The 72,089-nt window shown below is 40.7% G+C and overlaps 1 long non-coding RNA gene across 2 annotated transcripts; it reads left to right on the top strand.

Moving 5' to 3' along the window:
• The first annotated feature begins 15,154 nt into the window (after positions 1–15,154).
• On the top strand, positions 15,155–50,698 carry LOC137165785 (uncharacterized). 2 transcript variants are annotated; one of them, XR_010923493.1, is made up of 3 exons: positions 15,155–15,215; positions 49,073–49,135; positions 50,516–50,698. It is a non-coding gene; the product is annotated as an uncharacterized lncRNA (long non-coding RNA). The 2 variants fall into 2 exon arrangements; XR_010923494.1 differs by having other exon boundaries at positions 15,163–15,278.
• The last annotated feature ends 21,391 nt before the right edge of the window (positions 50,699–72,089 follow it).

Genomic DNA, 72,089 nt, shown 5'->3' with positions numbered 1-72,089 from the left:
TGCAAGACATGTTTGAAATATTATTATGCAGGATACACTGGGTCAAATTCTTCTCTGCCTTCTGGCTTTAATAAAGTTGCTTTCTTATAACCACAAAAAGAATCTGGACAGCAGTATCTTTAGCACATATTTCTAATTACATTACACTTTGGAATAGTGAAATAAGGCAATTGCATTTAAATAGCATCTTTTATACCAACTGTTTTTCATAGTTAAATAATATAAACAAACAATGACAGAAATCTGAGGTGCACATTCATTGTATTGCTAATAAATTAAAGCATTCATTAATAAGGCTAATATGGAAAGGGGGAAACTAAGAAATAATATGTAGACAAAGGATCCTTCAAACTGAACATGTTCTTAGATAGAAGCAGTAAAGTTATCTCCTACAGATAGTATTTGGCAAAGTTTGTAAATTGGAAGTAACAGACTTGGCTAACGTTAGAAATCCTGCACTCCCCCACTCTCTTTTTCAAAGAAAGGCCCAGGTGCCCATCCTTCCCGCACACTTTTGGGGGGCACTGGGCCAGGAGGCCCTGGTTCTAAATGGCCCAATGCCTTAATCCACTGGTCATGCTACGGGGAGACGAGAGAGGCGGGTTATTGACTGGACAATATGCCTAAAATTACAGGTATGGCTTTTGGTGGGAGGCTAGGATGGTGCAAAATTTTAAACATCCCATAAACATAATTAAAAAAAACAACTAATATGATTAATATGCCTACAACATGAGTAATACGACCGAGGAGCGAATGAGAGTCTGTTAAGCCTGTTCGAAGGGCACAGGCTACATCGGTCCAAGCACAGTCAGAAGGAATTTTAGCAGCTAGTTGGAACGCATTGGTTCCTCGGAGCACCTGGGCTTCCAAAACCTGCGTTCTGCGTTGCTCAGTTTGGAGTTGTTTTAAAAGCTGTGTCAGGTGGTCCCAGCTGATCCAGGAGGGTTCTGGTACAGCCTTAGTCCAGTTCATTGGAATTGTTGGGTGTCCTGTTATATTAAGCTGTTTTATGGCCGGTATGTGGATTTGATAGGTGGAGTTTTCTAGTTGCAGGGAAAAGTTTCCTGATCCAAATCCCACCTGTTACATACACCTTCCACCCTTTAGCCTCTGACCATTTAGCATGGCTGATCCCTCCCAGCAGATTTTATTTCCCTGTTCCACCCAGCGCTGAGGGGATACCAGTTCTATACATTGTAATGGTGGTGGTTCTTGTGACCATCCCTCCCAAGTGTTACCTTGTCCTGCCCAAATTAGTCCCATCTGTGGCTAGTATACCTCTGACCCAACCAGAAGCCGTGTGTCATTTGTTTCAACCCGCACCTGCCACACCGGCTCTCGGGACCATCCCCATTTGCACCCACCTCTGAAACCTGCTTGCAATAGGGTGGCAGAGGTCCAACTCCCTCTAGCTACTCTTTGTTATTGAGAGTGCACTGAGCTAGAGTACAGCCCCTAAGGGTTGTTCGCTAGCTGGCTCTGAAAGGCCAATAGCTTTTTAATGGATTTGCTACATTGGTACCCTCTAATCCAGAAGGCCATATCCCCAAATGGACATCCCGTAAGAGGTTTACAAAATGATCCGTTAGAGTTTGCTGGACTTGGTTACAAGCCTCTCCCCATAAAATAGTTTTGACACTTTTTACCAAATCTGTTATAAGGCTTTTGGTGAGGTTTCCAAGGGTTAAAATAACCGTTCCCAGCAGGTGGTCGGTAGAGCTTAGTGCAGATCCCTGCAATATCCCCCTCCTCCCCTTCCCTCCCCGATTTAGTAGCCCCAGGGCATGTTCCAGGCCTTGGACTCAAGCTGCTGAGTCAGTTCTTGTAAAGAGTTCCACCCTTCCCACAAATAGTTAACATAGTTAACAACATCACCTCCTTCTCAAAGATAACCCCTGCTGAGTTTGTAATTGCCCACAGCAGCATTTTTTCTCCTACTTTGGTAAATTGGGAACAATTAACAAAGGTGTTACTCAGAAACCAATCAGTGGGGAACAAAGTAATAGGTATTTGCAGTCCGGATGCATTAAGGACTATAGGTTTTTGGAGGGGGCTAGGCCACCAGGGAGAGGGTTTGGTAATTGATACTTTGGAAGGAGGGGGAGATGTGGGGGGAGGGAGAGGGCCAATCATGGTGCATTTTTTTTCAGTCTGAGAGTGGGTAGTATGACAGATCCAATTAAAGTGTGGTACCCTGCCTGAAGAGTTTAATGGAATCCAAAGGGGGGGGGAGGGTGACACTCCTGTCAGATGCCCAAGCACCCCAGGCCATTGAATCATTTGTTTGGTTAAATCAGGGGGAAAGGTACATTCTCCAGCATAAATGAGGGCTCGGACTGTTTGTGTCAAATGCTCTGAGTGAATATTTGGCCTCCCCACTTGAACTGTCTATATTACTCCTTTGCTTGCTAAAGTATAATGAGAAACATTATGCATTTTTAAGGAGCCATTATTAAACCATTCAATGATTTGACTAGTTAGGCCACACCTGCTCCACAGATAGGTTTGGCACCATTTTTTGAGGATTTTTGGGTCTGGGAATGGTGGGTTGTGAGAGGAAGAGGGGAATGCAGCTCGGCAGGGGACATGGGTGGATAACCCTGCGGCCGGGGTACTTTGCTGCTCTGGAAACCTGTGTTCAGGGTTGGGCCGTTCGGGTAAGGGCGAACACGCCCCTGCCTCCCCAGATTTACAGCCCTGGGAATAGGGAATAAATCCCAGATAATATCCCATGCCACAGTCTGTAGTTCCACAGGTTCCTCCCTGCCACCAGGGAATGGATTACCTCTGGTACCAAGGCCACTGCTGGACTTCCTCTGGGGTGTAGTATTTTGGTTCCTGCTTTAGCTCTGGCCTTGGTTCTGGCTCTGGTTTTGGCTTTGGCTGCTGCTTTGGTTCTCGCTGCTTTCCGAGGTCTACCGGATCGAGGGGTGGATAGCGAGGTCGGTCATACCCCACCCAAGCGGCCGTGGGGAGTATCCACAGGAACAGCTACAGTTCTGAAAAACAAAATCACTTCATTCCTTTTGGCCTTTGGCTAAAGAGCTGTAACGTTTCACCTGAGAAATGTGAGCCCACCAAAGCTGGCCCTGATGAGATAAGCAGACCAGAGATGGCCGGATCATATCAGTGACCAAATAGGGGCCCCCCCATTGAGGCACTGGGAAGGGATGGGGGCCATGGGCCCGGTACATTACTAACATTCCTGTTTGAATTCGATCAGTGGGTTGTGGAGGGGTCATACCACGCCTTGGTTTTGGCTTTTGCCTTGCCCTCTGAGTGGGCTGCCTCCATTTGCAGTATTCGGATTCGTTCCTGGAGTTGGAGGATCCAAGCCTCCATATCAGCTTGTACAACCTGCTCCATTGGTGGAGGGGTAAGCAGATTTTCCAATCAAGTCATTGGCCTTCCTGTTAGTAACTCATGGGCACTAATACCCGTGTTCTTGGCAGGCCAGACACGAATCTGCATTAGAATAAAGGGTAGGAGCTCAGCCCAGTTGGTGCCTCCCAGATTGGCACCTCCCAGATCGGTACCACTTCATAGCTCCTCCTTGATGGTGAGATTCATGCGTTCCACCTGCCCAGCGGCCTGGGGGTGGTAGGGGATGTGGAGTTGCTGCTCAATGCCCAGTAGTTTACAGAGATGGCACAACAGGGAGCTAAGGAAGGCTGGCCCTCGATCTGAGTCCAGAACCCCCCAGCATGTAAAGACCGGGGTAGCAAGCAGTGAGGCAGTAGTTTGGGCGGTCTGATCCCGGGTCGGGAATGCCTCCACCCACTTGCTAAATGCGTCCACTATAACCAGCATGAAGCGATACCCAGCCTTAGTTCGGGGGAGGGAGCCCACATAATCCATTTGTATTCTTTCCCAGGAGCTGGTTAAAGGCAGTTCCATAAGCTTTCCCTTGTGGCCTGACAGAGCAGGCTGATGCCGGGCACATTCCAGGCATCTATTCACCCGCTCCTTAACATCCCCTTGCCATGCGGGCCACCAACCCAAACTTCCCACTGTACCCATCATTTCCTTTTCCCTTGGGTGCCCACCCGCCTTAGAGCCCTGCACCCACCACAGCAGGGTATCCCTCCACCGAGAGGGTATGTAGGGTATGAGAAGGCCCTGCTTGTTTTCTTTAACCCACAGACTCTTTTCCTGTCGTAAACCTAGGTGGGTTGGGCTCTCCCAGTCCCATTGCTCCCGTTCAAAGGCAGCAGCCTACTCCGTTTGTTTTCGGGTACAAACGGCTTCCATTAAAGGATCCTTCGGGGGCACTTGGTACTGGACCGGGACTGGTTGTTCTGCTGCTTTGGCAGCTGCATCTGCTTGTGCATTTCCCAGTGCTCCAAATCCAGTCCTTCAGTGAGCTTTCACCTTAACCATTAGAACTGGACCACGGACTTTATCCTGGATTGCCCTCCACAGGTAATGGTGACATATGGGGCTCCCCAAAGTACCCTGCCAGTCATGGGAAGCCCACAACCCCAATAATTAGGTAGCTCCCCGAAACACGGTCACTGTCCAGAACTGCCACTCTCCGCCCTGCGAAGGGAAAATCCTCCCATAATTGGAGCAGGACCCAGAGAGCGTTTAACTCAGCCCACTGCGAACTCTCTCCCCGGAGGGCATATGATCAGCTTTGCTGAGGGCTGACTATACCTATTCCAGTAACTCGCTTTCCAGCAGGGCTGAGGTGGCAACTACCATCAATGAACCATCCCCGCTTTTAACCTGATTAGGGGACAGGGCTTGGAATCAGCTGGTAACCTTTGGGGTTTCTGGAATTTTACAGATGTGGGATACTCGCTTGATCAATAACCCTGCAACCCGATGTTCTGGATTTTTTAAGTTCTGCTGCTTAATTTGACCAATCTGGGTGTCAGTTACACCTCCCCTCAGTAGGTCACCAGAGCGTATTAATTGCCCTGGAGTGTGAAAGGTTCGCAGGATGACTTTTCCTCCCCCGATTACATATTTTAGTTTTTGAAGAGCCCAGTAGCAGGCTAACACCATTCTTTCACAGGGACCATGCTTGCTTTCCACAGCTGACAAGCGGCGGGAGGCAAACACCACCGGTCGCAGATCAGATCCTGACTGCTGACATGCCACCACCCCAATTTCTTCCCCAAAAACTTCTGGGTATAGAATAAAAGATTTTTCAGAGTCAGGGATAGCCAAACTGGGGGCAGAGGCAATGTGCAGTTTCAACGCCGTGAAGGTTTTTTCACACTCAGAGGTCCACTTCCAGTCTGGGGCTCGGAGCAGGGCTTGTAAGGGTTGCAGCAGGGTACTGCACCAAGGGATGAATTCTCAGCAGAACCCAGTTAGCCCAATGAATGAGGCTAGAGCCTTTGCATCTCTGGGTTGGGGCAGTTGGGCAATCACTGCCGCCCGATTTGAGTCAATGGACCACCTGCCTGGTTCAATAGCTACCCATAGAAAAGTCACTGAAGTCTGAACCAGCTGAGCTTTCCTTCCATTTAGTTTTAATCCTGCCTTCCCCAGACCCTGAACAATTTCCCGAGTAGCTGAGGCAACGTCTTCCCACTCCCTCCCCCGAATGAGAATATCATCTACATACTGAATACACTGCTGGCTCACAGGTCCTCCTGCCTCCAGAACTCGCTTGAGCACCTGGTGAAACAGGATGGGAGCATTACAGTAACCCTGGGGTAAGATGCACCACTGGAATTGAGACCCCTGCCAGGTAAAGGCAGTTTTCCAATGACTACCCTGGGCAAGGGGAATGGACCAAAATCCATTTGAGACATCTAGTACAGAAAACCACCGGTCCCCCGGTTGGATCTGGGCAATCATTTCAGGGAGGCAGGCTACCAGTGGGGTAAGGACAGGGGTAACCCGATTTAATTCCCGATAGTCAATGATTAATCTCCAGGACCCATGCGGCTTACATACGGGTCATACCGGGGCATTGGCACAGGAGGCTGTGGGCTCAATGAGTCCTTGCTGTTCCAGGGTTTTTATAGTAATAGAGAGGCCTGGAATTGCTGCTCGGGGAATGGGATACTGCTTGACCCCCACTTCTATGCTCACTAATGTTTGAAGCCTCCCAGCATCCAGACTGTCAGCTGCCCATGCTGTTAAATCCTCCCAGCCAGAAGGAAAAACCCCTTGCTTAGGTCCTTTTGCTACTCTGCTTACCAGCCCCATGGGGATTACTTGGCCCTGTCCGCTAGGGATAGACCTCATCTGGCAATTACACAAATGAATAATCACATGGTTTAAACTTGGCACCCCTATTATGTTTAGTTGGATATTGGGTCCAATGACCCACGGGGCAGCATCAAAGGGTTCTCCCTGGGCAGGGTGGAATCCTCCAGTTTGTTCGACTCCCCAATTTTGACCTCTCGTAACTCCCCCAAATGAGATTGGCTGTCCCTGTTCTGAGGCAGGGCCATCTGCGAAATTTAAACTTGATCTGGAATCCAAAAGCTATTCCCCCTCAGGCCCACCGTTCACCTGGCCCTGGATTACGGGGCAGCCGAACTGATCCATGGACAGGGGCCAGCTCCGTGGACCGTCCTGAGGGCTTCTCTAGTCAATAGCAGCCACCCCTGGGAGCTGGGCCTGTCTGCATTTATAGCACACATCCCTGCGGGCGAAATTATTAGCTTGGCATCCTGAGCACGGCCAGTTTCCTGTGTTTATTGCAGGGCCGGCCTTGGGGTTCAGGGAGGTCGATGGGCCAGACCGGGACCCCTGAGGCTTTGGACCATGAACCCTAAGGAGGGCATCAAGGCGCTCCTTCAGCCAACAGATTTGAGCAGCAGTGCCCTTGCTGGAGGGTCCATTGGGCTCAACATGGGTGTTTTGAGCATTACTGTGCTGGCGCATATAGGTGGAAGCCTTTTCCACCAGCAAAACTAGGCTGTCAGCATGAAAGGGTCCCGCCTGTAGCTCAAGCCAGTCGTGAACTGGTGGGCTTAGGCACTGAAGCCAAGAGTCCAGTAAAGACGTACTGAAACCCACACCAGGAGGCATTCGCCACCCCTCTGGGAGAGGATCCTCAAAGGCATGAATCCACGCTTGAATATGCTGTATAGCATCTTGGGGATACTCCCCGGGGAGTGGGGCGAGTTTCACCAGACCCGCCGCTTGTGAGTACACCCCAAATAAAATTCTAGCCATCTCCAGGATATTTTGATAATTCTTGCCCTGGAGACTCACAGCTGCTGCCAGGGGATCTAAAAGGGTTTCCCAGGCTAGCTTTAAATCTTGCCCAGTATAATGGATCAACCGGCTCTCTACCCATGCTAACCACTGCAAAAATAAATTCCACTCCATGGCAATGGACCCAGTTCTCTCTACAAACTTTCACCGTCACTGTCTGTCAAGGAGGTGAGTGTAACTTCATGATGGATGGTGGGGCCCTCTTCTCCTTTCTGGTGGGGACCAGCAGGAATTTGGATACCAGAATGACGGATAAGATCCGCATCCGGAGGGGCATCGGGAACACAGACAACTGTCCAAGTCACAATAGGTCAAACAGGATTAGGGTCATTGGGACCGAGTTTATCTTCATAGGCTGGGGAAGCAGAGGGACCAGACGGAAGGGGAGGATAAACGGGACAGGGCAACAGAAGTTTGCTTTAAGGCATCCACTTGACCCTTCAGGGCCAGGTTCTCTGACTTAAGGTGGTTAAACTCTTCCATGTGGCTCTCAGCCATTCTAACCGCAAGCACGGTATGATGATTAATTGTGCGCTGATACTCCATGATTTGTTGCAAGGTTTCAACCTTGCTCCTAAGATTCACATTTTCCTCCCATAACCCAGACAAACCCTCACAAAGGGCTTGCAGCAAAATAGCCTTTCTTTTAGCCTGGGAAGACCTGGACGTGAGGGAGGCTTCCACCCACCCCTGGGGACCTCTGTATACGGTCCCCCCCATTTCCCCACCAACTTATTAATATATTCCCTAACCGTGTTACCGTAAAGGGCCCGTCCAATATACCCATATCCAAGGCAAGGAGTGGTGATCAAGCACTTCTTTACCCTGGGATCCTGTTCATGATGCCGGATGTTAGAAATAATCAAACAGGTTGTCCTGGGGGTGGATTGGGGAGACAGAACCCTTTATTGCCTGCTCGTTCCACCTTGACTCCATGAGAAAGCAATGAGGGATTACTTTACAATTCTTTTATCCATAACAGTATGTATATGTATACATTTTCAGCAACTCCCCATAGACTCTTATTTGGTTACATTGATACCTATAAAATGAATATTAACAACTACATAATTAATATAATTATACCTTCCCCTGTTTGTTGGTTACAGAATTACCATACAAAGGTCAGGCACATCACCTTAAAACCTATAAATTTTACACTAACATTCTTTGAAGTAAAGGCATGCCGGGATGAGAAGGAAGATAATACTTTTTCCCACCGAAAGGCCTTGCACAGAAATAGCGAAAAAAGTTATCCCCTGCGCAGATGGCCAGGAAGAGAGGAGAAGAAGAGAGATAACAGATTCTAACTAAAATTCACAAACAAAGTTTGCCCTTGCAATTGACCCCATTCCCTGTAATTTAGGCCTGACCACTTGTCCAGCTTTTAACTCTTTACTCTCCTATAGTGGATTTAGAGGATTGATATTACAGTATGAGTCTTTGTTCTCTAGTTACTGATTTAAATCTAGTCTAGCTCAGAAGTAAATGAAAATCATCATCTGACAACTGGTGGCCAATACTAGCAGAAGAACAAGGAGGATTTATGGCATGCAAGGCTCAGTTATTCAAGGTTTAAATAAAGGAACACAAGGATAACGATTAGTTAAGGACACTGTTTTGTATTCAAAACACAGTCCTTGAATTTGAGCATATTTCTTAGTGATCCTTATAATTCTATCATGATGGAATCTAAGTAAAACAAGTTGGTATCATCTTATCAGATATGTTTGCATTACAGAAGCTACCATCATAAATGTCACAGTTAGAAATGTCAGCTGAATGGGTATGCGAGACAGAGTTAGTGTTTTCTTGGAGCAATTTATGCTAGTTTAAATTTGGGGTCACTCCAATAAAAAGCATTGGAGTTATTTCTGATTTACACCAGCATAACAGATCACCATTTTGTTAGCTACACACATAAACATAAAATGGGAGATTATAAGACATTTAGGGTAACCAGATAGCACATGTGAAAAATCAGGACAGGGGATAGCGGGGTGTAACAGATTGGGGTTGACACGGGGTGTCAGCCTTGGAAGGAGGCCTCACCGCTTCGCTACAGGCATGCAAAGAGTCAGTAGCCCTGGGTCCCCTTGGTCAGGGCAGGCAGACAAAAACAGTCTATAGGCCCAGGCCCTCAGGCCGGCCAGGCCAGGCAAGCAGAGTAACTGGCTACAGCATATTGAGGTTTATCAGGCCAAGGGACAATCACCCCAGGATTCGAGTGGCAAGGGGGGGAGGGGATGCAGCCCCTCCCCCCAACTCCACTGGGTCCTAGTCCAAGGCTCTAACAGTGGCAGGGCATCCTGCCACTGGATCAGTGGGGATTCAGCCGAAACACACTGAATATTGCCGGGACTGGAACACAGCCAGCCAATGGCTGGCTATCCCAAGGTTTCTTCCTCCCCTGTGCCCATGTACCTGTGGCCCAGATTGTAGTCCACATCCTCAGGGTAGATTGTGAGGAGCAGTCCCGGTAGGCCGTCAGGGTCACTAGCATCCAGCAGCTCCTCCAAGTTGTTTCGGACATGCTGCTACAGCAAGTTGCAGGCGGCAGGCAGCTTTTCCAAATCGTTGGCAGCAAGCCGCTCTTCCCAATCATGGGGGCCCAGTAGCTCCAGCAGGACCTCCAAGATCCAGCCAGTAGGTAGCTTGGGTGGCCCTTTAGCGGGGTTGGGCTCAAGTCCCAGCCCTGGGGGAGAGACCTCCTTCTTCTCCAGCAGCTTCCCCTTTACTGAGCTGCAGGGCCTGGCTTTTACGCTTCCTGTCCTGCCCCTGTGCTTCTGGTTTGCGAGTGGTGCTGTACCCAGGCCTACCCACCAGGTGGCAGGTGTCGGCCCCTCGGTGTCGGCCTTGGAAGGAGGCCACACCACTTCGCTTCTCAGGGTAATAGGCGCCTACATAATAAAAAGCTCTGAATATCGGGACTGTCCTTATGAAATTGGGACATTTAGTCACCCTAAGGACATTTAGTTTAGCACTTTTCAGAAACGGGAAAAAAAACACAAGACAGAAGGGTCTTGGCAATAAAAACTCAATTATTAAAAACAAAAGTCGCAAGATGTGAATTTTGGTTTTCTTAGGGCAGATTTTTCAGTCTAACTTCTTTGATCCTGGGTGACTCATAAATGGAGCCATAACTTTGATTGTACCTGACCACACTGTACTGAGGCTAATGTATAATATATCCAATTGCTTGGAATAGAAATAAATGGCACTGTTACTTTAAGCAGGGGTCTAATTAATAAAGATGTCCATGGCAGCTTATGGGGACTCTCAGATCCTCAGGAGCATTGAGATGCAGAACGCTGTTCCTGCTCTTTAATGTATGAGTGCAGTGCTGTATAGTAAAGGTCACAAAATTAGACAAATGTTCAGGAATAAATTCAAAGGTTTTAATGCAATGGTCAGATTCAGTGGCTGAATTTGAAATATATGTTGAGTGTTCAGTTCAACCCCATCCCCTCCAACATGCACCCCAAATGTAATTTTGCTCTGTTTTATAGGCTGATCCTATTTTTAATTGTCTTTCAGGGACAGATATAAAAAATTATAGGGAATCTCAACCGAAATTGGTTAAAGGTTATCTACCTCATGTGGATTAGTTATAAAAAGTAGAAACAAAGCAATAGAAATTGGCTTGACTAACCATTTGCCACTAGCCCCATGAAACAAAGATGAAAGTTTGTTATCTCACAGGGTCTCTGTATAGTTGGAAAGTTACTATCTTCTTGGGAAAAGGTCACTGAGCATGATGTATCTGAGTGGAGTTGTGCCGGAACTCATAATCTTGATGCAGGTCTTGTGCTAATTTGATTGTTTCTGTAAAACAGTTAGACTTCGAATAAACGTGTCACTTCTTGGCAGAAAATAAAAGTTAAACAAACTAATACAGTTTTGTGAAAATGTTTAAAGAAGAGATTATATTTTCCCTCTAGCAAATTTTGGGAGAAGATGCAGCAACTCTTATTATTTCTGGACAGGCTCAAGCATCCACTTAATATGGAGCCACTGATCTTATGTCCTTGCAGAAGTTTCCATGGCTCACTTCATCTAAATATCTGAATATGTGTGTGTACTGATAGATCTAATAAATATTATATCCAGGATATTAGAGGGACAAGGTGGGTGAGATAATATCTTTTATTGGACCAAATTCTGTTTGGTGAGAGAGACAAGTTTTTGAGCTTCTGAAGAGCTCTTCTTCAGGTCTGGGAAATGTACCCAGTGTGTCACAGCTAAATACAAGGTAGAACAGATTATTTAGCTTAAGTAGTTAACACAGATTTCAAGAGATCATTCAAGGTGAAGTGGGCTGTTAACATCTCTCCAGTCACAGGGATAAAGGAAGGGAGGGGGAAAAAGATAACTAGGGTGGGAAGAGTTGTTAGTGGGTTACAAATTGTTTGTTGTAATCAGCCATAAATCCAGAGTCTGTATTCAGTGCATTTTTATTGTCTAGCAAAGTTATGAATTTAAGCTCCCAGGCTCATCTTTTGAAGGTGTTGCACAGATTTTCTTTGAGAATGAGAATGAGAGGTCAGATACAGAGTTATTATTTTGTGAAAAGTTCATTGGCAGGTGATAGGGTGTTTTTGTCTTTTATCATTTTTCAGTGTGAGTTCATTTGAGAGCATATTGATTGTTTTGTTTCACCCACACAGTTGTTGTTTGGGGATTTAGTGCACTGGGTGAGACTGTGCACTGTGATAATAAGCATATGTCAGACCCATAGATCTTGAAAAGTGTGTAGTGGGGAGTGCTGATCGTCATAGCATATGTAGGACCCATGGATCTTAAACGTTGGTGTGTCCTGGTCTGTGGGGAGCTTCTTCTTCTCATGAGCTTGGAGACTGGGGATTGTCTGAAGGCCAGAAGGGGGGTTCAAGAAAGAATTTTCTTTCAGCATGTGGTCCCTGTTGAATATGGGTTGTAATTATTTAATGATACCTCATATGGGTTCTAGTGGGGGGCAGTAGGTGACAACTGGGGGTGTGAAGGTGGAGGGGGTTATATTTCCTTATTGAAGCAGGTTCTCTTGGGGTATTTAGGTGGCCCATTCCATGATGCGATCTACTCATCTGGTGGAGTGTCCTTGTTTGATGAAGGCTGTTTTAAGTGTGTTAAGGCATATATCCTGGACTTTCTCTTTGGAGCATATACAGTGGTATCTCAGTGCCTGGCTATAGATATCAGATTGTTTTGATGTGTTTGGGGTGGTTACGTGATCTGTGAAAGTAGGTGTATTGAATTGTGGGTTTCTTGTATATAATTGTCTGTAGGGTTCCATTGTTGAAGCTGATTGTGAGGTTGATGATAATGTGTCAATGTTCTAGAGAAAATTTAATGGATGGGTGGAGGGTGTTGAAATTGTGGTGGAAATCAGGTTTTCTGATTTTAGTTTGGGTCATCTGGTCAAAGGATGCAAATATTATCAATATATCTCAGGTATACCTTTTTTTTTTTTTTTTTGTGGTTCATTTATTCAGAAATTCTTCCTCAAGGTAACCCATGAAGAGGTTTGCATACTGGGGAGCCATCCTAATACCCATGGCTGTTGCTACGGTTTGTACAAAGTGTTTGTTTGTTGAATATAAAATTAAGGGTGAGGATGAAATGGATGTATTTGGAGATGTGTTTGGGGTGGATATGAGTGTTGTCCATTGTCTTGTAGATATCTGATGCAGGCAGCAATGCCGTCATTGTGAGGGATGTTGATATTTAGGAAGGAGATATCCATGGTGGCAATGATGGTGTTCGGAGGGAGGTTGTTAATGTTGTGGAGTTTCTGGAGGAAGTCAACTGTGACCATTGTATGGTGAGTGGTTTGAAGATAGTTTCTATAAGTCCCAATATTCCTTCAGTATGAGTGCCGTAGCCAGATATGAGGAGTCAGCCTGGGTTCAATTATTTGTGTATCTTGGGAAATAGAAAGTCCCTAGGGTGGATTATTGGGGATGAGGTTGTAGACTTTTTCTTGGAGTTGTTTGAGGAAGGATTTAATGGTGAATTTGATAGTATCTTTAAATTCCTGTCTGAATTGTGGGGTGGAGCCTTCTTTGAGTTCTTTATAGTTGGTGGAGTTGGAGAGTTGTCAACTGGCCTTGTTGACATAGTCATCACAGTTGAGGACTACGATGGCACCCCATTTGTCTGCTGGTTTGATCACTATCTGCTGGTTATATTTCAGGGACTTTATACTTGCCCTCTTATAGGTGGAGAGATTTTGGTGGATGTGATATTGAAGTATTTCACCATCAATTTTTTTCCCTGAACCAATCAATGCTATGATCAAGTGTGTGGTTTTATCCACTGGGGTATCCAGTCAAATTATTATTTTTTCCTATGACTGTCGGTGGGGACATGGTTATTGTCTGTGGTTTGTCATTGGTTATGACAGAAATCTTTGAATTGGCTCATGATCTAAGTACTATTCTACTGACTCTGGGTTTAATTCTCATATTCTCTATGCCAATGTAAATCAGGAGTAACTCCAGTGAAGTAAACTGTCCAGATCCTCACTTGACTTACACCAGTTGAGCATCTGATGCTGTGAATTTAAACTGATGTAAAATAGGTGCCAGTAGGGGAAATTCAGATACACAGTGTTTTGCTGCATATGCCAATAGGAAGAGTATTACAGAGCCATGGTCATGGAATGCAGTGCTAGCACTGCAGTGCCTAATGTCCTGGGTTGGGAAATCACCTCATAAGACTTGTGTGTCTTATCAAGTTATAGAAGATCTCTGGTGTTTATGTTGCTGTTTTGTTGGTTTTAAGAAGCAAATGCCAATAAGCCAAGCCCAAATGAACAGTGATGGGGTAGTTCAGAATATATCTGGTTTAAGATGTGAAGGTTTATAGACGAGTTTATAGAATGTCAAGTCATATTATCTGCTACAAGGGGAAGTGACCTGACTGGCAGAAATCAAAGCTTCAAAGTGTCAGCATGATACACTGGGGACCTAGATCCAGTGACCTGCCTTTTAGTGATATAAACATGTCTGTAGTGATATAAAAATCACTTCCACTGTGGGCAAAAAAGGCATCTTACTACTTGAAAGGTCAAGAATTTCATAACCATTCTTTTTAAAAGTGCATAGATACGAATGTTAATATTTTTCTCTCAATTTTATTGCTTTTTAATTTTTTGTTTACTCTTTTTTATCAATAAAATGTCTACTTCTGTGAATCACTTTTGGGGGAAAGGCATTCTAACTATTGACTTCCTGTCAAAAAAGTTTATATAAACCTTAGCTGATTTAAACTTTGAATTCTCATTTAAAAATAGTCAGATTTTTTTTAAATGGAAACAAAAAAATTTACTTTTCAGTTAAATGTTATGAAGTAACACATGAACATTTTAGCATTTTAATAATGCTGAATAGTATAGATTAAAGTCAGGTGAACAAGTTGGAATAAAACAATAACTGGTCCAAACCTATTATTATTGTTTTGATTTATTCCTATAATATAGCAGCATCTACAGCTCTCAGCTGAGATCAGGCTTTGCAGAATTAACAATCTAAGTATGTAAGACAAACAAAAGGTCAGAGAAAATAACTGTTGCTACCTCATTGTGCAGATGGAGAATAGAGGCACAGAGAGATTAAATAAATTACCCAATGTCACACAAGAAGTCTGTAGCACATCAGGCATTGAACTCAGATATCCTGAATCATACTCCAGTGCTTTAACTACAAGTCCATCCTTTCACAAGACCAGCCCACCTCATCTCAAACCTTGAGATATTTTAAGTATTTATAGGATAGCTTGGTGTATATATATATATATGCCAATACTAATTAACAACTTTTGGGGTTTTGTTAAATGAACATCTTGCACTACTGCATACCTTGTATTTGTTGGGGAACTGTCCCATTTATTGTACATCACCCCATTCAATGAAGAAATGTAGCCACTTTTGTGGTGACACACAGTATGTTTTTATCATCAACAGAAACACTTCCTTGCAAGAGTCAAAGAAGAATGTATCTAATTGGAACTACAGGGAAATTGAGGTAGGAAAAACACATTTACCTGAGGATGCTGAGGCTTTACAACTTACTCTTGTGGAGTGTCCTGTGAGTACAAATGCCAATACATGATTAAATAACTCTACTTTTCTTTGTAGACAAGAGGTAAAGCTTTGCCAGTAGCACAGTGGCCCAAGGCACCATGATAGGGTGTTGGCTGATTACTGATTCAAGGAGCAAGAATGTTACTTAGTAAATTGTTAACACTATTGTCTGTTTTCCCCGTGTTATCCCTAGGTGTTTCCTATCTGAGTTTTGATCTGCTTATTTTATAAGATCTGCAAAGATCACAGCCCAAGATGGTTATGTTGTAGATGGTATGAACAATTACATGTAAGCACTGGTAGCTTTGTGAAAGGATTTTCCTCAATGTATATTTCTGCTCAGTCTCACTCTTAACCAACTAGTGTCTTTGGTTTTTCATTCCAACCTTTTCCTACTGACGATGGAAATGTGCCAGTTCCCTGGGCATCCACTTTTCTTTTCTTGAGTGACACATGCACTTGGTGTGAAGTGAAAATAGATCAAAAGGTGGTTTTAGGATCAATATAAATAAAAGTGACAGTTCACTGATGTGGAGTTTCTTGTTATTCTGCCTTGTAGTGGCACCGGTGGAAAGATTTGTAATTCTGTCTAGCACTGCATGAATCTCTTCTCTTGCTGCTGATATTTTCTTAATCTTACCATTGCAATAAATCTCAGATAAATATGTTGTATATAATATGTACGTAGAGGCAATAGCATGGCATGTGCTAAATGGATTCCTCATTTACCTTTGACCCCACGGTACCTGCCCAGTCTCCACTAATTCATCTCCCTGTGACATTCCAAAGCTTCTAAGAGCCATCTTTTTACCAAAGGTAAATGCCTCATCCTTCTCTATTCCATGCCAAATGATGAATTTACTCCCCAGGATCCTCAAACATTTGTGGCACCGTGGTCTCCTGTTTTTTCCCTATGGCACATAGCTTAGTCTCCTGTGGATTGAAATGTTTCAGTCCTTCTAAATGCTTTCAGGTTAATATAGGGATTTCTGAGTGAACTGTGAGATACAGAAAGTCAGACTAGATGATCTAATAACCCTGTATGGCTTTAAATTCTATGAAACTATGACTTCAGGGGGGATAGTCACATGAGTAATATTCATCAGCATGAATGAGGGTTGCACAGTCAGGAACTGAGGTGCATATTCTATCTTGTGCATGAAAAATAGAACGCTTACTATATTCCATTAAGTTTTCCCTGTCCAAACCCATTGCAGACGATGGGCTCAAACAGGTGTCTCCAAAGGCATAACTGGAAGATTGCACAGGCATTTTCTGGTGTTCATGCATGAAACGGAAAAATCTAGTTTGACTCTCAGAGCTTAAACTGAATTTGCAGGAGTATAGAAAGAAGGAAACATGTTTTTATTTGTAAACTGAGCACTTTTGATCCAGAAACCAATGAGACACAACAGCCAGGGAATCCCTCCAAAGCTATTTTTTTAAACAAAGACATAATTATTATTTATGCTTTGTTTTGTAATAGTGCTGAGAAGGAGGGCTGCAGTCAGGATCAAGGCCCTGTTGTGCTCGGCAATGTGCATAAATAAATACATTACATAGAGTAGAATGGTACTTGAAAAAGGACTGTAAAAAACCCCAACAAATTATGAAGGCTATAGAGAGAAACTACTATCCCTTCTGCATTTTATTTTGAATAACATAGAGTCATTGGGTGAAATTAAAAGGTAAATGGATATTAAAGTTAGAACCAATATAGTTAAATACTTTTTTACAACCATATAATAATCTACCTGCACAGTTTAACAAATGAATAAAGAGCTGGGTGAAATATTCACAGTGAACAATTTACTGAATTTAGTTGTATTCCATTTGCAACTTACTGGTGATCACATCACAATTTCCATGATTTTTTGATATTTAAATAGTTCAGTGAATATTTTATACAAATTAGATTTCTGCTTATGGATGAATATTTATAAACCATTGGTTGTTTTTCTTTAAGTTTTCAGGAGTTTAAATTTGAGCTGTTATGCTTGCGTGCTTAAGCACTCTCATGTGTCCTTGTACCATGATTAGAATTGATAACCCTTTGAATTGAGTTTCTGGTGCAAATACTTGCAGTTACAAATTTTAAATTTGACTACTCCACAGTAAATTAACTAAAATTCTCTTGGTGAAATCTTGGCTCCATTGAAGTCAGTGAGAGGTTTGACCTCCATGTCAATGGGGTCATGATTTCACCATCTGATTTGGTGGAACACTCCTTTCAATAAACTTATTTACAGGAATATTTGCAGACAGTGAACAAAATCAGTCCAAGTAAATTGGTTTAAAACTCTGAAGAAATCTCCATTTTTATTTTTTTGCAGTAGTCATAACCTCTCCTCAGAGGTCATCAAGATATACAATGTCATGTTGCTGGATAGTTTTTATAATAATTAATAATATGCATACCTAAGATAATAAATCTAATTTCTTATTTCATTTGTTCCATTCAAAAGACCATCCCTTGAGGCTTTTTTTCTTTTGATACTTGGTCTCTTTATCCATCCATTCTAATCAGAGGCTTGTCCAGTTTCACAGCTACTTATGTCCCTTAAGAGTACTGTATATTATTCTTTATTTCAGCATTGATCTTACTATAGTGGACATAGTACTTGCTAATGTGGACAGAACATAGAGTGGTAATTCTCATTACTCTTAGGCCAAGAAAAAGGAGCACTCATAGGCTTTATAATCCACAGAGATGGCTATAGGCGCCGATGAGGGAAAGGAGACCCAATAAATGTCTTTTGGTGCTTCAGCAAGAACCAACACTATGGGCAGTGCCTCAGGGAGAATGTGCTGCCTACAGTGGGATCTAAGTGATCCAGCAGGCTTTAGGAATTTAACTGAACTATTGGCATACATGACCTATTTAGACTGCTTATTCAAGTAAAGGTAACTGTGTTATATCAAGGGTTTATTCATTTCTTTTCCTCTCACTCATTCACAATTGGAGTTGAAGCTAGCAAGGGACATGAAGGGTAACAAGAAGGCTTTCTACAGGTATGTTAGCAACAAGAAGAAAGTCAGGGAAAGTGTGGGCCCCTTACAGAACGGCGGGGGGGAGGGGGCAACATAGTGACAGATGATGTGGAAAAAACTGAAATAGTCAATGCATTTTTTGCCTCAGAAAAGGTCAGCTCACAGACTACTGCATGGGAGAGAACAGAACGGGGAGGAGGTGAGCAGCCCTCAGTGCTGAAATAACAGGTTCAGGACTATTTAGAAAGGCTGGACATGCACAAGTCCATGGGGACGGATGCAATGCATTCGAGGGTGCTGAGAGACTTGACTGATGTGATTGCAGAGCCATTGGCCATTATCTTTGAAAACTCATGGCAGTTGGGGAAGGTCCCGGATGATTTGAAAAAGGCAAATATAGTGCCCATCTTCAAAAAAGGGAAGAAGAAGGAACCGGGGAATTACAGACCAGTGAGCCTCACCTCAGTCCCCGAAAAAATCAGGTCCTCAAGGAATCAATTTTGAGGCACTTAGAGTAGAGGCAGGTGATCAGGAACAATCAGCATGGATTCACCAAGGGCAAGTCATGCCTAACCAACCTGATTGCCTTCTATGATGACTGGCTCTGTGGATGTGAGGAAAGTGGTGGACATGGTATACCTTGACTTTCGCAAAGCTTTTTGATACGGTCTTCCACAATATTCTTATCAGCAAGTTAAGGAAGTATGGGTTGGATGAATGGACTATAATATGGATAGAAAGCTGGCTAGATCATCAGGCTTAATGGGAAGTGATCATTGGCTTGATGCCTAATTTGCAGTCGGTAACATGCAGAGTGCCCCAGGGGTTGGTGTGGGGGCCGGTTTTATTCAACATCTTAATTTAACGATTTGGGGGACGGGATGGATTGCACCCTCAGCATGTTTGCAGATGACACTAAGCTAGGGGGAGTGGTGGATACCCTGGAGGCGAGGGACAGGATACAGAGTGACCTAGACAAGTTAAAGGATTGGGCCAAAAAAAATCTGATGAAATTCAACAAGGAGAAGTGCAAAGTCCTGCACTTAGGACAGAAGAATCCCATGCACAGCTACAGACTGGGGACCAACTGGCTAGGCAGCAGTTCTGCAGAAAAGGACCTGGGGGTTACAGTGGAAAAAAAGCTGTATATGAGTCAACAGTGTGCCCTTATTGCCAAAAAGGCTAAAGGCATATTGGGCTGCATTAGTAGGAGCATTGCCAGCAGATTGAGGGAAGTGATTATTCCCCTCTATTCAGCACTGGTGAGCTACATTTGGAGAATTGTGTACAGTTTTGGGCCACCCACTACAGAAAGGATGTGGACAAGTTGGAGAGAGTCCAGTGGAGGGCAACAAAAATAATTAGGGGGCTGAGGCACATGACTTAGGGAGAGGCTTAGGGAACTAGGCTTGTTTAGACGGGAAAAAAGAAGAATGAGGGGAGATTTGATAGTGGCCTTAACTACCTGAAAGGGGGTTTCAGGGAGGAAGGAGCTAAGCTGTTCTCAGTGGTAGTAGATGACAGAACTAGCAATAATGGTCTCAAGTTGCAGTGGGGAGGTCTAGGTTGGACATTAGGAAAAACATTTTCACTAGGAGGGTGGTGAAGCGCTGGAATGGGTTACCTAGGGAGATGGTGGAATCTCCATCCTTAGAGGTTTTTAAGGTGCAGCTTGACAAAGCCCGGGCTGGGATGATTTAATTGGGGTTGGTCCTGCTTTGGCTATGACCTCTTGAAGTCCCTTCCAATGCTAATATTCTATCATTGTATGATTCACAAAACTGCAGTACCATTGCTTGGAAGGACTAAGGAAGGGAACTCCAAGAGATATGCTTCATGAGGCTGGAAGTGGCTCAATCATCAAAACATTAGCTTTTCCAAATATGTGTTGGGATCCTCATTCTGTCTTCATAAAGAGCAAATTCCAAGTATCCCAACAAGATGTGGGATCCAATTTGCAAAACCTTAAGTTCTGGGCATTTGGATCTACTCATTTGAGAGCTCTAGATTCTAAAGTTTAGATTCAACTCCAGCTCCAGAACTTAGCACTGGAGTTTAGGTTCTGGTTTATTTCTGACCCAGGAAGGCTTTACTGTCATATGTTATGCAATCAATGTACATACACAGAGCAATAGCTGGGGAAACAAGACAACCCACGTACATGTTATATTTTATATATACAGTGGAACCTCAGAGTTACGAAGATCTCGGGAATGGAGGTTCATAACTCTGAAATGTTAGGAACTCTGAATAAAACATTATGGTTGTTCGTTCAAAAGTTTACACCTGAACATTGACATAATACAGCTTTGAAACTTTACTATGCAGAAGAAAAATTCTGCTTTCCCTTTAATTTTTAGTAGTTTACGTTTAACACAGTGCTGTACTGTATTTGCTTGCTTTTTTTTTCTCTGCTGAGGCCTGATTGCGTACTTCCAGTTCTAAATGAGGTGTGTATATGACCAGTTAGTTCATAACACTGATGTTCATAACTCTGAGGTTTTACTGTATATATAAAATCTATTAAATATTTATGTGAGCTCCTATTACCATCATGTTTAACCAGTTAATGTATTTATCCTCATAATACACCTGTGAGCTCGAGAGATATTATCTGCATTCTACAGATGTGGAATAGAGGTCAAAGTGTCTGGTTTTCCTATGGAAGCTAAATGACTTGCCCATGGTCAAACATGAAGTCTTCAGGAGAGCAGGTAATTGAATGCAGCTCTCCTAAGTCCCCAACTAGCTGCCTGAGAACATAACAAGACAATTTTAAGGAAAGCTTTTGGATGTCAGCAAAGCAACATACATGCTCCACGGTCTGATATCTTAACATTTATAACTGCCTGACTGATGACCCTTTGATCTATTTCCTGTGCAGACACATTCTACTGAAGTTCCAGGTAGATCAATGGAATTTCAGCATGTCTCTATCAGGTATGTCAAATGCAAGTGTTTGTTTAAACACTAAGATGAACTAGCTGTTCAGGGTTTCTTCTCTCCTCTTCCCCCCCCCCCCCCAAAATGCTAATTTCATTTTAGTTGCACATGGTATTTTTTATTGTGTTTATGGTTTCTTTTGGGACCTTTCTGTTTTTTATTGTGCTTTTCCAACTGGTTCTCAGCTTTTCATTTGTTCAGGTTATCTATCTTTAAAGGCACAGTTGCTTGTTTTGTTTTGTTTTTTACATTTTTTGTGTTGTAGAATTATTCTGTGTAATTGGTTCATTTTCTCTTTTATTTTGTATCAGAATTGGTGTCATGTTCTGAATTCCTTTTCAAATTTTTTTTATTTCTTTTTATTTATGGCATCTCTGTTTCATATGTTATTCCTGATGGTGAGACTCCCATATGCTCCAGAAAGACATATCTTTCTTTCACTTCTGCATTTATGTTGTGAGATAATAAGATCATATTTTATTATTTTGTTTTTCTTTCTTTGATACTGCATGACTTTCTTTTCCTCTCAGTGGCCTAGAATTGTTTAATTAGTCTATTTTTTTTTTCTGAGCAAAAAGACCTTAAAACCCAACAAGTAAAAAGATTAAATATTTAGTCAAAATAAAACCAGAAAGAGTTAAACATTCAACATAAGAAACTTTAAGAAAGGCAGCAGTTTAAATCAGAGAATTAAAGAAATTGATAAAAGACTTCTGATTTTGGAACAACATGTGTTTTAACAGGTACAAATGCAAGGCCTTACACTGAGGAACAAAATATGGGTGACACTTATAAAATGGGGGTCTGTACTCTGAAAAACAATGATGCTCAAAAGGACTTAGGTCCAGATCCTCAAAGGTACCTAGATGATCTGGGCCTTAGGTGGATAACCAATTGTACACAAGCTCCCACTGCAGTGTTGTAACTAGGAAGGTGAATGTGAATCTTTGCTGTATAAACAGCAGAATATCAAGTAGAGTTGGGAGACAGTACTGTCTCTGTATACAGCAGTAGTGAGACCATTACTGGAATACTGTATCCAATTCTGGTGTCCACATGTGAAAAAAAGTTGTGGACAAATTGGAAAGAATTCACAAAAGACAACGATGACTCAAGTTTGGCTGGCTGGAAAACAAGAATTATGTTTCACCAAAGATTCAGAGGTTTCAAACTTTGTTTTCATTCCATATCAGAACAAAATTTTTCAGATTTTTTGAAATGTGTCACTAAAGAACATGAAAAAGAGAACACACTCACCTGGGATGTGAGAGACCCCCAGTTCACATCCCTGCTCTCTCTGATTCAGAAGAGGGATTTGCAACTGGTTTTCTCCATCTCACTCAAGCGTCCTAAGCACTACACTGTAGAGTCAGCTTTTCTCTGTGAAGATCTCCTGTTGGAGCTGTTCTGCTTTGTTTAAACGATTAAATAGCCTTTGGGCCAGAAAGAGAGAAAGTGTGGTTCTATAGCTTCACTTTAGCGAGAAAATCATCATTAAAAAATGCAATCACTAGAAATAGCAAAAATTTTTCACATGAAAAACTTTGCCATCAGAAAATCTGGTTTTGTGGAAATCAATTTTTGTTTGGTAGGAAAATATCAATTTTGACCAAAAAAACTGATGAGTGAAGAGAATTAATATTAATAATGTCATTTCATATTGCAATGTTATTTTTAAAAATGACAAATTTCATTTCCAACTGTTGAATTGGTTAATTTCATTTGAAAATATTGACATTTTTCTATTTTGATATTTCCTGTTTGAAACTTTGCAGAATTTTCAGTTTCACAAATGTGTTTGTCATTTTCACTTCTTGCTCTACTTTGGAACAGAAAGTAAATACTGAAATGTCAAAATTTCCTGTGAAAGGAAAATTCTTTTTTTAAAAAATACTGCTCTATTAGTTAGTCTTGGTGGAAAAAACAGGTTTAAACTTCATGAAAAAATACAACGTATGAGCTTAAAACCAGTTCTGCAAACCCCATCTGTGGGGTTCGTAAGACCATGAATTCGACCAGGATCGCCCATCCTGTATTATATTAAAGCCAATGGAAACTTCTACTACTGCAGATCCTATTCAGATTAATCAAACCTAAGACTATATGCCATGTGCCTTGAAATATCTGAAATCGAAGTGTTGTCATTTTTTTAATCTAGTTCTTCAAATACACCTTTATTCTCCCCTTTCAGAGGCTGGCTAGCAGCTGTCATTCCAGCTAGGAAAAAAATGTCACATAGCTTTTCTAAATGCCACGAGCATCACTCATGTAGCAGATCATCTACCATGTGGGCGGAGAGGATGAGATAGAGCCACAGTTAAGTACCCTCCCTATAAGTCCAAACAAGTGATGTCCTTTTTTCTCTCACTTCCACTTGCAACATGGCAGGAACTCAGGCTTTACAGTGGGGGGGGGATCTGTTTGCCCCCTCAGCTTTAGTTTTGAGATCTTTAGTAAACAAACCATCCATGTGAATCCTGTGCAGTGATTGCAGGCTGCTCAGCTTCCAAAAGTATGACTCAGAAGAACACATCTTCCTCCATTACTAAGATATTAATACTGAAATGTTTAAGATGCAGACAAAAGACTGACTTTTGTTGGATCTCTGTTGTAGAAGCAAATAGTGGAAGAGTCAGAGTAATTAATTACATTCTTTGCCCTTTCACTGCTCCTGTAAAAATTGGTAAGCATCAGAATTAACTCCCAGGAGCACATCTTTAAAAAGACCCCAAAGTACATGTGACAGACCTGCTGCCTGATTAATATTTTTGCTTGTTTATGTCATACCAGTTATTTTATTTTGGTAAGCTGGATGGAGACTCATGGGAAGGATTCACTGGATATTTGTATTTTCTGTCCCCAGCATCAGAATGCTATCACTGCTAGATCATCTTTACAGTTTATAAGTGAAATATTTTATTATCTGCCCCCAAGCATTTTATGGATACAAATTAAAAAGAGCTGTTAGACAAAGAACAGAGGAGGATCTCATTCAGTTAAAACAAGAATCAAGCAGAATTTTTACCTATCCCTGAAATAAGGCCTTGACCTCTTCATGAGCTTCTCCTTTCCCAGCCTTCCCTGGATCCAGAACTGTCCATTCATAACTAACTCTTTCTACTCCATAATCTCCTCTGGCTTTTCTCCCCTTTGCTCTACCTTTATGGAAGGTCCTGATGAGTCTGTTCTAGGCCCACTCTGTGTCCTCATGTGCTTTAATGTTTAATATACCCCAGTTTCTGCTTCAGAGGTGTTGGAGAAAGGTGACTTTCCCTCAGGGGTGTGAGGTCTCCTAAAGTGTGCTACTGCGGCAACACATGAGTGGAAGGATTCTTACACTATAGCTAAGTGGACAGAGTGGGAAGGTTTAGAAAAATTCCAATAGGCAACTAACCTGAACTCTGAGAGTGCACAGGAAACCACTAGCCCTAGCTGTATCTTATTGAACTTGGCTATTTAAATGGCAAATATGTAATAACAATAACAGTTAAAACTTTTAACTGAAACAGAACACCAAGAACTTCTAGGGCTAAAGTCAACTACAAGAGCCATCCCACTTTCATTAACAAAGAACATAAATGTGCTGTAGGTCCCAGAATCTGTGACTGTAGTTCCGAAATGGTATATCTCTCCACACAGTAAAAAGCAACCATATGTTTCCAGTCTGAATTACTTTTATTTTAAATTAGGCAAAACAATAGGAAAATGAAAGAACAAAATTAAAGGGACAAATTCTCTCATGCAACAAGATATGCTTGGTACTGGGAGTTTTAGCTGGCTCCCTGCTGGTTCCTCCCCCCCTCCCCACTAAGCATAGCTTGGTGCAACAGAGAATCTGTTCCTTTAATTTTGTTCTTTGGGCTTTCAGAACTTTCAGGTAAAAAGAGAGTGTCTCTTTTATTGTAGTAAACTGGAATAAATGTAAATTCAAGTACGCCACTGATGTATTTTAAAATGTCACTAGCCTTTACAAGAGATGATACAAATAAAATTCTACTTCAGCTACCATAACTTTGGTTTCTATTTTGCCTTTGGCAGTGTCTTCTACAGAAGATAATTAGGGCCATGTGTGTGCCATCTACATCACTCATATTGACTTTCTTCCTCCCCAGAGATGTACCCTTACCCTTTGGCTTAGCCATTTGGTGCCTGTGAGACTAGCACTATGTCACAATCATTGACACAAATAAATAATGATGAAGCCCTGAGGTAAGCAGAAGCTATTAATAAAAATGATCTTAAGTGGTCTGATCTGGATGCTTCTCACACCAGTCTGCCTCAAACAAAAAACCTAGCAATTTTGTTAACATTAAATCTTTTCCTTTACAGCACCATTTATCTAAGGATCTCAGAGAACTTAACAGACATGAACTAGAGTCTCATGATGCCCCTACCTTCTTCCCTTTTGAAGGGGGTAATTATTACAAGCATTTCAAAGATAAATAAATTGAGACACAGACAGCATATGGACATTTTAAAACTTGTCTGCCCAAATCAGTATTTGCAGATGTGCTAGGCACTTGCAGCTCCAATTGACTTCAGCTGCACATAGGCCTCAAGTGAAAACACTTGCCACTAGCTAGGGTTGGGATCTCCAGTGTACCACAAAGAGCGCACATGTTGAAGGAAGTCAAGCAGAGGACCCCTCTGCAAATTCTGCTGCCACGGGCACATTAATCACCTCTTCCAAACATCGGAGGGATCTAAGTCATCTGCTTTCTTCTACCCCTTCTTGTCATCTGTCATGCTGAACCTCAGAACTAGAGCTTGGCAATATTTGAGGAAAATAAATGCAGATTTGGGCCAACCAAAAGAGTTTATGAATGCGTGTCAATTTGCCAAATTGTGTCCGTCTGAAAGAACCTAATGATTATCCAAAAGCTAAAATGTTTTGTTCAAACTGAAATCCACAAACAGGTTTGTTTGTTTGATTGATTACTCTTTGATTTGCTGAAAATTTCATTTTCAGGTTGACCCAAACCTAATTTTTTTTCCAGTTTTTCAGAATTGCCGATGAATCCCCAAAGTCAGTCAGTCACACAACTCTTCTGAGAATCTCTCTGTGTACCAGCTCCAAAGCAGCTCTAACTTGGCATGGGGAAAAGGGGAAATCCACCCACTTAACTGCCCCCCTGCCCAAATTTTAAAAAGTTCAAATGATAGGATTCTTTCCCCAATTCTCCTAACTTTATGCAGCATGGTCTCGACCCTGTCTGCCACAGCCTGTTACAGCCAAGCTCTGGTCAGCACAGGAGCTAAGGTGGAGGCAAAAGAAGATTTATACCCTTTTTGCCCCTACCCATATTCTGGGCTCACCTGGTTCCCTAGGGTAAAACAGTGTGGAGGGTTGTTGGAAGGTGAGCATTGCAAACTCAGGATTGCACTGATTTACATTTAGCTGCCAACAGCTCCAAGGAGCTGTTCTGGTAGCTGAGAACAGTTCAGTAGACGAACCTCTTTCACTTGGCCGTGCCTCCTACTTGCTCCATGCTAGGGAAGCATAGAGTCATTATGCCAGGGATTTTCCATAAACTAGGGTGTTCCTTGGTGACAAGATCCACTGGCTTTAAGGCCTGTGGGAGAACATAAAAGTGCTGTAGGGCAAGGGAGAATGGGGCCAAGAGCATTCTGGGAATCCCACCAGAAGATAGTCACCAAACTGAGTTGTTAAGCTCTGATATCTCTTCCAAGGTCAAAGGACTACACTCCACTATCATAAGATAGTCAGATATAAATAGGAAGAATGTAGAAAAAGCATACCGGGGGGAAGAGAGGAATACAGACTCCTTCTATGGTTAGTACTCCCTCCTCACCTTCTGTTCAGCAACACATGGAGATCTAAATTTGAAAACATCAAGAATGGGAAAAAATACCAGTGGTATCAGCAGCCAGTTGGGTAGAATTGTCTCAGAGTAGTCCTGATGATAAATGATCAGAAGGAAAGGGGAGCAAAAGCATGTTACTATAAACTACTCTTTATAATACTTTGCAAGTCATCTAAGATGATTCTTGTCTAAAGCCAGCTATAAGGATCATTCTCAGCTCTGCCTAAAATGAGGTACTTGTTTTGTGGAATGAGCAGTAATGGCAAAAGGCAAAGGAATCTAACCATCAGCTTCCTTTCATGTAAGCCACAATCCACTAAAGTAAGGTGTGATCTGTTGTTGGCACACCTCTGCGAATTTGCTGGAAGAAAACAATGTGTTTATCTTTCTAATGCTTTGAGTTCTCGATTGATGATGATTCACTATTTCAAAGTGATCTGATAGGAAAATCAATGATATGGCATTCTTTGTAGGGTTTTGAAGTAAAAGGACTTCTGGCTGGAGGCTGCAGTTTTGCTTTAAAGTTAAGATGGATGCTTGATGCCAATGCTGGTGGAAAGATAGCTTGGATCATGACAGAATGGAAGTTATCATCTGACTTCTGTTTGGCATTGTGCAGTTTATAAAGTGAGTTACATGTCTTTCAGTCTGGTTATCAGAAGACAACTATCCACATCACAAAACCACTGTCACCACCAGCACTCATCAGTACCTTTTGCAGTAATCTGAATTAGAACTGGTCAGAAAATAATCTCTCTAAGGCAAGAACTGTCCTTTACCAGATGTTTGTACAGTGTCTAGAACAGTGGGACCTTAACCGGGTTGAGGGTTCTACCGCAATATAGCAATAGCACGGTTTGACAAAAAGACAATTGAAGAAAAACAAAATTCATGATCCTTCCCATCCCACACACTTGATTTTTCCCCAAAGAGCTCTTGTCTCTCTATAAAACCAGAAAGAGTGAATGACCATGGAGATGAATTGCCAGCTCACCCCTAGAGGCTGTCTCTCCAAATCAATTAAGATGCATCAAAAGGCCGCTGTGGAGAGGCTTGCATTACTACTGCTCTAACTATATAGCACACGTTCCAGGGAGAAATTTAGAACTTCACTCTCCAGGGATGTCAGTGTAACACTTTTCACAATTACTAAGGCAAAACTTTTCAAACTTGAGTCTGAAGTTAGGTACTTACATATACAACGTGTTTAAATATGTAGATAAGTGTTATGTTTGAAAGTTTTAAGTTAAAACAGCTTTCCCATAATCATAAACAAGCAAATCATGCTGGCAGGAACTGAAACAGAGTTCTACCATCGAACCCTTTGCTGTAATCTTATTCTAACTGAGAATAGTTAGAAAGATGGTTTACATTTCCCAGATTTTACATTTCAGATATTTTTGATGAAAATTCCATTTGTTATGAAAAATAACCAACAATTTTTTATGAAAAAAACCTCATTGAAAAGTTTTGCTGGTTGAATTTTTTTGAAAATTGGAATATTTATGTGAAATTAAACAAAAAAAAAAAAGGGTAAAAAATTCCGGTGACATATTTTGACCAGTTCTGGAGTTCTGAGTTCTGTTCTATCTTAGAGGAGATAGTTTTGCTTTATATAACGGTAGTGGCTTGATGTGAGAAACTAGGTCATGAATTATATTTTTTTCTTGAATGAAATGTGGCAATCTTCAACCTGAAAGTTAGCCAAGTATATTTGCTCATAGACTCAGATATTAAAGCAAGGAGGGGCTATTATTCTTAACTAATATAACCTTTCCCATAATGCAGTGCAAAGAACTTCACCCAATAACATCTGCATCAAACCCATAATTTCTGTTTGAACTAGTATACTCATTTTAGAAAAATATTCAGTCTTGGCTTCAAGTCATGGAGAATTCACCACATCACTAGTCTATAACTCTCACTATAACATCCAATGGTTATTATGTAATACTTTTAGCCTATATTTCCATATTAAAGAGATCCAGAAAATCTTAGTTTAAGCATTTAAACCTTTTCAGGTCTGCCCCATGTCAAAAAGTCAGTTCGCTTTCCCATTCACTTTTTATTGTTTTATTTGTTTGTAGCATACAGTTGCTGAAACTTGCTATCAGGATAAATATAGGTTGCTTTTAAACAAATCTTAGTTCTGTAAGATTGTGCCCTTGTATACAGAGTGCAATTTCAGGAGATCTAAGATATGATGAAACTGGAGCTTGCAATACTTTAATAAACAAAGCATCAGAGTGTCTGATTTGGGATATAAGTTAATAAGATCTCAAGGAAAGGAGTGCCACGAATGCTGACAGTTCCACCCACATGATCCTCATTAACAGAGCAGAGGCTGACATGTGCAAACCCATTCATAATCATCACCGCACTCTACAAGACTGGAATAATCTTTGGTGCCTCAAAAGCTGACGTTAATCTTCCTGAATATTTTTGATACCATACACTAGAGACTTTGAGCTGCTAAATCAAGTTGCGTTTAAGTTTTTCGTTTTTGTTGAGGGCATATCAAAATATATTAAAGGAAAATGAAAGTGTCAGAACATCATAAGGACATTACTAGACAGTTTCATTAATGTAAAAATGTATATGGGGGAAAGCATAGATCTTTTATTCATGGTGACAGCTAATTTAGCTCAGATTTATTTATTTAATTTTAATTTTGCCTTCCATGGAAAACAAATCTTATGCAAAATACATAAACTACTGGGGAAACTGCTCAGTTCACACTAAGTTAACTTCATTTCATTTTTCTGGATACACATTAAAAAACCCAAGCCTTTCTTGAATGGTTAATGGGAATCCAAGAATAGATTCACAATCAGAGGTTACTTAACAAGGCTTACAAAATTAGCATGCTGTGCTTAGATCTACAAGAATGCCATGCCTAAAGGAAAGAGATAGCAACATTTTAATTAAAAGTGGAAATGTCAACAAATTTTTCCTATGTAGACTAGAATAGATTATTAAAAGATGAATCAAGGAGCGCATTCTACTAAAGTTATATGAAAAGTCTTGTTTTTTAGTCCAAAACTCTCCAGGTGATGTTGTAACTTTCCCTTATCCATCAGTGAATTATAATAAATAGAGATAAATAAGTCCTACTTGGTTATCTAAATCATCTCCCTGCCAATGCAAGATTGTTCTCTACAGTGCTTTGTATACTCTGCTTTTCAGTGACTTGAATTATGTGCTTTTCACAAAACACCCAGGGAGACTTTTTCATAGGTTAATAAATCATATTCGGCCTCATTTAGACCAATTCAGTTCCACTGTACAGTGTAAATTAGGACAAAATTTGACTCACAGTTAGGAATTCTCTCCATATTCATCTATTTTTTTTCTCCTTTGTTTAATTTAATCTCATTATACCTACTTATATCTTTTTGAATCACCCCTTAACAACTCCTCTCCCCGCACCTGGTGTTTGTTATAGCCCTGTTAACCATAGTTTAGCTAAGCTCTGTGTATTCTGTCACCTTATACTTTCCCTCAAAGTCAGCCCTTCTAGTCCTTGAATCATTTGTTTTTGTCAAATTCCACAGTGAAATATAAGGGAGGAAATTTCCTTTGTAGAGCTTCAGCTTGCTTAGCACTTATGGTTTGACATTGCTGGTTGCAGGATGGGATACTATGTTGTATGGAAAGAAAGCTAACCAAGTGAGCAAATTCTCTGAGCTTTCCAGACTAAACCTACAAAATTCCTCTGTTCATCATTTTGTTAATTGAGTCCCAAAAATCTCCTCATTTTCCTTTCTGTAGAATCATAGAGTCATAGAAGATTAGTGTTGGAAAAGACCTCAGCAGGTCATCTAGTCCAACCTCCTGCTCAAAGCAGGACCAACCCAAACTAAATCATCCTAGCCAGGGCTTTGTCAAACTGCACCTTAAAAATCTCTAAGGATGGAGATTCCACCACCTCCCTAGGTAACCCATTCCAGTGCTTCACCACCCTCCTAGTAAAAAACTTTTTCCTAATATCCAACCTAGACCTCCCCCACTGCAACTTGAGACCATTGCTCCTAATTCTGCCATCTACTACCACTGAAAACAGCCGCGTTCCATCCTCCCTGGAACCCCCTTTCAGGTAGTTAAGGGCTGCTATCAAATCCCCCGTCATTCTTCTCTGCTGCAGGCTAAACAAGCCTAGTTCCCTCAGCTTCTCCTCATAAGTCATTTGCTTCAGCCCCCTAATCATTTTTCTTGCCCTCCACTGGACTAGATCCCTCTTTCTGAACTAACATGACTTATCAGCTGATGTAAACTGGTATAATTTCACTGCAGTAAATGGAGATACGTTAATTTATACCATCTAAGGATATGACCCGCAAACTCTCTCCTTTTCTGGTTTGACCCCATGCTCAAGTATCTTCAATGTAACTGTTTCATTAACTTACTAAACCTACTGTTAAGGGGTCCAGCTAGAGCTAGTTCAAATATTCATTGCTAGGAACCTTACCCAACAAATTTAACCCTTTTTTCTCCTAATGCATTAGCTGCAAACAGTTCATACTTTTTACACATTTGATCATTAGTGATTGTTCACTGATTAGTTTGTATGCACAAATTTTAGCTTATGGATGTTTTGGCTGACTATAAAGAGGAAGAATCCCTTTTCAAGCTCATGAAGTCACTCATTTTGCATTTGTTTGGTGGGAGTTTTGTGTAAATAAAAAAGCTTTGTATTGTTTGTTTACCATGAACTTGCTTGCAAATAGAAACTCAACTAAATGATCCTGAAAAAAGGGGTTTGAGAGTATCACTCAGGTGAATCAGTGGATTTATCTCACAAGATTTTTTCTAAATACTCTTTTGCTCTATTCACACAGCTCTAGGCACTGCCATGGAAACCATTTTGTTCTCTCATTTTAGGGCTTTATAAATCCAACATGAGCCTAAACCATTGACTAACGGGTCTGCGCCAGGATCCTGGGACAGTTCCACTTCAGTGTGTAAATATTAGGAAAAATGCCTCAGTTTTTCTCAGTGGAGGGCAGTAGGAAGTTTCATATACTTAAGCTGTTAAACTTTTTAGCTCATGCTGAAGCTGTAACATTTATGTTGTTCATGTGCAGAGCTGGGATTTCCGGATATAGCACTATGCAAAATGTATTAGCTTTTAGCAACAGGCATTCCAGACAGGCAAGCGCCAGGGAGTTAATGCATATGGGAGACTAAATAAGGCACTTCAGCTATAAGTTGTTAATTACCATCTAACTTTTTTTTTTAATTATAGGCTTTTAAAGCATGGTGCCTCTGAGCCTCCTTTAGTCTTAGTGCTTGTTTCTACACTTGCCCTAAATCATCCTCCTTCCTCCAGAATGACATATGATGCTGACCTACTGTGGCAAAATTATGATGATAATAACATGGTTTCGTGCATGGAATGCCTCACCTACATGCAAATGAATGGAGAGCTGCTCTTAAGGTCATGGAACCTTCCGCCTGACCTTGGATCTGAGGGTAGGGGTGGTGGGTCATGGTAGATAATCAGCTAAAGATGATTTCCTAGTGTGATGCTGTGGCCAAAAGTTCCAGTTCTGATGTCCACAATTCAAGAAGGATGTTGATAAATTGGAAAGGGTTCAGATAAGAGCCACAAGGATTATTAAAGGAATGGAAAACGTGCCTTATAATGATACTCTCAGAGCTTAATCTGTTTATCTTAACAAAGAGAAGGATAAGGAATGACTTGACTACAGTCTATAAGTACCTACAAGGGGAACAGAAATTTAATAATGGAGGGCTCTTCAATCTATGAAACAAAAATATAACAAGATCCAATGGCTGGAAGTTGAAATTAGACTTATTCATAAATGGAAATAAAGTGCAATTTTTTAACAGTGAATGTAATTAACCATTGGAAAAATTTACCAAGGATTGTGATGGAGCCACCATCACTGGAAATTTTAAAATCAAGATTGGATGTTTTTCTAAAAGATATGCTTAAGTTCAAATAGGAATTAATACAGGAAATTCATATGGCCTGCATTATATAAGAGGTCAGACTTGATCAGAATGAACCCTTCTGGACTAGTAAATAATGAATAATCATAATGAAAACTGTGTTTTTCTAATCTTATCTGAAGGGAAACACCTGCCTTAAAACAGATGAGATGATATTTGTTTTGGAATTCATTGTTTTTGTTCATGTTTGTATAACACACTAAACTTTGATTACACAACCACCCACTCTAATTCCATTTAACTGCAGGAATAATGAATGGGTTCAGTCTGTTTTGACAGTGGAACTCCCACCTGCATATAATACCACATAAGATAAACATGGAAATGTGAACAGTCATGGATGCCCATACCTTGAGTTGCTCCAATTTGGAATAAAGACACCCCAATGGGGTAAGGCTGCTCAGACAAAAAAAAATCTTTACATTTATAAGAGGACAATTTGATGATTAACTAAGGCTCCTCATAAATCTAAATGCAATCTTATCATTACTTCAAAACAGCACATACTATTTCTTTTTATTTGCATAGTATCAAACATACAGATTTCTTCAATATCAAAAGGTACACAAGGCCTCAAATCCTATGCTTTTAAATCAGGCACCACTGATTTGGCATTAATGTCATCATACCATCCTGAGTTAAACAAACAGCTAGCTCCTTAGTTCTTTGAATAAGCCGGAATCCTTTTCTTTGAGGTTTCTTCTTGTTGCAATTAGTAAAAGCAGGTCTGTGAGCATCAGCACTCAGGGCAGAGATCTTCACCTCCCCTCTGGTATGTCTGTCTCCCTCCGGCTCTGGATGAATTTACTGAAGAGTTTGGTGCCTTTTTTTTCTTTATACTATACTTTGGAATGGAACTGGTTCCCACCCTTGGAAATGCCCCATTGAGCATGCTCCAAGGATCTGTGAACTTTTTCCTTTTTTTCTAGATGAAGTCAGCAGACAGCTGCTTCACAGAACTCAGAGATATCAACATTTTCCCATACTAGACCACTGTCATCCCCAACAGCCCTATAAAATGTCTATCAATCACATTAGGTCCTGCCATGTCAGCAATACTTAAATGTTGTAATGCCAATGAATCCATTATTCATGCCCATGTTGTGAATAAATATGGTGCATGACAGACTATGCACATAGTCCTGAAATTTCACTGGCATATGCTTTTGTCTCAGACCTGCAAAGCAAAATCTCGGCTACAACTACCTTAGTTAATATTTCTAAGTTCTGTGTTACATCTTGTTCTGTTTCTGCTTCTTTTGCTTGAAATTCGATTGAAACATCAGGCAATTCTTCCCTGGGTGTATATAGTAAAGTAGCATCTTGATTATGCAAAGGGAACTTTATTGATACATCTAGTAATCTCTCCCTTTGTTCAGATGGTACAGTATCATCTGAGTTAATTAATATTGTACTTTCAGCATCTGGTTGCCATGTATCAACTGAAAATAAAAAATCAGAATCTTTGGGTGCAAATTCTGATGCTTCAGGATTCAATCCAAATGTTATTTCAGCTTCCTATTATCCAAAGAGATTATCTACTTAAGAGTTAAACCAGTTTACTCTTGATATGTTACTTTCAGAACCATTGCACAGTTGAAGCTCATTTTTTCTGTAGTTGAAGTAAAACCGCATGGCCTTAATAAATCATTATATGGTATTCTTTCAGGTAGAATACTATCTCACGTTTCACAATGTGAACAGGAAGGTCATCCTGCAGTTGTCGGACCACAACATATATCTGGAGTTCCCATCTATCTGCTAACCTGTGTTTCCCTCTTAAATTAGATTGCAGACTAGGATCCTGTTTCCTTCAGATATGCTTGAAAGCCTAACTTTTGCATCCCATCGCCTTGTTAGCTTTCTGACTTTTCTCCCAATCTTTTCTTGCCAACTTGTAAGCATGCTTCAGTTTTCTTGCAAGGCCTTTCACATACTGTTGATGAGTTATTTCAGATTTATCTTGTAGCTTAATTCCAAAACACCAATCAATTGGCAGTAATGGCTGTCTGACAAACATTAAGCATGTGCAGATGCTCCAGTTCTGTCATTTCTAGTGCAATTGTAAGCATGAACCAATGGTTTCATGTACTTCCTCCACCAAGAAGTTCTTGATTTTACCCCTTCTAGGATGCATAACTCGCTATCAACTCTGGTTCAAAGGTTGCTCCTAGATCACTATGTATTCTTTTCGGAAACTCTAATGACAGAGGAAATTTTCCCGTACAGTAGTAGCAACAATGTGGCTGTTTTGGTCTTTAGTAGGATATGTTTTGGCATATACAATAAAATAATCAATCACCACCAAAATGTTCTTTGTATCACGGTCATCAAATTCTAATACTAAGAAATCTATGAATATCAGCTTCAATGGTGAATAAACTTTAATATTCACTAAAGGCATTGCCTTTTCTGTTCAAGCTTTTCTACTGATACACCTCTCACAAATTCTGCTCTTATGGTCAACATCAACTGCCATTCTAGGCCCATAGAAATTTGCTCTATGTCCATATGTCCAATTTCATCATGAATACCATGTAGCACAATACTGATGAGAATATGGGAGTACTACTTTCTACCTCACTCTTTCTACCTCACTCTTTGATAGAGTATCATTCATCTAAATGAAGTTGATTCTACTCTCTTAGTAGCAAATGAACTTCTGTGCTTCCTGTCCCTCATTTGCTCTACTAAGCCTTTTACCTTCTTCCATCATCTGAATTATTTTTGCCACTGACTTACCTTTCCTCTCTAACTTTCTCCAATCTCCAACACAAAGTCCAAGTATAGCTTTTGGCATTTGTACTTCATCTTCCACAGCGCTATTATCACATGACAGCAATTCAATCATTGAAGGACTATCTTTACTTGTATCTTCTTCTCATGTCTGTGCCATAGTATGTACTTCTTGTTCCTGACACATAGTGATACAGGTAGCTGCTGACAGTTGTTTCTAGCCCTCAGTCATGAGTCTGGCTCTGGATAACATTTCTGAAATTCACCTTTGAAGCTTTAATGCACTCTAATCTTCAATGTCAGAGTCATGAGGTCCTCATGATAAACCATCTGCATCCCCATTCAGTTTGCATGACTTGTATCTGATGGTGAAATCATAAATTGTTAATGCTGCCTTCCACCGATGAGATGTGGCATCCAACTTTGCAGTTATAAAAATGTATTTTAGAGGACTATTATCAGTCATAACCCCAAACTTCACTCCATAAAAATTGTTATGGAATTTTTCAGATACAGCCTACTGAGATCTGGGAATTCAAGTTTATGCAGAAGATATTTCTGTTCACTTCCACTCAGTCCTCACTGGCATATGCAATTACTCTGTGTCTTCCTTCTTTTCTTGATACAATGCTGCTCCCTATCCTGTCAAGCTGGCATCTGTATGTAATACACATGGAAACTTCCATCTGGCAAAGCTGATGATGGATGCAGTTGTTAACAATTCTTTTGTGGTTTCAAAGACTTCCTGAGAGTGTCTGTCCATTGATCTATTAGCTTATGCCTATACCACAATATCCCTTCTTCCCTCCTTGCACTCCACCTATGAGGAATGATGTCAAAGACTTAGTAATAGCCAAGTACTCATCTATAAATATTCTCTAGTATCCTGAGAATTCCAGGAAAATCCTTCTCTCACAGTCCTTGGACTTGGCCAATCCTTTAAAGAAAACATCTTGACATAGTTGGATTGTATACCCACCTGTGAGATCACATGTCCAAATACTTAACAGATATTTGAAAAATGCACTTGGAAACTGACAGCTTCAACTTGTGTTATACCAAATGTTGAAGAACCTTCCTCAGTTTTGCTTCATGTTCCTCAAGGGCTCTGAGAATGGTATCAGGTCATCCAGGAATCCAGCCATCCAAGGCTGATGTCCTTCCTAATATGTTCCATCATCCATTGGAATGTTGCAGGGGCATTGATCAGTCCTTGTGGCGTGATGCAGAACTGCCAATTTCCCATCTGTGTAGTGAATGCTGTTTTGGGTCAATCCTCCTTCTCCACCTCACTTTGGTAGTACCCGCTTTTCAAATTGAGAACAGTGAACCATTTGGATTCAGAAGGCAAAGACAGAGTTTCCTCTATCCTGGGTAAAAGATAGGCATCCTTCCTGGTGATGCCATTAAATCATCTGTAATCCACCACCATCCTTAAAGCACCAGTCTTCTTTCTGACAAAAACAACTGGAGAAGCACATGGACTATTGATTTCTTCCATGACTGCACTTGCTAAGCATTCTAGAGGTGCTGTCACAATTCTGTGAAATCAGCTGGTGAAACTAGCTTGTTCCTTCCTTGAAAGGCATGTTGTCTGACAGGTAACTAACATGAGCCACTCCCTTGCCACAACCCACATCTAAATCATGTCTGGAGAAAGCTGCTTCTGCTTCTTCAGAGATTTTCTTCTCGTGATGCTGTTTGCATGCAGAATTTATAGGGGAATCACCAAAGTCAAAAGAAATAGGGGCATTGCCATTTCCTTTTATAGCTGGCATGTACCTGACCCAGTCCACGACTTCATCAATCACGCACTTTCTGCACAGCATGATTCCATGAGAACTTACGTTCTTCAGTAAAACATTGAGTCTATTACAGGAGGCTCTGGCTCCTGTGGCAAACTACATTTTTACTACTAGCCTTCCTGGAAAACGTAGGTTTTCTGCATCATCTAGTATGATTGTGTGTTGTTCCTCTCTTGGTAACATCCTTACACTTCCAATAAACTTTCTTTACTTTGCCTGTAGGTAGTATTACTTATTTATCCCCTACAACTCTTACAATCCTTTTTGCAATTTTCTGCTGCACCCTCTTCAGAGCATTGTGCAGTGTATGCTTCAGCTCATAAAGTACCTATTCACAGTTTCTACAGGAAATGTCAGCCTGCCAGTTGCTCACAGCCTTCCTTAGATTTTTGTAGACCATTGGTGCCCCTAATAACTGCACTGAAGCTGGTGTATTCTGATCAGGGGATATCAGTGCAAAGATCATCTGTTTCTTGTCTGTTTCACAACTTTCTTTGGGTAGTTGGACCAAGGGCAGTGATGTATCCCAAATAAGGAACTTCCTGACCTCCAGCTCCTATTACCTGGAGTACTTTTTCCATTGGATGCAATTCTATATGTGCCAGATGTTCTTTGTAAAATTCTTGAGTTACACAGGTTACCTGGGAACCTGTATCTATTAAACATTTGCAGGTCACTTTCTCATTGAACATCAAGGTGAGACATGGTTCTCCCAACAGTTCACTTAGTACCTCCTTCCATTTAGTTGTCTTGTTGGTAGCACCTTGAAGCTCAGCTCCAATCTTACAATTTCTAGCTGGCTTCTAAGACCATGGAGCATTGTGCAGTGATTGTCGCTATCTTTTAGAAACTAACTTCTTTTGTACTAATTCAGTGTTGGGTGGCTCAGTGCATACAATACAGGAATGATCCTGCTTGCCACAGTTGTAACAGAAGAACCATGAATGATTTGCAATAGATTTCTCTGCAGATGAAGGTGACTTCTGAAATTTCAGAGAGCTATCTGCATTTGGTGGGCGCTGCCTATTCAGAGTGGCAGGTCCTTCCATTAACTTAGTGTGGCTCCTTCAAGTAGAGCCATACGGTTTTCCATCTTCCTCAACTTTCCTGGAGGTGAACTTGAGCTACACTCAGCTTTTATGGTGTGATATGATCTGCTAAGTTTAGATTGCGGTTTTCCTAGCTGCTTAAGACTTATTTGCTCTTTCCCTTCTTTGTCTTTAAATTGGTGGATTTTGTACAGCAGTTGAGAGTATGATATTTTAGAAATAGCAGTAATATCCAAATGGTCCGTCAGACGGAGCTGTGGAATCAGGGATTCATCCCAGCATCTATGAATAAATTGCTTTATTGGCTGTACATTAGCTCTTCTGACTTCCATGTCTTCTGCTCTATTACCTGTCTCCAACAGCTGTTAAATCTTTCCAAATACTCAGAGGGTTTTTCCATGGACTTCTGAAAGGTTGCTAGGAATTGTGCATACAATTCATCACTGCTGGAAATAGGGCCATATTTCTTTTTCAGCTCTATCAAACATTCTTCTGCAGTGGCAGATTTCCCTGCATTGAGAGCTTCATTTAAGGCTGGAGGTGACAAGCTCTCTATTAACTTTCTTTTTCTTCCCTGGGAAGACAATTCAGGATCATCTAGTAGCTGTTGTATTTGCAGCTTTCAGGTATCAAAATCTACACACACCCCTAGGTTGTGGTGAACGTCCTGAGAAACACTTCAAGTTGTCGGATGTATGATGGTAGGTGGGAACATTCTCTGTAGATTTTACCACATGCTATACTACCATTTTATGTATCCCCTCTGGAATAGCAAATGTGAGAATAAAATGTGTTTGAATGTCTGGGGAGGACAATGTATACTTTCTCAAAGATTACTAAACTGAAAAATATGTAAGTGCAGCATTACCTGTCTGGTTAATATTAATTGCACTACTCTCTGGAATCATTCCTGCTACTAATGAGTTGTCTTCACTTGGATACATGTCTTCAGGAGTACTATGGGAATTTTTTCCAATTTAAGGGGAATCACCTTCCATTTACCATGCAGTTTAACCTGTTCACATTCTTTTCTTCACATTTGAGTTGCACACTTCTTCCTATATTCACAAATTGCAATAACTTTCATGTACCTTGTATTCTTTTAAGTCTGGTTACTGCCCCATATGTGCTCAAAGCATGGGCCAGTTTCTCATCTGTAATAGTAGGGTAAATCCCACTCAATCTAACTGAGCGGTCTGGATCAAGCTAATAAAGATTGCAAAGATGCATGGCCACAAAATATACAGTTTAAATTCCTTCTAGGCAACCCCAGGAAATTCAGTTAACAATTACAGTCTTTTATCTACAGGATATCGCTGTCCCTGTTTGGACACCACAATTTTTAAACTGACGTAACCCACTAAACTTTAATTACACAAATACCCACTGTAATTCCATTTTACTGAAGGAATAGTGAGCAGGTTCAGTCTGTTTTCACAGTGGAATTCGCACCTGTGGATAATGCCACATAAGAGAAATATGCAAACATGGACAGTCATGGATGCCATACCCTGAGCTGCTCTAGTTTGCAATGTCGTAAACCTGCTCAGACTAAAAAATACCTTTAAGTTTGTAATATAACAATTTGAGGGTTAAATAAGAGTCCTCCTAAATCTAAATGCAATCTTATCATTACATCAGTACAGCAAATGCTATGCAATCAAAAAAATAATATGCAATTATGCAAACATACAGTTTTCTTCAGTACCAAAAGGTACACAGGCCACAAATCCTATGCATTTAAATCATTCTCAGCTGATTTGGCATTAATGTTACCATACCGTCCTGAATTGAACAAGCAACAAGTACCCAGTTCTTTGAATCAGATCCTTGGGGTTATCTTTTTGTTGCAATTAATAAAAGCAGGTCTATGAGCGCCAGTCCTCAGGGCAGAGATCTTCACCTCCCCTTTGGTATGGCTGTCTCCCTCTGGATCTGGCTGGACTAATTGAAGAGTTTGGCACCTTTTTTCTTTATACTTGGGAGTGGAATTGGTCCCACCTTTGGAGATGCCCTGCTGAGGATGCTCCAAGGGTTCATGACTTTTTCCCTTTGCTTACTTGTTAGTCCCAGACTAGCTGGAGTCAGTGGACAACTACTCCAAAGCCTGACCACGATTGTTTAAAGGAACAGCAACGGAAGCATGGGTTACATTAACTCAAAAGTGACACTGATATTTAAATACTTATAATTCATAGACAAATCAACAGAGCACATGAATAAACAAAATATAAGTACGTAAATATGTTTGCAATGCCACATTTGGTAGATGTGAGCTGTGCGGGTTGGGGGTGCCTAACATGGGAATGGTGTTGAACAGAGAGAGATAAAAGACTGGTGTCAGCCAAAAAAGTGGCATATCTTTAAAACTATCCAGAAATATGTAAGATCAGCCCTGAACACACATGGCAAGAATTCATTGAGGACAACCCCAAGGCCACTGAAGAGATAGGAAAGTATTAATGCTATTGTTGAAGGCACTAGTGAGACCTCATCTGGAATACTGTGTGCAGTTCTGGTCACCCATGTTTAAGTAAAATGAATGTACACTGGAACTGTTTCAGAGAAGAGCTACTAGTATGATCAGGGGACTGGAGGGCCTTTCTTCTGAGAGGAGACTAAAAGAGCTTGGCTTGTTTAGCCCAGCAAAATGAAGGCTGAAAGGAGATATGATTGCTCTCTATAAATACAGCAGGCAGTAAACACAAAGGAGGGAGGAGAGATATTTAAAGTAAAGGACAATGTTGGTCCAAGAACAAATGGATATAATCTCGCCAGGCATAAACTGAGGCTGGGAAACAGAAGGTTTCTAACCATCAGAGGACTGAGGCTCTGGAACAGCCTTCCAATAGGAGTAGTGGGAGCAAGCAACCTAACTACTTTTAACATGGAATGTGATAAATGCATGGATGATAAATGGATGAACAGAGTTATATGAGCAGATGGCTGCAATAGCAGGTGTTGTGTCCTAACTGATTAGGAGCTTCTGGAATGAATCAACAGAAGCTGTATATAGTTTTAAAGTAAGTTTCCACAGCCCGTCGGTTTAATTCTGTAGTTCAGAGAACACAGCAACACAGCATGCATCTTCTCCGTTTGTTACTAACTGCACTCTCTAGTCTAAAAACAAAATCTGGAATGGACTCCTGTGACTTGGCTGCTATAAAAACATTTAATTTGACACAAAATATGTATTTTTTAAACTTTTTGATTCACTAAAAAAATTCAGTTCTCATGTTGACCTCAATTTTTCCCCCAGAATTGCCAGCAAATCAACAAACAAAAGTTTGCGTGCACAGTTCTAATTACTGTGGCTTAACAGGAAGAAAAGGTGGTGGAGGCTGTGAGGGATCTAAAGTCAACTGGTTTGGAATTTGTTTGTATATCATGAGCGTGACCCTCAGAATTAGTAGTTGGGCACCTGGTGCTGTTCGGGGGAGGATTGTGCAAAATGACACTTTTGTGGCTTCTTGATCCGAATGCTCCCACGTGTTTTGCAGGATGATAATAGCTCCCCAAGATATCATTATGGCAGCTAGGGATTGACCAGAAGAAATGCATCCCTGACCAGACCCCCTTTTTCTCAGCCATACTTGGGTTGAGAAGAGGTGGTATAAGAGCTGCTTCTCACCTTTGAATCCTCCATTGCTGAGGTAACAACCTTCTCTTGCCCCCATTCCCTGGTGTCCCGTTAAATTTGGACCAAAAATTGTATTACTGTGGACTCATTGCCTCTTAAGGAGTCATCAGACTACTTGGTGAGCACTTGTATTTTTCACTCCAGGTCTCTGGATATCATATCATAAATGGAACAGAAGAGTGATCTCTGTTGTGGGAGTTGCATTTGTGGCAATGTCAACAACACTTGGTGTTTCATTATCTACTCTTAGTGAGTGCCCATCACCATGGCTCCAGAGGGCCTTTACCCACCTGGATATCCTGTAGAGAAATAGGATCATGGTTCAATAGGACAGCAAGTCAGCCATGACTTCATTTACTAAAACCAATCAGTTGATCACTTCTCAGATTTTCGTCTTGTGTGCAGAACATCTGATGCAGTAATAATTGATTGTTAATATATTTTTAATTTTCTGATATGGCTGTATTCTGAAAGAGTTAGATGTGACTCAGCTAGGCTGTTTATCCTAGGACTCCCAGGACAAAGACCAAAGTTGTAAAAGCACATCACTCCAGAGCAGAGGCAAGAGGTTAGGTTATTTTCTGAAAGGCAATTTCAATGAGAGCTGTCAGATTTCAGTGATAGCTGTCTAATTTCAGGAAGCAAGATGGAAATCAGGTGATTTATGCCCCAGAGCTTTTCTGAGCACACTGAGGACCATTTTGTACAGAGGTTGCAGAGAGGAATCCACTCTTCAGTGTCACTCTGCCATACTTAATTGAAAGCGTATTCCACAAGCCCCAATGAGAGTAAAGTCACTAGTTAACAGGCTGCTTCCTAGACAGACTTAATTCACTGTTTTTCAAATGAGTGCCTTAAAGGACAGAGCAGCATGCTCCTGTCAGAGTGAAATTAGAAGCAAGATCAAGGCCTCAAGACTAAACACTGGATCCGCAGCTGCTGTGACTGGAGCACTGTTGTTTTACACTAACTGAGGATCTAGCCCCTGGGGCAAGAAGTGGTAGCATCTTCAATGGGAGATTCCATAAAGGAAAATAGACAAGGGAAAAAGCAATAGTGTCAACCTAAAAGGTGACTGTGATGGGACGTACCTTCCCGCTCTGGCCTAGAGAGCGCTAAAGATTCACTGCGGGCTAAAGAGGCCATGCCCCTCCGCCCCTGCTGGGGCAAGAGCTCAGCTCAGGCTGGGTGGACTGCTGACCGGGAGGGACTCACATCGCTGGTTCTCTCCAAGGGAATGCTGCAGACGCTGACCACGGAGCTAGACCATGCCAAGCCGGAAATGGATTCTAAGCCTCCAGAAAAGCTTTGAGGAGGGACGGAGCTGCCAGGGACCACACTGACTGGGGACACCGGTGATCCCAGGGAATCGTGGAACGCCGATGACGACAGGGTAGGAAGTAGCCCAGGGTGTTCGAACAGTGTTAAAGGGGGTGAAGCAGGGCGCCAGACAGCATGATTCGGGAGGATCCCCACTGACCCGGTGGCAAGTACCCCTGTCACTGACAGCACCTTGGGCTGGGACTCAGAGGAGCAGGGAGGGCCTGAGCCCCCCTACCCTGGGCGCTGTGCCCCTGTAGGCGTTGCCCCACTACCCGACAGGACATTAGGCCGCACTGCCCCAATTAGAGGGCTGCCATACTGACTCTGACCGTTAGACCATGCTGCCCTGATTCGAGGGCTATTTTTCTGACTCTGGCAGTTAGGCTGCGCTGCCCCGAAGAAAAAGGTGGCCCCAGTGCCTTAGACTGCTCTGCCGCCCTGCCTGCAAGGGAGCTTCGTGGGGTGTACTTGACCCATTGGTTTTTTTCCCACAGGCCCAATTTAAGTGACCCAATGCCTGTGACTGGGAGTGCCCACCCCGTGACAGTGACCAACATTACTCCATGGAGAAATCATTAAGATAGGGGGTCAGGCCAGTCAGTGTGATGGGAGCTTCCCACTAACCTATTTCTCATAATTGCATTGTTCACAGTTCCCTCAAAATGTAAATAGTTAATGGTTGCTTTTCCTTTCAGTCATTTGAAGAGTGTTCCCAACAGAATGATTTCATTGCTTTTAACTCTATAATAGTTCTGGAGTGTACCCATTTGGCATGTCCTGTTCCTAAGCTATTAGGCTGCATGCTCTGTTGAAAGTGTTTCAAATTCCCTCTATAACTGGAATCATCATGGTGCTATAAACACCTAAAAACAGGTTTATGATGAAAACCCTGACAAAGCCTTCACTACCAGTGATACCATAATAAATAAGGTCTTGGCTGGGATTCCAGATCAGCCCAATTACATGGAAAATGGCTGCTTTAAACTAGATATGTAATCAGGCGAAACAGCTCAGACAATTCTAAAGAACATTTGTGCACCCAATGTTTATTATTTTGGTATTTCAGCCAGAGACTAGGTTGCTGATTTTGTATTAATCTATTCATAAGGCAATTTCTTGAAATGTAGAAAATGTTTAATTTGATTTGCTGCTAATTCAGAGTGCCAGTGTTTTACCCAGTTTATTTTGTGAATTGTGGCAGAGGAAAGGGTCACTAATAACATGGGAGAATAGCATTAACATTATAACCAGTGATTAAAGGGGCCAAGGGGGAGAGGGCATAGTGTGAGGTCATCAAGGAAGCATAACCTGCTACACTTAATTCAAGCATTTTCCATTTTCTGATTGACCTTTTCCTGACAGACTCAGATATAATACATCAGGTCTCAAGCCCCAAATGTGGACTGCATCTCTTTTCAGGGAAAGCACTTAAATATGTGCTGAAAATTAAGAAAATGTTTATTTAAGTACATGCTGAAGTGACATCCTGCAGAGGGGCCTCAATTACCCCAATGTCAATGCAAAGTTACTCCACTTAAACCAAAAGAGTTACTCCAGATTGACACCAATATAGCTCAGAGCAAAATCTAAGATAGAGACATCAGGGCATGGGGTTTATCTAGTGCACCAAAGATGATCATTCACCAAGGCAAAGAACAACAGATGCCTCCTGAGAACCTCTGTAAACTTAGATTGGCAGAAAAATAAATAACCGGGGATCTTGAATGATCACTGTACTATCCTTGTTACTGCACTTTACGTGATTCATTTTTTGTCTCGAGAAATCTATTATGTGTATGTGTCCCCTGCCTACAGCTGTCTTTGCAACCAAATTCAAGAAAATTCAGTCACTTTATTCCTGTTTCATATACTGTGATGAATAAATTAGATCATTGGTGGGAAACAGTACTACAGTACAAACCATTAAGTCCAAAGCAGACTGTGAAGAATTACAAAGGGATCTCACAAAACTGGATGAATGGGCAACAAAATGAAATTCAATGTTGATAAATGCAAAGTAATGCACATTGGAAAACATAATCCAAACTATACATATAAAATGATGGGGCCTACATTATTTGTTACCATGCAAGAAGAGATCTTGGAATCATTGTGGATAGTTCTCTGAAAACATCCACTCAATGTGCAGTGGCAGTCAAAAAAGTGAACAGAATGTTGGGAGTCATTAGGAAAGGGAAAGATAATAAGACAGAAAATATTGTATTTTCTCTTTATAAATCCATGGTACATCCACATCTTGAATACTGTATGCAGCTCTGGTCGCCCCATCCATCTCAAAAAAGATACGTAAGAATTAGAAAAGATACAGAAAAGGGCAACTAAAATGCCTAGGGCTATGGAAAAGCTTCCATTTGATGAGAGATTAATACGACTAGAACTTTTCAGCTTGGAAAAGAGATGACTAAGGGGGATATGATAGAGGTCTATAAAATCATGACTGATGTGGAAAAAGTAAATACAAAAGTTTTATTTACTCCTTCTCATAACACAAGAGCTAGGAGTTACCAAATGAAATGAATAGGCAGAAGATTTAAAACAAACAAAAGGAAGTATTTCTTCACACAACGCACAGTCAACCTGTGGAACTCCTTGCCAGAGGATGTTGTGAAGGCCAAGACTATAATAGGGTTAAAAAAAGAACTAGGTAACTTCATGGAGGATAGGTCCATTAATGGCTCCTAGTCAAGATGGGCAGAGAAGCAAAACTATGCTCTGAAGTGTCCCTAGCTTGTGTTTTCCAGAAGCTGGGAATGGACAACGGGGATGGATCAGTTGATGATTACCTGTTCTGTCCATTCCCTCTGAAGCACCTGGCATTGGCCACGGTCAGAAGACAGGATACTGGGCTGAATGGACCATTGGTCTGAACCAGTATGGCCATTCTTATGTTCTTAAGGCACTATGGGTTTGAGCCAATACTCAGTTATGCCAATGGCAAGACTCCTATTGATGTCAGTCAGCATTAGGTCATGTCTTCAGTTTGTGAATACTAAGGTTTTCCCATTTTACTGCAGCAGGTCCACAGCTGCATAATTCTGTGTTACAGCTGACTCCACCAGAATTCTGTCAATATAAAGTAGACATTTATTCTCACAATGTGTTACAAACCTTTTGATGGCTGAAATATTGCTGCTCTGACCTTTCCCTTCCTAAAAATAAAGAAGGAATGCAATGGTTTAAACCTTTTCTTTTTAGACTTTTTCCTTGGGAAAGCTGGCAGACACCTGAAGTTTTCATGGAACTGTAAATCAGTATAGGAAGGGCTATACGAATTACGACTTTCGGAAGACATTCTAGAAGATGACATGCTAGGTTATTTGGAAATGATGGACCTGATTCTCCACTGCCTTGCACCTTCATTTGCACTCACACAAAATAGGTGTAAATTGATTTGGTAGGATTTTGCATCCTCTTTGTATAAGTACAAATGACCACATAAAGGTGAAAAGCAGAAGAGAATCACATACAAAAGGATGTGATTTTTAAACCCATTTTCATTTTAGCACGTCTTTATTTTTCTTTTCTAAACACACAGATACATTAAAATGGAAGGAGGTGAAATTCCAGAACAGTTTCTCTCGAACATCAAAGATTATGAACGTAGAAAATGCCTTACCAGAACTAACCAATGATCAATCCTATCAGCTTTTTCTCTCTCTAACTGTGATCAAAATTAGATGGTTTTAGAGGAAAGAGTTAACTTTACTATCATGTTCCTAATTGTGTAATACTATAACATTTCAATTTCTTTCTGACCTCTGTTGGTGGATCACCTTTTACTCTAAACCATGTGGATTGATAACTCTTTTAATTGTATTCTGACTAGTGTAACAGCAGATGCTGCTGTAATCCAGATATAAGCATTTATGAATTTAATCCTTTAGGACTATTTCTACCACTCTTCTATTGGGAAGTACTTTAATCCATGAATAATCACATTAATTGCTAAGGGATTATGTATGGTGTGAGGTATTTTTCAATCTGCATAAGAATGTTAAAAATCAGCCCGTTTTTGAATTTTGCCAAGTTTCTGTTTTTTCTCAGTATCCTGTAGCAGTGGGTTCCAAATATTAATTAAGGTGTGTAATATGCATTGACTTATATCTGTTTTAAAGTTACCTTATGAATTCGATACATGCCCCTTTGTCATCGCATTATGGGAAAGAGTAATTAAGGGTGTTGCAGCCAACATGGGGGTATTCTTTATTAGATCCTGATATCTTTTTCTGAAGAGATCACAAGTTTAGAAAGGTAATACTTTAGAAAGATCACAAGTTTAGAAAGGTAATATTGCCATAATATATTTAGACATATACTTAGACTTCTTTAAGGCATTTAATTTAGTACTGCACGGCATTTTGATTATAGAATTAGAATGATATACAATTAGCATAGCACATATTAAATGGGTTAAAATCTGGCTAAGGTAATATGTCTTAAAACAGAAATGCAAATGCATAATTGTCATCAAGCTGGTGTGTTTCCAGTGGGGTCCCACAGATATTGATTTTTGGCCTTATGCTATTTAACATTTTTATCAGTGACTTAGAGGAAAACATAAAACCATCACTGATAAAGTTTGTAGATTGGGGCAATGGTAAATAATAAAGAGGACAGGTCACTGATTCAGAGTGATCTGAATGTATTTGTAAGCTGGGTACAATAAAACAATATGTATTTCAATACAACCTAACATAAAGTCCTACATCTAAGAACAAAGAATGTAAGCAATATTTACAGATGGGGGATTCTATCCTGGGAAGCAGTGGCTCTGAAAAAGATTTGGGTCTCATGATGGATAATCAACAGAACATGATCTCCCAGTGTGAAACTGTGGCCAGAAAAGCTAATGTAATCCCGGCATGCATAAAGATGGAAATCTTGAATAGAAGTAGAGATGTTATTTTACCTCTGTTTGGCACTAGTTCGACTGCTGCTGGTGTCCAATTCTGGTGCCCAATTCAAGATGGATGGTCATAAATTGAAAAGGGGTCTGAGAAGAGTCTCAATAATGATTAAAGGATTAGAAAACATGCCTTATAATGATAGACTCAAAGGTTAAGGGATGACATGATTTCACTCTATAAGTATCTATATGGGGAACAAATACTTAACAATTGACTCTTCTGTCTAGCAGAGAAAGGTATAACATGAGCCAAAGGCCAGAAGTTGAAGCGACACAAATTCAGACTGGAAACAAGGATTCAATTTTTGACAGTGAGGGTAATTAGCCAGTGGAACAACATACCAACGGTCATGGTGGATTCTCCATCACTGACAATTTCTGAATCAAGAATGAATTGTTTTTTCTAACAGATATACTGTAGGAATTGTGTTGGGGAAGTTCTATGACCTGCATTATACAGGAGGTCAGACTAGATTGTTATAATGGTCTCTTCCGCCCTTGGAATCAAAGAATATTCTCTATACTGTTTCATTCTTTTTCAAAACAAACCTCTTATTCATATCCTTTTATGCTTCTTTTCTAGGGCAGGTATTTTCAAAGGGGACTGAAGGAGTTGGAGGCCTAACACCCTATGTCCCTTAAAAAGGTAGGCTGCTATAAATAGCCTAAATGCTCTTCAGTTTCACTAATATAACCCCATTGAGTTTAATGTACTGGAATTGATGTAACAGGCAGAAATTTGGTCCTTTTTCTTGTCTGAAATTTGTCTCACCCTTATGCCTGTGATCATATAGGCTGCCCTTCTGTGGACCTGTTTTGTTTCTGCATTGTCTTTTGTGACATTAAATGAGGTCCAAATAAAATAGGTAGATTTCCAGGGAAAAAACAAAACGTGTTATGGTAAACACATTGCAAAGATCAAAGGGATTTCTAAGCAGTGTAATAACGAGAGCACTATAATACAAATGTGAAGGAATAACAAAAGAGATTATTATTTATCAATCAAGGATTCAACAGAAGTAACAAAGTAAAAGTGGGAATAACCTGACAACTCCTGTATTTCTGTCAGTACATTTAGGAATAAAAGAAAGTCAGGAGCAGTCTAAATTGTAATTGAATGAAGCATTTAAGAAAACACAGATAAAAAGAACAAGAAGTGCAGTCAAAAATAGAAACTGAAAAGTAATGATAGTGGAATACTATTATCACAGGTCAAGAGACTTGTCAGCCTCCTATGCTTAGGCATGCTCTGGGACTTCTCTAGTCAGAGGCACATAGTCTAGCTGATTGCAGAACTGCCAGAACATACAAGACTTTGATGCACCAGCTTACTTGAAGGATAGTAAAGACTCTGAAGGGATCAATGAGGATACGGACACAAGGGTTCTATGCATGGCATGCCCATGAAAAGAGGATTAATATAAAACTTTCTATGTGCTCAGGTCCCATGACAATCGGCATGGCATAAAAACAGAGAGAGAAAGATTAGAGATTAAATAAGGCAGATGAAGCTTCCATGTTAGTTGGTTATGTGACTCCGAACCATGGCCCCTACTTTAGGACACTAGGGGATTTAGAAATGTACTGGATAATTATACATTGATTCCTAGATTTTATGGTCAAAAGGGATTATTATGGTCAAATCTGTCCTCCTGCATAACTCAGCCAAGGAATCTTACCCAAAAATGTCTTCAAGAAAGATATTGTTTTAAAGACTGCAAATGATAGAGAAGCAACCTTGTCCATGTTCAGTTGATTATCTGCCATGACCCCCTAAATTCTTTTCAGAGTTACTCCTTTCCAACATATGGTTCTCTATGATATAAACAGGCCTACATCGTTTGCTCCTCGATGCATGATTTTGCATTTGGCCATGTAAAAGGTGAATGTTGTTCAAATGAGCCCACCTTACGAAGTGACCTAGATTGGTTTTGATAAATGACCTGTACCCATCATTATTTACCACTCCACCAATTTATGGATAATCTGCAAACTTGACCAAAAATGAATGTATATTTCCTTCCAGCCCATTGATGAAATTATCCAGAAGAGACTTGTGAAGTGGCAGAGAGATGAGAGAGCCTGGGAAGTACCTTAAGGGAATTCATTCCATCTACCCTCTGAACCCTCCCTTCAATGTAAAGTCTCACTTCGTTTGTCTTTCTGAATATTTAATTCCCCTTCAATAAAACCTTACCCACAATAAATGGAGGGGTGAAGAAACAAAATAAAAATTGTGGAGTTCACAGTGTTTGCAAACCATCACATTGTTCACTCTGATTGTATGTTCAATTTCTGCTCCACAACCCTTTGGCTGTCATGTCTATTTAGATTATAAACTCTCTGAGGCAGGCACTATCTCTTAGGGCTTGTCTACACAGTGCGTTAGGAGTGTAAATTCTGGTGCACATAGCATATCATACACTAACTGGACCATATAAACCTTTCTGATATGCACTAAAAGTTCCCTAGTGTGTGTTAATGCAGTTCTGTTTGAAACAGGACTATATTAATGTATACTAGGAATTTTTAGTGAACACCAGCAAGGTCTATGCAGGCCAGTCAATGTGCAACACTAGTGAGCAATAAAATTTACACCCCTCTAGCATGGAATAAAGCACTATGTGTACATGTCTGGACTCTGTTTGTACAGCACTGAGGAGGGACCTATAGGCACTAATGTAATACAAGTAAATAATAATTAATAAGAATCTCAGACTGGGAGGAGATTCCATGGATGGATGGAAAATGGAGTTTTTAAAGAGTGCCAAGTGAGATGAAGGGGGCCGTTAGCTAAATTTTACTGATCTTAAGTAGTTTCGTGTCTCTTTTTTCTGTATACAAATACTTAAACATTTAAAATAATAAGTTGAATTTGAGTAATAGAAAATAGAAGAGTGGTCACTTTTAAAGCACCTGGTTCACTCAAAAACAGCTGTTTACCATTTAAACGGTTAACCTTTTACATCCCTACTTTCCATTAACCTGAATGGGCACTGGAGCTATCTGCTCCTTAGTGGATATGGTGCCTTAAGCACTGTGTAAAATCCAAAATATATGAAGTCTTTGCACTGAAGGGCTTACAACCTGAAAGACAGGCTGAGAAAAGAAGGCCACAATGGGAAATTCATAGAAAGAATAAAGTTTCATTTTATTAGTAGTAGTAGTACTGTAAATAATCATCTCACAATTTGTAGGTGCCACAGATGAAGCGAGTCATTAGAAGAGATGTGAATGAGGAGAAGATGATGGATTTGTGAAGTGGGATCAGGAGGTCACTACAGGCAAACGAAGCTACATGGCAGAAAATAAGGTGCTAGAAGTATACTATAAATGCCTATTAATCAAAATGGCCAGGGACACAACTCCGTGCTCCAGGTGTCCCTAAACTTCCAACTGCCAGAAGGTGGGATTGGATGACAAGGGATGGATCACTCAAAATTATCCTGTTGTGTTTATTCCCTCTGAAGCATCTGGCTCTGGCCACTGTCAAAGCAAGATACTGGGCTAGCTGGACCTTTCGTCTGATCCAAAATGGCTGTTCTTATATGCTTCTCTAGAAAGAGTCTTTCTATCTTAAAGAAATGCACTGCAATTTTTTAAATATATAATGTTTGAATATGCCAACATACTTTCTGAATGTGATCTAGAAAACAGTGAATATTTGGGAACCAGGTCAGAAAATCTGAGTGAAATATGATAAGGAAATTGCAGAGTCTCAATTAGGAAGACATAAGAAGTTTGATCATGTTTTGGCTAATGTTCAAGACTATTATATCATAGTCTTATCATATCATATCATAATCAGGTAAAATAAGCAGACTCTAGGCGTAATCCTGAAATGAATTCAGTTCAATTTTGTCTAATTAATCACTTAATTTCCAGATATAACATGCAGCTGGAGAGCCAAAAAGCATTGTGTCATTTGTGCCTTACAAAGGTGAAATCAAACAAGTTATGCTCTAGGTGCATCCTGGATGGTTAAACCAAGCCCCAAAAAAATTAGTTATCTACCTTTGTTTGAGCAAAATTATTATCCACACCACGAAACCTTGCAGACAGATGTTCAATTGAGCACTAAAATGGGCAATCCTTCTTCAAAAGAGCTGGTCAGAGCACTGAAGGGTAAAGTAGTGTATCTGACACGCACACTGGAGGAAAAATAGATCTACTCTAGGCATCAGTTCAACTCTGTAATAAAATTTAGTCATTTTTATAAATGGTGCTCCATTGAAGAGTCAACATCATTGGCAGCTTCTCATCAGCTTAGGTAAATATACTTTACGGATGGCAAAAAATGTACTAACCAACTGACAGACAATATAAGCAGATTGCTTTAACTGGGTACACAAGGGGTAAATATTCAAGGCTGTTACCATTATAATTATCTACCTTAAAATTATGGGATGGTAGCAGCATTCTTAAGTCTGTCCTTTTGATGACCAAAGCAGAACGATACAAATGAGCTCATCATTCCTGATTGCTCTTATTTGAGAATCTAATTATTTTATTTTGGAGAAGTTCTATGGCCTGTGAGAGACCAGACTAGATGGTCACAATAGTCCCTTCTAAAATTTATCAATCTATTTAAATTCCACACTTAAAACCTTAAGCAGTGATGTTTTTTGCATTTTTACTAACGGGTGTAGAACCTTAGCGGCTGATAAGGAAGCCGTGGTGAATAGCATTGTATTGTAGATTAAAGAAATATGGTTTCCCTCTGTTCTCCCATGGTTTGTTAAACACAGTGAGCCAACTGCAACTACTATAAGAAGCTAGACCTCATAAAATGGGCATGTGAAGACAAGACTCCAGTAGACATTTGCCCTACAAGAACCCTGTGACAAAGATGTAACGATGTCCAAACTTCACAAAACTCCAGTTCATGTATTCTTTCTGAATGGAATTCACACAATCAGGGTAGTGAATTATTTACTATCATAGAGTGAAATACCAGAGCTGTGGTGCTGAAATCACACAGATTTTTAAGGAAACAAACACTCTGGTTGCAATGCAAACCTATATTGCACTTACTTAAAAAAACAGAGATGGAGCTGATAGACTGAGCCTGGGATTTTCAAAAAAGATCAAGGGATTTAGGTGCCCAAGTCCCATGATTCAGAAGCAGTAGGGTGTCTAATTCATTTAGGATTTTTTGAAATTCCCTGACTAACAGCACACCTGCATAGTGCATGATCTAAAGGAGCAACTTCATCATTAATTCATCTGAAATAATAATTCATAAGCATGTATATCTGTCATCTTAAATTCATATAGAAGATTAATGTAAAGTTCACAAGGTCACAGGCATTCAAGTCAACAGCTGTTGATCTGCTACACTGGGTGATACACAAAGACACTGGACTCCATCCAACAGCATCAATGAAAAATTAATTTATTACCTTTGACAATAACAAAAAAATCTCTGCAAAGTGAATTAAAGAAATATGTGTAATAGTTCAGTTGTTGAAGAACGAGACTCTAGCATATTTCCAATAGTGATACACATTTCCAGGAGTGAGGCAATGTGGTCCATTGGATAGGGCATAGGACTTTGATTCTATTCCCCTATTTCCTAATGCCTGACTGCATAAAATGGGAGAAGTTATTTTATTTCTCCAACTACTGAAAGAGGACATTTATACTTAACTATCTTAGATGCCTGCAAGGCACTAGACTTGGTACCACATGACATTTTGAATAAGAAATGAAAATGATACAAAATCAACCTGCCACACATTACATGGATTCAAAACTGGCTAATTAATAGGTCTTAAAATGTAATTGTAAAAGGGGAATCATCATTGAGCATGGGTGTTACTAGTGGGTCCCACATGGATCAGTTGTTGGCCCTATGCTATGTAACATTTTTATCAGTGACATAGAAAAAAACATAAAATCATCACTGCTATGGTTAGAAGCTGACACAAAAATTTGGGCAGTGGTAAAAAAATGAAGAGGACAGATCACTGATTCAGGGAGATCTGAATCACTTTGTAAACTGGGCTCAAGAAAACAATACACATTTCAGTATAACCAAATGTAATGTCCTCTATCTATGAACAAAGAATGTAGGCTGTGCTTACCAGATGGGGGACTCTATCCTAGGAAGCAGTGAAAAAGATTTGGGTATCCTAGTGGATAATCAGCAGAACATGAGGTCTCAGTTCCATGCTGTGGCCAAACAGGCTAATGTGATCATAGAATCATAGAAGATGAAGGCTGGAAGGGACTCAGGAGGTCATCAAGTCCAACCCCTGGCTCAAAGCAGAACCAACCCCAACTAAATCATCCCAGCCAGGGCTTTGTCAAGCCACACCTTAAAATCCTGTAAGAATGGAGATTCAACTACCTCCCTAGGTAATCCATTCCAGCACTTCACCACCAACTTAATGAAAAAGATTTTCCTAATATCCAACCTAGACCTCCCTCACCACAACTTGATACCATTGCTCCTAGTTCTGCCATTTACTACCACTGAGAACAGCCTAGCTCCATCCTCCCTGAAACCCTTCAGGTAGTCAAAGGTTGCTCTCAAATCCTCCCCATTCTTCTCTTCTGCAGACTAAACAAGCCTAGTTCCTTCAGTCTCTCCTCATAAGTCATATGCTCCACTTCCTAATAATTTTTGTTCCCCTCGGCTGGACTCTCTCCAATTTGTCCACATTCTTTCTGTAGTGGGGGTCCAAACTGGACATAATACTCCAAATGTGGCCTCACCAGTGCCGAACAGAGGGGAATAATCACTTCCCTCAATCTGCTGGCAATGCTCCTACTAATGCAGCCCAATAAGCCCTTAGCCTTTTTGACAATAAAGGCACACTGTTGACACATAACCAGCTTCTTGTCCACTGTGACCCCTAGATCCTTTTATGCAGAACTGCTGCCTAGCCAGTCAGTCCCTAGTCTGTAGCTGTGCATGGGATTCTTCTGTCCTAAGTGTAGGACTTTGCACTTGTCTTTGTTAAACCTCATCAGATTTTTTTTGGCCAAATCTTCCAATTTGTCTAGCTCACTCTGTATTCTATCCCTATTCTCCAGGGTATCTACCACTCCCCTCAGCTCAGTGTAATCTGCAAATTTGTTGAGGGTGCAATCTACTCCATCGTCCAAATCATTAATGACGATGTTGAGCAAAACCGGCCCCAGCACCCACCCGTGGGGCACTCTGCTTGTGACCGGCTGCCAGTTAGACATCAAGCCATTGATCACTACCCATTGAGCCTGATGATCTAGTCAGCCTTTTATCCATCTTATAGTCCATTCATCCAACTTGCTGATAAGAATACTGTGAGAGACCGTATCAAAAGCTTTGCTAAATTTAAGGTATATCATGTCCACCACTTTCCCCACATCCACAGAGCCAGTAATCTCATCATAGAAAGCAATCAGTTTGGTCAGGCATAACTTGCTCTTGGTGAATCCATGCTGACCGTTCCTGATCACCTTCCTCTCTTACAAGTGCCTCAAAATGGATCCCTTGAGGATCTGCGCTATAATTTTTATGGGGACTGAGGTGAGGCTGAGCAGTCTGTAGTTCCTTGGATCCTCCTTCCCTTTTTTGAAGATGGGCACTATATTTACCTTTCTCTAGTTATCCAGGTCTTCACCCAATCACCACAAGTTTTCAAAGATAATGGACAAATGGCTCTGCAATCACATCAGCCAACTTTCTCAGCAGCCTTTGATGTACTGCATCCAGCCCCATGTGCATGTCCATCTTTTCTAAATAGTCCTGAACCTGTTCTTTCAGCACTGGGGGCTGTTCACCTCCTTCCCATTCTGTGCCACCCAGTGCAGTAATCTGTTAGCTGACCTTGACTGTGAAGACAGAGGCAAAAAAAGCATTGAGTACTTCAGCTTTTTCCACATCATCTATCACTAGGTTGCCTCCCCCATTATGTAAGTGGCCCACACTTTCCTTGATCTTGTTCTTGTTGCTAACATACCTGTAGAAATGTTTTTTGTTACCCTTCACATCCCTTGCTAGCTGCAACTCCAATTGTGCTTTGGCCTTCCTGATTTCACTCTTGCATGCTTGAGCAGTATTTTTATACTCCTCCCTAGTCATCTGTCCAAGCTTCCACTTCTTGTAAGCTTCCTTTTTGTGTTTAAGCTTATCAAAGACTTCTTTGTTAAGCCAAGTTGTTCGCCTGCCATATTTGCTATTCTTTCTGCACAACTTTGAAAACATAAACAGGAATATCAAGTAGGAGTGGGGATGTTATATTACTGCTGAATCTAATACTAGTGCAACCTATATTGGACTACTGTGTCCAGATCTGGGGTCCTCAATTCAGGACAGATGATGATAAACTGGAGGGGGTTCAGAGAAGAGCCACAAGAATGACAAGAGTTAGAAACATATTTTATAGTGACAGACTCAAGGAACTCACTCTATTTAGCTTATCAAAGAAAAGATCGAAGGGTGATTTGATCACAGTCTATAAGTGCCTACATGGGGAGCAGATATTTTGTAGTAGGGTGCTCTTCAATCTAGCATAAAATGCTATAATAATTTATCAAAGATTCTGACAGAGTCTCTACCAGAAATTTTAAAATCAAGATTGGATGTTTTTCTAAAAGATAATCTATAGTTTGAACAGGAATTAATTCAGGGAAGTCCTGTAGCCCATGTGATGCAGGAGATCTGAATAGATTATCACAATGGTCCCTTCCAGCATTATAAACTCTGACTTTTTAAAGAACTTAAAACTGCAGATTAAAGGCATGGTGTACATGATAGAGTTATAGACTTTAATGTCAGAAGGCATCATTATGATCATCTAGTCTGACTCCTGCACAACACAAGCCATAGAACCTCACCCTCCCACTCCTGTAATAGACCCCTAAACTGTGACTTACTTACTGAAGTCCTCAAATAATGGTTTAAAGACTTCAAGGTAGAAAGAGTATCCACCAGAAAGTGACCTGTGCCCTATGCTGCAGTGGAAGGTGAAAAACCCCGGGGTCTCTGCCAAGCTGCCCTGAGAGAAAATTCCTTCCCAACCCCAAATATGGTGATCAGCTAAGCCCTGAGCATGTGGGCAAGAATCACCATCCAGACACACGGAAAGAATTCCTATACTACCTCAGAACCCACCCCATCTAACATCCCATCACAGGCCATTGGGCATATTTACCGCTAGTAGTCAAAGATCAGTTAATTGCCAAATTAGGCTGTCCCATTATACCATCCCCTCCATTAACTCATCAAGCTCAGCCTTGAAGTCAGCTAGTTTTTTTGCACCCACAGCTCCTGCCCCCCCTCCCACATTCCTCCTCCCTTTATTCCCTTCTTATCAATAAATAAACATAATGAATTGTGAAGCAGTATGTTTTCCCCCTCAGCCTTCTTCCTCCCCCTCCAATCCATTCCCCCCCCCCCCAACTTTCCCTACCTTTTATTCCCTTGTTAGCAATAAATAAACAGTAATGAATTGTAAAGCAGTGCTATTTTTATTGGTGATCCTTTGCAGAGGGGGAAATGGAAGATAATGGAATGTTCTGCATGCATTGAATGGGGCCAGGGACACAGAGACCATTTCGGCTTTGCACACCCAAAAAAATCACACATCCCTACTCCTTAAAGGGGCTGCAGAGGAAGTTCGTCTTGCTTCTGAGCTTCCTGAAGCTCAAGCAGACACCTCAACGTCTGACTGTTCACACATTATACGCAGCATCTCCTCTTGTGTTGAACGCTCATACTCCTGTGCAGCCTTCCTGTTGTTCATGTCCGTGTTCAGTTTGTCAGCTAATGAAATCCTCCACGCTCTTAGCTCTGTGTCAGCAGCTGTGGAGGCATTCATTATATTATTAAACATGTCATGCCGGGGTTTTTTTTTTTTTTTACACCTTCTTATCTGCGACGGGTGCTCTGCAGGAGTATGAGACGGTTGGTGTGTTGAAGGCCACGTTGTCCACTGTGAGGGAAGCAAAACACAAGATACCCATTGTTAACTCATCTCTGGATGAAAAGCAATGTTACAATGTAAAAATAAGTCCCCTGAACATATCCGAGAGAAGGCTACAACCGCATATCAGTGTCTGACTATTGCAGGGGTTGGAGTGCCGTTCTAGCGTTCCAGTGTCCTATCGCGGGGGAAGAAATAAGGCTGCTCTCCAAGAAAACTTCTGCAAAGGATAGCAGAGTACCTACATGAAAGCTTCCTGGAGATATGCATAGAGGATTCTTGGAGCATCCCTGTGCACATAAATAATCTTTTCCAGGTGAACCCAATGCTTAAACACCAAGTACAAGGAAGCACAGCTCCACCGCCACACACACCAGTTTCCCCACTGGCACAAGATTCTGGACAGGAGATATAACCAAAGACATGCAATTTGCAGTACATACTCACCAGATGTGCCTTCCCTGGCATCCCGGACAGTCATGGTTTCTTGCATTTGGGTGGGCTACTCCTGTGTCACAAACATTCTTGGATTTCAGGGAGAAGGGATACTCCACTCACCTGCCCCCTGTTCTCCTCATCCTCCTCATCCACAGACTCATCCTCAATTGTCCTGTCCTCAAATTCCCCCGAGGTATGAACGCTGCATGGTGGCATAGTGGTGGGGTCTCTGCTGAGAATCACATGGAGCTCTTTGTAAAAGCAGCATGTTTTGGATGAAGACCCAGAATGACTGTTAGCTTCCCTAGTTTTCTGATAAGCCTGCCTCAGCCCTTTGATCTTAATGCAGCATCCCTGTTGTGCCCCTTCTCCAACATGCCGCAAGATATCTTCTAGTAGATATCCAAATTTCTTTTGCTTGCTCTTCACCCCACAGACTGATGAGATCCAAGACCTCAGGTCGACTCCAGGCTGGAGAGTGTTTGGGGCATGCAGTTTCCATGATCAGTTGTGCTGTTAAGCTCTCTCCACGCTGACCAAACAGGAAATGGGAGTTCGAAATTTCCCGGGGCTTGTGGGTAGGAGCTATTTCCTGTTTACCTGGCCACAGTGCAGCAGACTGCGAATATACAGAGTGGTCACAACAGAGCATTATGGAATACCTCACAGCACAGAGGCCAATGATGTTGATTTATGTTGCATTCTGACCACACTGATGCTCATTCCAACCACAGAATTCAACTTCAGTGCTATGCCTCTTGCAGAGGTAGTTTTATTCAGTTGAATTTTAATGCAGTTTAGGTCAGCGGAACAGACATGCCAGTGGAAATGTATACTTTATGTGGTCAACGTAAGCCGCATTACGTCAACCTACTTTTTCAGTGTAGACCAGGCCATAGACATGGTATGCATGCACATCACTTGTTCAGGTTCCCAACTAAAGTATGACTTCTGGGCAGAAACAATTAGTTGCTCTGTATTATTTCAAGTTTTCTAAAGCAAAACTAATAAGCTATGTGAAGGACAGTCTAAGATATACATGAACACCTAACTGTTTTTCTTTTGGTAATTACACAGATAACTCATTAGCCTTTCCTCGGCATGGTGTGTCACTTTTCATCTTACGAAGCCTGACAAATTTAAGTTAAAGGAGCTCTGAGATGAAATGTCATCTGACAATGACCCATCTCCAGAGTTTTACAGTGTTTGAGTACAGAGACTGTCATACAGAGAAATTTAACAGCATGTCAATAGCTTGACTGGCAGCTCTTTGTATGCTGTCCTGTGGGACTAGATATTTTAATTTCAAACATACATACATATCATTGGGTGCTAAAGATGTACTGCCCGCATATTAGAGTAACTGAGCTGCTAAACTTTGAAAAACAATCCGTCTTTTTCCTCCTTTCTTCTTCTTCTTCATCATAAGAATATTTGCATGAAAATGGGATCTGCGGTTTCTTATGAGTTTATGCTTAATCCTCCTAGGCTCTTCCTCCCAATATAGCTCTAAGATTTCAATTTCTTCATTAGATTTCTGCTAATCTAAAGCACATTAATAGCAAATTTAGCTGCCAGTTGCTTTACTACAGGATTTCTGCTCTTCCAGAAGTTTGCTTTAGTATTTAGAGCTTTGGAGGCAAGGGGAATAATTCTTAATAAGCCATAAATTCTACTGCATCAGAGAGGAACAAAGAAATACACAGCAGGAAGAGGTTTGAAAGAGCTACATCCCCAAATTGAGAGACAGTGTGGTCTAGTGGACAGAGTGGTGGCTTGGTAATCAGGAGATCCAGTTTTAACACTGACCGTGTGACCTTAGGTAAGGCACACCTCTTATGTGAGTGCATGCGCACCATGTAAAATGTATTTTCAGCGATTTGCCAGATTTACAACCAAAGTTAAAATTCAGGATTTTCCAGCTGTTTATGCAGAGCACTGGGCAGCTCCTTTCTGCACATTTGCTTTTAATAAACATGAATTTCATATAGAATTAAAAAATCGTATTTTGAGTGTGATAAATGTAACCCACTATGTTGCATCCCCACGTCCTCTATCCCCGATCATGAGAGGATGCTCGTCTGCTTCAGTCCCCCACACTAGTGATTGCTTATAGCTTTGGATGTCCATGGCTGGAGTCCTGGAGTTGGCCAAGATGGTGACCATCACAACAATATGAGTAGAATCAATTGGCCCAAACTGCACTGTATAGGGATCATTTTCAAAACTGAAAACAATTATTTTTTAATAAAAGTAAATAAAGAACCTATTCAACACACCTTTGAGCACCATACTAGTTTTACCTAATAATAATGTTAATTAATTAATTAATTAATATTTAATAATATTAATATATAATATATAATAAATAAAATATATACATTTAATTTAAATATAATTAATTACTTTATTATTATTATTATACTGAGTTGTATCAATAATCAGCTTTGGATATCTTAGAAAATATCTCCATTTGAAATAAAAGAGAGCTCAAACTGCTAGGGAATTGAAATGTTTACATATTCACTAGCTACTTCAAGTTACAAATCACAATTAAAATCTGAGTCAATGCACTTACTAAACATGGAAGTAATATTGGATTAATTCGGTCCTTGTGTCACTCAAAACTTCTACTTCTGTCAACTCACTGACAACACTAAGTTTTGGAAAAAATCCTCTGCCGTCAGATATATCTATATGTTGCTGTTGGGTTAGAAGCTGGAAGCAATGACCCTAAAACTGGATTTTTATCTTTCCACAAGTATTTTGGGGTCCTAAAAAGCATATTTGCAAGACTGTTCTTTTGTTCACTTTGAAATATGGCCACTTGGGTCCTCTTGCACCTTTTCTGTGGTTGAAAAACAACGTCAGTTTCCTCGGCCAGGGCCTTTATCATCAATACCATGAATAACATTGAGGTGAAATTAAATGTGCCCAGAGAAGGTGAAGTTATAACGATACAGCCCTAGGCTCCAATCATGCCAGCTGTTCTGTGCTGGCAGATTCCTACATCCGTGCAGAGCTGGAATGAAGTCCATAGCGCTGTGTGCAGGTGCAGCAGGGGTCCACCTGCATGGAGTGGCTTCCAGGATTGGGGCCATAATGGAGTCATTCCAGGAAGCACCAAACAAAAATTTTTAAAAACCCCCAGCCCCAAATCCAAAAATATTGCCCTTAAGTATTCCATTTTCTCTTTGATTTCCCAACTTCAGATGCCCTCATAGCACCAGCAAGCAGAAGTTAAAGAGGGAAAGCCTTTCAACACGTACACTTGTCCCCTCTCTAAATACACCATCAATAGTTTCCTCCAGTGCATACAGACCAGAAGCTCAGATTTTAAACTCTTTAGGGGCGGGAACTGTCTTTTTGCTGTGTATGTACAGCACCTAGCACAATGGGTCCTACTCCATGACTGGGGCTTTTAGGTGCTATCCAAATACAAACAATAAGCTTATTAAATTTTAAAATGTTTGAGTATTCCCCCCTCTCCCCCATCCCTGCAAATAGCAGGAGCAGCAGGCGAATGTTGCTGAATTTCAGAGAGTGGGACATAACAGACAAGGCTAGCAGTTATCACAGACATAACAAACAAGAGAATGAGGAAAAGGAGAGACAAACTTTATCACAGGGACAAAAAAATCACCTCCAAAAGAATTTCATTTGGCCAGCTGGTATTAGCTGACCAACTTATCTAATGGATCATTGGAAGGATGGTGGTGAATGAACAGAATAGTAAAATCATTGCCCATGTCTGGCTATTGGCCTTCAGAGCATTATTGCCATAACATTGTGTTAAAACTAGGAAAAACGTGCATAGTTAAATTTATTTATATTTTAATAGTATAAAAGGGTTAGCAGAATAAAATTAGTCATAAAACTGCCCCTTGAATGTGTAATTTTTCTTCTTACATAATGGAAAGACTAATGCAACTTAAGATGATGAAACCAAAATTTCACATGCAAATCAGGCTAATTAGTATATGCAGGTGTAAAAATTCTGGAAAGTGAACACACCATATTTCATTAATTGAAATGGATGTGCTTAATCTACTCTGAACTCTAGAAGGCTACGTGCTATACAGAAATAGGTTGCTTAGTAATTATCTGCTGTTGATGGCAGTTTCTACCTGGGCAAGATGTTTAGAACATTGGATTTCAGTAAACCAGATTCTGCTCATCTTACTCATGTGGGTGCTCTCAGTGATGGGACATCCCGTTGATTTCAGCGAGACTAGAAGGACAAGGAAGGCAAGGAGGATTTGGCCCCAAGTATTTAAGAAAAAGGATTGAATCAAACCAAATGTGAAGCTTGCAAGTCAACCACATGTGTCCACTGGGCAATCATCATACCCCTGCATGAGACTCAGTGGAGACAGAAAAGATCAACAGCATTAAAACAACTTTCAAGTGAGTGAAGTGGATGATGCCTTTGTGCTGTTCCAAAAAATAACTGAGCCAAAACTGCTGTCAGATTCAAAATCTCAAGTTGTACCTGTCACCTTAAGAACTTTCAGTTTCTTGCGAGTTTGTTTGCTTGACATGACATTCTGTAAAGAGCAGTGAGATTTCACCGAGTAAATTACAGGCTAACATCTAATCAGGCTGTTGCATGCAGCATAAGAATCTCTCATTAAGTGTAGAAAGACAGGCACCAAGTAGAGTTCTGTGAAATGTTTCCAGAGAAACTGAAGCCACAGGAAATTCACCCGAGACAGTAGGAACTTGAAATTGCAAAGAGACTTGTTGAAAGTTTCATTAAACTTCACAAAATTTCAAACAAACTTGGCCCTGTTTTAAGTAAATAGGGACTGATTCGTAGCTTTGGAACTTGGCCATTTTAGCTGCAGCTTTGTGAGAATACACCATCCCCATAGCAATAAGAAAGGGAAACAGAAGGGAAATATAACAAGAATTAAGGGCACGTATTAGCTGGAAGAGAGAAAGATGCAATCACTGTCAGCAGTGAGTTACAAAATGCCTTTATTAAGGTTGTAGTTGCTTGGCTCTGCTAAATGTAATGGTCCAGTCCCAGAAAAGCATGCCGGAAAAAAGTTCCTATAAGAAGGGAACTTTGCATTTGGGAGAGTTAATAGTAATCAGGCAGGCACAATGTAAAGTAGGGATGATGCTGTTTCTCTGTTAAAAATCACCAATGAATCCCAGGCCATATTGTAACTGATTGCTATTGTGTCAGACTTCACGATCACATAACCACTTCTGACTTAAAAATCTATGATAAATAAGAATAGTATAGCAATGATAGAGTAAATAGAAGCACATGACCTTTCTTAGAATACAAGGTGAAGGCAGTATTCAAAAAAACTGAAAGGCAACACTTTACAACTTAAGAATGGAAATACTTTTTCATACAACACATAATTAGTCTGCAGAACTCCCTGCTACATGTGCTTTGTAGCCGTAGAAAAGTAATAGATTCTTATATGTATAATGAGAACACTTGCATTTACATTAGAGAGGATATTTAAGGCTATAAACTCTAATGCTGCAGGGCAAACCCAATTTCTGAGTGGAGAAAGAAGAAATTCTCCTCAGAGGTAGGTGTTTCTGTTTTATTTGGAGCCAGCATGGAAGGAGACACAGTAGGAGCTGATTTAAAACACAGCTGTTTGTTGTGGTAGTTTTATTGTTCTGGCAGCAATACAGATACTAGACAAAAGCAAGACTCCACACTGAATAAGACTACCCAACCATTTAAAGAACATCACATTCTTTCACCCTACTTTAAAACACTTTCCAAATATATATTACACACACACATTCATGAAACACTATATAACCTGACTAAAAGTTTTGGGTGGACTACTGCAAACTCTTAAATTGCAAGGGATTATTCTGCCCAGAAAAAACAACTCACTAGCTGAATAACTTGTACTTTCAGGTGCACCACTTGTTCTCTCTTTCTCTTAGGACAAAGTGGTTATGGTAGTGTGGCATTATTCTAAATAATAGAAACAGTTGATGTTAAGGAATCAACTCGATCTGGTACCAAAGTTTCTTCCAACAGGTCATCAAAATTAGGAGTTGTAATGGAAGGAGTTTTGATCAGAGGACCAGAAAGTCCTACTGGAATATCCCAGATTCTGGTATTTGTCTAGGCAGAAACTGGTTCATGTGTCATTTCCATAAAGTACCATCAGATAGTTTTGCAAGTGTCACAAGGTCCAGTGCATTTTACAAGTTCTCCAGATGCCCATTTCACTCTGCAACCACAATTTCAAGTCCATACTAAATCTTCTACTTGAAAAGAATGATGCTGAATCTCGTAGCTTGGGATTTGGCTACACATGAGACAACATCAGGATGTAGCAGGTCCAAACAGGTACGCAAAATTCTCTTCAACTAAAGAGCTGCAGGTGACTCCTGGGTAGTAGCATGTGGTGTGTTCCTGAAATTGTCCAATTTCTGCTGACGACTCATAAAAGACTTGTTAGCTCTTAAGGCATGCTGTCTTACAATGTCTGTACAAAGCCTTTCACTAGTCTGTTTGTAGCAGGATATTATGGAGCAGAATGTATGTGCTAAATTCCATTTAAAGCTAGGAACCTCTAAAATTCAGCAGAACAAAACTGAGGTCCATTGTCACTCATCAACTGTAACAGTGAAACCAATTGGTAAAACAAGGTGCAAAGATGTCCAATGGTCTTTGTAGCTTTGTAGCTTAGTAGAAATCATTCTGAATACTCCCAGCCATTTTGAATGGGTATTGACTACAAACATACACATATAATCTTCCAATGGTCCATCAAAGTCCACGTGAGTATCTGTCCAAGGAGCCTGAGACCACGACCAAGACCACAACCAAGGGTGTTGATGAACTGCACCAGAATCATGATGAATTTGCTGATGCGTAGCGCAGCACTTCTCCTTCCTCTCAATGTCCTTGCTGATCCCCAGCCACCAGACATAATTACAAACTACGGCCTTCATCTGTACAATTCCAAAATGACATTGTGAAGAGCTTCCCAAACCTGAGATTGAAGTGATTTGAGAATGATCACTTTCATTCCCCATAAGATGTAACTTTAATTCACAGATAATTCACATTGATGTTGCACAAATTGTGCTATTTGGGGATTCTTATGATCCTCCACTGTACCCTGTGTAGGACACTGCCGAACCTTTCCTTCTCAGGCAATTGTGTTCCTTTGCAGGTTGCTCTTGCTACCTGCCTGGTCTGAGATAGCCAGTTCTGGAGTCTTTGGTAAGTATTTAAAGAATTCTTTAACTAGTTTTTATTATGAAAGTGAAACTATAGACACTGGAGCTCTGTTGGTCAGGCAGAGTCACGGGGGTGAGGGGCGGGGCAATCTGGGCAGCAGATAACTCCAGCTCATGGCCAGGAGTTTGCAGATTATGTCCACTAACAACAGAATCTTATTAACCAGTCAGGGTTCAGATAATATTTACATGAACTATCATACAGATAACCATTGATAAAAATGGGTTAACAAGTGCCTCACGACCATATATGGCATTTCAGCTGTTATCCATTGTAGCCTTTCATGACTGCAACATGGTTATGAGCAATTGTTACTTATTGTTACTGAGCAATCCCTTTTGATGTCTGTGCTAGTGATGGGTAACCTAGACATCAAACTGAGGTAAAACACTTAGTCAAAAGTTTCTTTGGGTTGATGGGAACTTGGGTATGGTAGAATGACAGCCCATCAACATTGCTGTGCTGAGTCCTTTCACAGAACTGAATAGTACAGGAATGAGCTCCAAGTAGCAATGCCCATGGTTGCATAAAAGCAGCAACTAAGGACTGAATTCCATGTTTTGGTCCAAAATTCAAATTAACGGGTGGTGATCTGTCAGCCAGGCAAAACATGGACTCATAGAATGGCAGGACTGGAAGGAATCACAAGGGGTCATTTAGTCTAGTGCTCTGCCCTCAAGACAGGACTAGATATTATCTAGACCATTCTTGACAGGTGTTGGTCTAACCTGCTCTTAAAAACTTTTAGTGACAGAGATTCCACAACCTCCCTAGACAATTTGTTCCAGTGCTTAACTACCCTGACAGTTAGCACGTTTTCCCTAATGTCCAGCCTAAACTGCCCTTGCTGCAATTTAAGCCCATTGCTTCTTGTCCTGTCCTCAGAGGTTACTGAGAACATTTTTTCTCCCTCCTCCTTGTAACAACTTTTTATGTACTTGAAAACTATTATCCTGTCCCCCTTCAGTCTGCTCTTCTCCAGACTAAATGCACCCAGTTTTTTCAGTCTTCCCTGATAGGTCATATTTTTTAGAGCTTTCAGCATTTTTCTTGCTTTCCTGTGGACTTTCTCCAATTTGTCCACATCTTTCCTGAAATGTGGTGCCCAGAATTGGACACAATACTCCATTGGAGGCCTAATCAGTTCGGAGTAGAGCAGAAGAATTACTTCTCATGTCTTGCTTACAACACTCCTGCTAATAGATCCCTGAACGATGTTTGCTTTTTTTGCAACAGTGTTACACTGTTGACTCATATTTAGCTTAGGATCCACTATGACGCCCAGATCCCTTTCCGTAGTATTCCTTCCTAGGCAGTCATTTCCCATTTTTCATGTGTGCAGTTGATTGTTGCTTCCTATGTGGAATATTTTGCATTTGTCCTTATTTAATTTCATCCTGTTTACTTCAGACCATTTCTCCAGTTTATCCAGATCATTTTGAATTTCAATCCTATCCTCCAAAGCACTTGCAATCACGCCTAGCTTGCTACTATCCACAAATTGTATAAATTAACTCTCTATGCCATTATCTAAATCATTGATGAAAACATTGAACAGGACAGATGCCTGCGGGACCCCACTCGATATGCTCTCCCAGCTTGACTGTGAACTACTGATAACTACTTTCTGGGAATAGTTTTTCAGCCAGTTATGCACTCACCTTATAGTAGCTCCATTCAGGTTGTATTTCCTTAGTTTGTTTATGAGAAGGTCATGTGAAACAGTATCACAAGACTTACTAAAAGTCAAGATATACCACATTACCACTTCCCCCAGTCCACAAGGCAAGTTACCCTATCAAAGAAAACTATTAGGTTGATTTGACATGATTTTTTCTTGATAAATCCATGCTAACTGTTACTTATCACCTTATTATCTTCTAGGTGTTTGCAAATTGATTGCTTAAATATTCGCTCCATTATCTTTCCTGGTATTGACGTTAAAATGACTGGTCTGTAATTCCCTGGGTTGTTCTTATTTCTGTTTTAATAGATTGGCACTATATTTGCCTTTTTCCAGTCCTCTGGAATCTCTCCTGTGTTCCGTGACTTTTTGAAGATAATCACTAATGGTTCAGATATCGCCATAGTCATCTTAAATTATTTTGCTTGTAAGAGTTCATGGAAAGGTGCCAATAATGTTTCCTGATCAGTCAGAAATGTATCATAATAAGAAATACTGTTTCCTATTTAGGCTGAAATTTATCATAATAAGAAATTTATCATAACAGTTAGCAGTCCTAAGAATGAACATAATTGTGACACACTTTCTCTGATCTTGGTGCTTGAAGAATGGCCATATCTCTCTCTGTCAATTTCCTTAAGCCTGTGGGATCAACTACATGTCCAAGGTATTCAACTGAAGGTTTGAAAAACTCACATTGTCTTGATGTACTCTCAGTCCATTGTCTTCCAAACACTGCAGGACAGCACCCAAATTTTGAAAACGATCCTCTTGATCCCTTCCTGTAAGAAGGATATTATCCAAATAGCATTGAACGTTGTTCAGTTCTTTCCGGATCTCATCCATCACTTTCTGGAACAGGGCAGGTGCTGATGTTACATCGAAAGGCAACCTGTTGCAGCAAAATAAGCCTTTTTGCATGTTGATTATAAGATGTTTGTGAGGTGCCCAATCAATCTCCATTTGTCAGTATGCATTGAGCAAATCCAATTTACTGAAACACAGTCCTCCACTAAGAAGAGTAGCAAACAAATCTTCAGTATGAGGTAGTGGAAACTGGTCTCCACATAAAACTAGATTCAGTATCATTTTGAAATCTCCACAAATTCAGACAGTCATTCTTTCTGATCACTGGTATGAATGGTGTAGCCCACTTCCTGTGTGAAACTGGTGACAAGACTTCAGTGTTCACTAAATGGTCCAAATCAGCTTCTATCAAATGCTTTAGATTATAAGGCACAGCTCTGGACTTGCAGAATTTTGGATGGCTATGAGATTTAACAGTGAGCTGTATTAACATGTTACTCATCTGTCCAAGTTTTTTTTTTTTGTTTTTTGTTTTTTTGAATTTTGGAGTGCCTGTCCAGTATTTCTTGAAGTTTACAAGTACTTTCCTGATGGCCTTGATCTCAGTCCAATTCACCTTAAGCTTCTCAAGACAAGGTCTACCAAATAATGGCAAATACTTTTCTTCAGTCACATACAAGGGTAAAATGACTAACTGTCCATCTAGTTGAACTTTCATCTGGAGTATCCCTTTTGGAGTTAACTTTTCTCCAGTATAAGTTTTCAAAACCATGGAGGTTTCTTCCAGAGGAATTTATGTCAAAGTCTGGTGATAGGTAGATGCAGAAGTTGTGAGGGGCCAGCTCCAGTATCAATTTCCATTTTTGTAGGAACTCCCTTGATCCAGGGTGTGACCCAGATGCCATCTCTGACTCCTGCTTCTGATAACACATGCTGTGCTAGATCTTGGTCAGGGTCACTATAGCTCTGGTCTTTTTCCACTTTATGAATTTCCTACTTCTGTCCTTTCTTAGGTTCAGTCTTCCTGGATGTACGGTAACTCTGCTTTGCTGGTCAATGTGCTGTGTGACAGGGCATGGCGATGTATTCTTTCTTCTGCCACTTCCTGTAAATGACATGGCATGCCCATCAATCCTTTTCAGCATGCATAGTTTGTGCACAGTGGCCACATAGAAATTCCTTACATTCCCATGGTCCTCTGTCTTGCTGATTCACAAGATGTACTTGGTTCACACTAAATACCAGAGAATCTTTCTATGAGGTTTCTATGGCAATAGCTACCTCAACAGCCTTCGTGAATGTAAACACAGATACGGTCAGTAACTTCTTTCAGATCTGGTCACACAGAGCATCACTTAATGTTTGTACGAATTGATAATGTTCTGATATTTTCTTAGAGCAGCAACAAACTGTGCTACTGACTTCACTTCCCTAATGTCACTGATGGAACCAATATCATTCTGCTATAATTAGGTCGGAGAGAAATGTTCTTGCATTGCTGCAGTAATTGCAGTGTACGTGACATCTGGGGACAGATAGAGACAATAGATCACGCTGCAGTCCCTAATGCCTTTGGACTCATCACTGTCAGCAAGGCTGAAACTCATCCCACTTAGAATGGAGTTGCAATCTATAAACTGCTCAAAATGTTTGAGGTACATCACCACGGTTTGAAGTTTTCATATAATTCACTAATATCACCTACAGAAGTTGCCATGTCATTTCTCTCCTGTTGAATTCCATGCCCTCCTGGATGTCTTTTCTTCCACAGGAATTTTTTCATTTCTTGTCTCTCTGATCTTGTAGTTTTTCTCTAGTGGTTGGTTGAACTGTGCACTATCTGCTCTTGATTGCCATCTGCTGGCTGTGTACATACACTACAGACTGTAGACTCTCTCCTTTGGCTTCCTCTGCCAGCTATCATCTCTCAGCGCAGGCTACAGGCAATCTCTCTGCCTAGCGCGTCCAGTTCTCCCCTCACTGCTCTGTCTTTGGCAGCTTGGCAGCAATCCCCTCTTTTGTTCTGTTTTCATCTGCCATCTTGTGCTGGCTGGCTGACGTTACCCCAGCAGCAAAAGCAGCATTCTGCCACCTTGAGTTTTTAGGTGAACATCTTTAGTTTTTCACCCCCCATTTTTATTTGCTCACTTTTTTTTCTTCTTCTGCAAGCAGTGGGTGCACTGGACAAAGGTAGGGCAGAAGGGCCTCATGGCCAATGTTATGTCTGGACCCAACTATGAAAGAGATCAGTCAGCAGTAGCGGATTCAAACACAGCCATCTTCTGTGGTAACTTTATTGTTCTGGCAGCAAAACAGAAACAAAAATGAAGCTCTGCACTGAGTACAGACTGCCCAACCATTTAAAAAGCCAGGACATCACAGTTTCCATAATAGCTCTTTTTCGGTCTCATGCACTTTTTCTTGAAGCATCTGGTCATAACCACTGTCAGATCCAGGGTACTGGGCTAGCTCAGTCTAATCTATTATGGTAGGTCCTACATTCTCCGAGAGACTGGCCCTTTCGGTGGCCTGCATTTCCTCTGGAACAGACATAGCAGCAGTGGATGACAGGAATAACAATGATGGTGCTGCTACTGATCCTGGAGTCATTGATTCCAGACTCTGAAGTGTTATATGGAGTTGGAAAGATGACAGACTCTCTGGAGAGCGAGTAAGAAAAAAAACCGATTACATGTTACCTGATGAATGAAGCATGCTATGTGCAGGTTATTCTGTTTTTCCAATAATTATAATGCAAAGACAGGATGAAATTTGGCAGAGCAATGCTTCATCTGAATGAAATATACATATTTGTAAATCTACTTTAAAATAAACTATCCTTCATTCTTATATCCTTATTTCCTTATATCCTCGAATGCTTCACAATTTGACTAACAAAACTATTACTTTTGACTTCCAGAGACTCTGTAATCCAACTAAGACTTGGTTGGATATAGTTCCACTGAGGTCTGCCCCAGAGAAGGAGGTCTTTGACTCACTAATGAAATCAATGGGATCCTTCAGTTAGTGCATGTTAATCAGATGTACAGAAGACTTGCAAAACCTTGTTCAGGAGAGATATTGTGATATCAAATCCTTAATATTCTATATAAGACTGGCCATACTGGGTCAGACCAGTGGTCCATCTAGCCCAGTATCCTGTCTTCTGACACTGACCTATACCAGTGCTTCAGAAGGAATGAATAGAACAGGCAATCATCAAGTGATCCCTACCTTCGGCCATTCCCAGCCTCTGGCAAACAGCAATCCCTGCCTATCCTGGCTAATAGACACTGATGGATCTATTCTCCATCAACTTATCTAGTTCTTTTTTGAACTCTGATATAGACTTGGCCTTCACAACATCCTCTGGCAAGGAGTTTCACAGGTTGACTGTTCATTGTGTGATGAAATACTTCCTTTTATTCATTTTAAACCTGCTGCCTATTAATTTCATTTGGTGACCCCTAGTTTTTGTGTTATGAGAAGGAGTAAATAACACTTTCTTATTTATTTT

The sequence above is a fragment of the Emydura macquarii genome, unplaced genomic scaffold (assembly GCF_026122565.2).
Source record: "Emydura macquarii macquarii isolate MOO-44397 ecotype Brisbane River unplaced genomic scaffold, CSIRO-AGI_Emac_v2 contig_318, whole genome shotgun sequence".
NCBI classification, from domain to species: Eukaryota; Metazoa; Chordata; order Testudines; family Chelidae; genus Emydura; species Emydura macquarii.
Note: the sequence above shows the minus strand (reverse complement) of the source record. Positions and strands in the feature narration are given on the sequence as shown.